This window comes from Vicia villosa, linkage group LG6 (assembly GCF_029867415.1).
Source record: "Vicia villosa cultivar HV-30 ecotype Madison, WI linkage group LG6, Vvil1.0, whole genome shotgun sequence".
In the NCBI taxonomy this organism is placed as follows: domain Eukaryota; kingdom Viridiplantae; phylum Streptophyta; class Magnoliopsida; order Fabales; family Fabaceae; genus Vicia; species Vicia villosa.
The window spans coordinates 121516883-121588971 of record NC_081185.1 but is presented as its reverse complement, the minus strand read 5'-3'; the positions used below and the strand labels follow the sequence as shown (position 1 = coordinate 121588971).

General features: G+C 35.8%; 4 protein-coding genes across 8 annotated transcripts; 1 reads left to right on the top strand and 3 right to left on the bottom strand.

Annotated features, from left to right (window-relative positions):
• Positions 1–13124: 13124 nt before the first annotated feature.
• Positions 13125–17321, bottom strand: LOC131612232 (protein HEAT STRESS TOLERANT DWD 1-like). 5 transcript variants are annotated; one of them, XM_058884041.1, is made up of 10 exons: positions 17183–17321; positions 16973–17028; positions 16562–16723; positions 16335–16474; positions 15964–16123; positions 15749–15855; positions 15479–15615; positions 15319–15391; positions 14800–14981; positions 13558–13694 (listed from the first exon to the last, which is right to left on the bottom strand). In XM_058884041.1, exons 5-9 carry the CDS (start codon positions 16112–16114, stop codon positions 14847–14849), a joined length of 603 nt encoding a protein of 200 aa, XP_058740024.1. In that variant the 5' UTR covers positions 16115–16123; positions 16335–16474; positions 16562–16723; positions 16973–17028; positions 17183–17321; the 3' UTR covers positions 13558–13694; positions 14800–14846. The 5 variants fall into 5 exon arrangements, with proteins under 5 accessions (XP_058740021.1, XP_058740023.1, XP_058740020.1 ...); XM_058884038.1 differs by lacking the exon at positions 14800–14981 and having other exon boundaries at positions 13125–13694; positions 16562–16818; XM_058884040.1 differs by lacking the exon at positions 14800–14981 and having other exon boundaries at positions 13125–13694; positions 16562–16730.
• Positions 16158–17023, bottom strand: LOC131614554 (DEAD-box ATP-dependent RNA helicase 3-like). Its single transcript, XM_058886124.1, has 4 exons — positions 16973–17023; positions 16562–16723; positions 16335–16474; positions 16158–16200 (listed from the first exon to the last, which is right to left on the bottom strand). The coding sequence occupies exons 1-4, from the start codon at positions 17021–17023 to the stop codon at positions 16158–16160; spliced, it is 396 nt and encodes a 131-aa protein (XP_058742107.1).
• A 22587-nt stretch (positions 17322–39908) lies between the features above and the next one.
• On the top strand, positions 39909–52412 carry LOC131614553 (uncharacterized). Its single transcript, XM_058886123.1, has 3 exons — positions 39909–40530; positions 40732–41369; positions 52290–52412. The coding sequence occupies exons 1-3, from the start codon at positions 39909–39911 to the stop codon at positions 52410–52412; spliced, it is 1383 nt and encodes a 460-aa protein (XP_058742106.1).
• A 5169-nt stretch (positions 52413–57581) lies between these two features.
• LOC131614552 (uncharacterized) lies at positions 57582–59510 on the bottom strand. The gene is made up of 3 exons (XM_058886122.1): positions 59006–59510; positions 58425–58699; positions 57582–58325 (listed from the first exon to the last, which is right to left on the bottom strand). The coding sequence occupies exons 1-3, from the start codon at positions 59508–59510 to the stop codon at positions 57582–57584; spliced, it is 1524 nt and encodes a 507-aa protein (XP_058742105.1).
• Between the last annotated feature and the right edge of the window lie 12579 nt (positions 59511–72089).

Sequence of the window (72089 nt, the reverse complement as noted above, 5' to 3'; positions counted from 1 at the left end):
GTAATTAAGAACGATAATTATGAAAACCCAATTACAATTCCATCTCTGCAAATTGCAATTGAATCAATATAGTAACCTAGGGCAAAAGTTAAATCCTTTCTTTCGATCAAAGATTCAACAATGATGTAAATTAAAAGCAAGGTTTCTTATTGATAATAAATTCAAACAATTGTTCACAGGGATTAATCAATGGTAATGTATATTCATAGGTTAACTACTACTTTAGACTCAACAAGAGGGATTTAGCTCTCCATAGACATGAAGAACATACAAGAATCAACGGAGGAATTCATCTTCATCAATAGAATGCCTTCAATTGGTAAAGAATCCACCTTCTATTGTTATTCTCAGCTTCAGAATCAGATAGCTCTCCTAATTTCGCTCCCACAAAGTATATCTGACCACTTGGAAACTAGGGCTTTAAAACAGAACTTTTGGGCTTTTAACGCCGAGGCCGCGGCGCGGCAACGGGCTGGCGCGGCGCGCCCCTCAAACAGAGATGTTTTCGCGGCGCAAGGAAGAACTCTCGCGGCGCGACCTTTGCAGAAACCAACTTTTTCCTTTGCCTTTGAGACTTCAAGCTCTCTATCCTCCTCATGTTCTTCTTAAGTTCCAATTTAGCTCAAAACCTGCAACAATAACACCCACAAGTGATTCGATTTGCTTTATACATGAACTAAACTTATTCAGTTCAATTCTTCATAAAAACCTATGGATTCATCACATTTTGCATTGGTTTGGAGACTAAATCACTTCTATTAACACATGAATTTACCATTAATTTACTCCTAACAAACTCTCCCCAACTTAGAGTTTTGTTTGTCCCTAAACAAAATTACTTACCTCCAGCAAAGTTTACCGACAATCATGCAACAAGTTTTTCAAAAAGTTTTTCTCAAGTGGTTCAATCCAGTAATTAAGTCAAATACTCCTCTTCTACCTGCAAACTCAGAATATACACATGAAACAAACTTTGAAAGCAAATTACCTCCAGAAGTTCAAAATACTACACAGTTGCTTGAACCAGCACTAATCACTCTTATCAGAAAATATGATGACTCAAAGAGGGGTTAAACACTCATCCAAACAATTAAATCAACAAAGATCCATATCATACGTTCACCAAATTGCTCGCATCAAGTCTTGTGGAATCTGAGAATCAGAAGGTCTTTCTATGGTTGTAATGTGGTTTAGATTCAAAGAAAAGAAGATAATCAAGGGTTGTTCCTAATATAGGGAAGCATCCAATTCATAACTTATTTCTTTTTCTCTAAAACTCTACTTCCTTTACCTGTCCATCTTTTTTCATTCATTCGTAGCTTGATTCTTCTTTTTCACTTTTTTTTTTCAACACTCTTTATATTCAAACGTTGTTACTTCTCTTTTTTTTTTCTTTCAAGCTACGACTTCTTTTATCTTTCACCGATTACCATAAGTACTTACTCTTCTTTTGAATGTGACTCTCCCCAACTTGGAGATCAACCTGTATTCAGATTATATGAATGCTCCCCTACTTTCTAAAAAGGTCAAAGAGAAAACACATCACCAAATTTTATGGTTGATGGTCCTGAACAAAACTTTTTATTGAGATCAAACCTCACCAGCTATTTTCTTGGTGCATATTATGATACTTACCTTGACCTCAGGCTCAAAGAATGGTTAACAAAAGATCACACCCTCACAGAAGAAATTAAGTTGCATGTTTAGAATAGGCTAAAAGAACTCTCAGATTCAAACAATTGCCTAAATCACTTTCACAGATTTCCACAGACGATGCAACAACCGGTTTAGCATGATACAAACACGTCAAAATAATTGATGGTCTCCTGCATATAGTAAACAATGGAAAGCTTTCCTCACAATGGTTAAGACTAAGCTGATCCAATAAACAATGTACCATAAAGAACTTCTGACGGTATTTACTAACACCTTAAGTTTCATTGCACATATTAAGAGTTTGAGTTTGAAAATTCATACCTGCTTTGTTACTTATTGAAAAAGAGAGTGAAACTGAAAAATTTTGAACATTCACTTACTACCACTTTCATACATGTTGCTTCATTGTTGATACTTCGCTTGAGATTCTCGTTTTGTTATGGGACTACTTACTCTAACTGGGAGTACATAATTAAATAAAAACAGAAAATTTGAACAATTCAAAAATAAATAAATCCACCCCCCAAACTTGAACTAAACATTGACCTCAATGTTTCGTAGCAAGTCCGAGAGGGTGACTTACAGAGAGTAACGCAATATCAATTGCTGCCTCCTAGCTTTCACCAGACGGGTTCCCTGATTATTTCCTGAAATAAAAGCTAAACAAAACAAAACATTAGAAGTGTGGGTTACCTCCCACAAAGTGCTTCGTTTAACGTCGCATGGCTCGACGGTTCATGCTTTCAAGGAACTAAAAATTGTGCATGTTGCTCCACTCCCCCGAAGAAATCTTTTAACCGTTTTCCATTAACGGTTCTCCTCTCTTTTGTCAGTGGATTCTCTACCATAATGGCACCGTGGTCGCATATATCTTTTACTATCAGTGGTCCAGACCATTTTGTTGTTGCTTTACCCGAGAGACATCTTAGTTTTGAGTTGCACAGGAGTACCTCTTGTCCAACCTGGAAGTAGCTCGGAGGTTGATTTTTGTCTTCCTTGGTTGCTCCCTTAGTTGTATCGATTTGGAAGATATCACTCTTGTTCTTAAGATGCTTCTTGGCCTTGAACAGATTAAATTTTACCTCTTCATCTTGCACCCTTATTTTCATGATCCCTTCATCCAGATCAATCATCATTCGAGCGGTTTTCATGAATGGCCTTCCTAGAATCACAGGTACCTCATGATCTTCTTCCATGTCAACAACCACAAAGTCTACCGGGAAAAAGAATTTGTCTACTTTAATTAGCAGATCCTGAATCACTCCATAGGGTGAAGTGATAGACTTGTCGGCCAATTGTAAAGTCATACTAGTGGGCTTCATCACAATATTCCCTAGCTTCTTGACAATGGATAAAGGGATTAGGTTGATGCTCGACCCCAGATCAATTAACCCATCGCCAGTGAAATTACCTCCAATATTTAATGGTAAGGTTACTCGCCCCGGATCGGATTCCTTTCTTGGAGTAGTTCTTTGGATTATAGCACTACATTGAGCATCAAGCACCACAGTTTCTTCATCTATGCATCCCTTTTTCTTTGTGAGCATTTTCTTCATAAATTTAGCATATTTGGGCATTTGCTCTAATGCTTCGGCAAATGGTATGTTTATATGGAGTTGCTTGAAGATGCTCATAAACCTGTTATATTGCCTGGCATTGTCTGACTTTGACGGAGCGTGGGGGTATGGTAAATGTTGGCTTGGTATCACAGGATCTACCTTCTTTTTCTTAGAACTTTTTCTTTTCTCTGTCATCCCTCTTTCTTTCTTGGTCTCATCTATTTCTCTTTCAGCATCTTTGCTCATGGTGCTCACTATGATTTCATTCTCCTCATCTTCCGCAGCCTGATTATTATCCTCTTCCTCGGTATCATTGATTTCAACTTCTTTCTCAGCACCTTTCTGACCGGTTCTAGTCGTCACTGCTTTACAATGCTCTTTAGGATTATCTTGAGTGTTGGCGGAGAATGTTGCATTTGACTGAGTAGCTGCAATTTGTTTAGCCAGTTGCCCTACTTGAGTTTCCAGATTTTTAATTGCAGCTTCCTGGTTCTTCTGATTTGTCATTGACATTTGCATGAATTGATTCATGGTCTCTTCCAACTTAGATTGTCCTCCTTGTTGTTGTGGCGGCGGTTGATTGTATGGTTGAAAAGTTTGTTGCTGGTACCCTTGATTGTTGGGTCTTTGTTGATACCCTTGGTTGTTATTCCTCGGAGGATAATTCTGTTGATATGGCTGATTTTGGTATTGATTCTGCCTTGGTCCTTGAGTGTTGTTCATGTAGTTTACTTCTTCTTCTAGGACTGGTGGACAGAATCCTGTTTGATGATTGCCCTTGCATAATTCACACTTCGCAACCTGATAAGAATTGGATATCCCGTTCAGCTCCTTAAGTTGTTGTGGTAGTTTAGACATTTGTTGTGTCAAAAGTTCCACTTGTGAAGTTAGCAATTTGTTCTGAGCAAGTAGAGCATCACTGTTGTTCAACTCTAACATTCCGGGTTTCTTATCTCTTACCGTTCGATCATGATTGCCTTGACGATCATTTAGAGCCATTCGCTCTATTATCTGAGTAGCTTCTTCAGGTGTTTTGGACATGAGAGAACCACCAGCTGTGGCGTCCAAAAGTGTCTTGTTTGTAGCTGTGAGACCGTTACGGAACATATGGATTTGGTCAACGTCTGAAAAACCGTGTCCTTTGCACTTTCTCAACATAGCTTTATACCTTTCCCATGCTTCATTCAAAGATTCATTACTACCTTGAGAAAATACTGCTATTGCTGTTTTTGCTTCGAAGAATCGGTTTTGAGAGTAAAACCTTTCCAGAAATTTTTCTTCCAATGTGTTCCAATTTGTCATCACTACCTCGGGTTGATCCAGATACCAATCCTTTGCCTTAGATAGCAAAGAGTGTGGGAACAACCTCTTAAATAATGCTTCCTCATCAGCTTGAGCGACACCCGTAGTACCCGCTAACTCATAGAATCGAGTAAGATGCGTGTACGGGTCTTCATGGTCCAATCCGGCGAAAGGACTTGCACAAATCAATTGTATGATACCGGTTTTCAGTTCTGTCGGTCGCCCGTTGGCGGCAGTCCTCGCGAACTGAGGATTGAGTCTTGGACTATTAGCACATGGACCATTAGCAGCCATGTTGCCAACAGTAGGTTGTATAAAAACTTCCGGTTCTTCCTCCGTGAATAGTTCGTGAAAGAAGAATCCTTCTTGCGACTCGTCAATGGTTTCAAGTTGTTGTGACGATGTCGCGGTTGCGTTGTCTCTTGCTTTTGCTATGTTCGCTCTTTTTCGTGCTTTGCTATTTAACCTCCTAGCGGTCCTTTCGATCTCGGGATCAAAAAGAAGTTGATCGCTAGAAACTTTGCTGCGCATACACAATCTTCTGCAAAACTAGCAAACACGTGAAACAACCAAATAGAGAAAATAAAAATTAAAACTCAAAATAAGAACTATTGCAATGCATGCAATATTGACACCAATCCCCGGCAACGGCGCCAATTTGTTGAAAGTATTTGTGGGTAAATATTTTCTGTAATATATCGTATCCACAGGGATTGGTTAATATCACTGCCGTTCTATAGTTGTTTATTTTGAGTTAAGAAGTTTGGTTTGGTTTGTTTTATACTAATAATAATATCAAAAGCAAATAATAAAATAAAAGCAAGTAAAGGACTTTGTGTTAACAAATAAAGAAAGATGTTGAGTCTTTAGGGTTCATCAACCTAATCCTATACAATTATCAATTAATTCACAATAGAACAATCCTTTGAATCATTATCTTCACTTATCCTCAAATAAGATTCCATGTCTGCAAATCAAATCAGATAACTTTTACCGGTATGAGATTCGATCTCTCCAAATCACAATAACGATAATAGTAATTAAGAACGATAATTATGAAAACCCAATTACAATTCCATCTCTGCAAATTGCAATTGAATCAATATAGTAACCTAGGGCAAAAGTTAAATCCTTTCTTTCGATCAAAGATTCAACAATGATGTAAATTAAAAGCAAGGTTTCTTATTGATAATAAATTCAAACAATTGTTCACAGGGATTAATCAATGGTAATGTATATTCATAGGTTAACTACTACCTTAGACTCAACAAGAGGGATTTAGCTCTCCATAGACATGAAGAACATACAAGAATCAACGGAGGAATTCATCTTCATCAATAGAATGCCTTCAATTGGTAAAGAATCCACCTTCTATTGTTATTCTCAGCTTCAGAATCAGATAGCTCTCCTAATTTCGCTCCCACAAAGTATATCTGACCACTTGGAAACTAGGGCTTTAAAACAGAACTTTTGGGCTTTTAACGCCGAGGCCGCGGCGCGGCAACGGGCTGGCGCGGCGCGCCCCTCAAACAGAGATGTTTTCGCGGCGCAAGGAAGAACTCTCGCGGCGCGACCTTTGCAGAAACCAACTTTTTCCTTTGCCTTTGAGACTTCAAGCTCTCTATCCTCCTCATGTTCTTCTTAAGTTCCAATTTAGCTCAAAACCTGCAACAATAACACCCACAAGTGATTCGATTTGCTTTATACATGAACTAAACTTATTCAGTTCAATTCTTCATAAAAACCTATGGATTCATCACATTTTGCATTGGTTTGGAGACTAAATCACTTCTATTAACACATGAATTTACCATTAATTTACTCCTAACAATCAACACTAAACAAATACACCAAAACTCTAGGCCAAAATCTCTTTAGTTTCTATGTTTTTCAAGAGTTAAAAGTAGTGAACATAACAACAAATGCTAAGTTTAAAATACTGCACTAAAAATGCTGCTAAAACAGTTCCGTAATGCATAGAAAACACACACAAACACCAAAAAATGACTCATGGAAATTGACACATCAAATTATATTATTGGCAAGAGCAAAGATAACATAGAATCATGATTTTCAAGAGTGTAACCACTACAATTTTCCACATTAAACTCATATTTGTGCACCAAGTATATTCAACTTCAATCATTATCATCAAGCACAACAACAACAACAAGAATCAACCTCAAAAATTCAGCATCATGCTCATGGTTATAACCTCTCATGTCAACACTAATTATCATGCTTAAGTTGAAATTCACATTCTAAAATTGAATCAAACAAGTCCTACTTCTAAAATTCATCCACATGCACCTTAATTCACAACAACTCAATATTATCAAATCATCACAACTCTCATAATCAAATCATCAAACACTTTGTGTGCATATACTTAATTCATAGAGCATTATCAATATATCATCAATAACTATTCACCGGTAAATCTCGAATTCAATCAAATAATCAAGATCAACACGAATCATTCAATCAACAAACAATTATCATCATCAATTATCATAGATCCATCATTCGCAATCAAAAATCATCATGATCAATGTCAAATTAAGCAACAAAATCAATGATCTAACAAGGTTTGTAGTGAATTTACCGGATCAAGCGACGAGAATGAGATTGGATGAACACGAACGCAAACATGACGCGAACACGAACGAGAATCAAGAGATGAGAGAGAGAGAGAGAGAGAGAGAGAGAGAGAGAGAGAGAGAGAGAGAGAGAGAGAGAGAGAGAGGCGCGCGCGAATATAGGAGACGAAAGGATGCGAACTCGAGATCTTGATCTTCAATCCATGTTGTTCTTGAATTTGATGAAGATCAATGAATGTTCATGAAGATTGATGAAAGTTTGATAGAATTTGTGGTTTTGATTTGAGAGAAATGAGAGAGAATTGAGAGAAAGTGTTTTTGATTATTTTTCGTGAAGTGAAGTTATGAGAGAATGTGAAGAAAAATGACTTATATAGTGAAGATAGTGAAATGTCCAAAACGCCCTTAATTATCTCTTTTTTGCTCGTTTTCGAGGAAACGCGAATCGGTGCGAAGTTTGAGAGCGGGACCGACATCAACTCAAAGATGACTAAAATTGTAGATCATAGCCGCGAGAATCGTCTCAATCGGATAAGCGACGAAGAAATTACGCGCGTTTGAATGACGAGAAACGTCGATTCATCTGGCGCGATTGTGCAGAATTTTGTGCGTACCACTCAAAGAACTCGATAAAACTTCATTTGCGGCTCAAAATCTGAACAAGCATGTGTGACGAAGAATCGAAGCTAACGAAATTTCCAAAAGAATGCCGCAAGAATGGGCTTCATACGATAAAAATCGAAGAAGTTATGAATTTTCAAACTTGGCGCGACATACCCGAAAACACATTTTTTACCGAAAGATTACGGCGTTCAATAAAATGCTGGGAGTTTTCAGTGCATAATTGGCCCTCGGTCCGAACATATGAAATCTAGGTAATGATGACACGGAGCTCCAGTTAAATTTTCGACCTAATCCGACGAGCGGATTGTGAGATATAAATTTTCCGAGGCACGAAACCCTACATTCAGCACCACTTTTCACTGCAAAATCTCAAGTAATTTGCAAATTTGACGACCTTCCTCAAAGAAATGGGTTCTGAGCCAAACACGAAAGTTGTAGATATCGTCGAAACAGTCGGGCCCATGCGGGAACTCCGCTCATACCACCTTCAGAATAAGATTTGTGAATTTTCTCGTATTTCCACTGTTTAAACCATTTTTCACATTGCGCTTCTTTAAAACCACCAGAACTTTTTATTGATTTTCTTTAATTTTTGAATGACGAAATAAACGTAATGGATATCTTATGGCTCAAATAAAGAGGGCAAATTTTGGGGTGCAACAGCAACCCACCAAACAAATAGGTCTATAATCATCCAATATTAAAGGATTGGAAGATTTCGGAACCAATGCCAAGAAGGGGGACGTTGTTGCTTTGGACAATTCGCCGCCATCATAAAAATGATCCAAGAATCTCAAAAAATCTACTCTTAAAAAAGACCAACACCTCTTAATACAAAGAAAAGAGAAACCGTCCGGACCCAGACTTTTGGAACCTCCACAACACGATACCGCCTCAAAAACCTCCTCTTCTAGAAACAGTCTCTCAAGCCACCCCTTTTCTTCACTACTAAGCCTCTCAAAATGAATCCCATCTAAAATAGGAGATACCCCTTCCCCACCTTCAAATTTGCTCGCAAAATGCCGAGCCACCTCTTCCTCCTTAGGTGGGAGGTAGTCATGCACATTTTTGTATTTTATTCAAAAAAAAAAATTATTCTAATCATATTTAGTGGGAAAATTATAACACAGCTATGTCCATCAAACCAACTAACCATACTTTTCATTCTTTTAAAACTATTTTATATATACTTTTAAAAATTTTGGCACCTTGGACAAAATTTCTCTAAATCCGGCCTCAATGCATATGATAATTTTTTTTTAAAGAGATTTATATTTCAACAAAACTTTCAGGTTTAAATGCACTTTTAGTCTTCCTATTTTCAAGTATTTAATGTTTTAAACCCCCATTTTAAAACTCAGCTTTCTGGTCCGTCAACTTTATTCTATTTGGGATTTTTTTGTCCCCCTCCACTTGTCTGGTTAACTAATGACATGGCATTGGAATAGTGCGGCCACATCATTATTCCTGTATTTTTATTTTCAAAAAATGAATGACAAAATTAAAAATCATCTTCTATTTATTAAATATGTTTTTTAATTATGTATAATTGAAATATAAAATACTCTCAAATCTTCTTCTTCATCCCCTAAACCTTTTTCCCATAAACTCATCGTCACCTTTTTTCTCCATAAAATCAATTCCAAAAATTGAATCAAATTGCATCACGTTCATAAACCAATTCCAATTCACAAATTTAGTCACAAAGTGATAACCTAAATCTCCATCAACAAAATCATTCCAAAAACAATCACTCATAATTCAAAATTTCACCCTAATTAAATTAAATCAGTCAGTCATAAATGAAATTAATTAGAATTGATTTGCTCTGCCAAAATTCTTTCAATATAAAAAAGAAAAGGAGTTCGTTAGTAAGGGGATTCACGGACAGAAACTAAAGGAAAAAAGAGAATATTCTGGAAACAAAACACCACCGTACTGGAAAAATTTCCACCGTTGTTCTTCATTTTTTCGATGTCAGAAGGTTGAGAATCTTGTCCTAACACCACATTCACCTTTGTTTTTGTGATTCCTGTGATAATATTGTTGTTTTTAAACTTAGAACTTTCAAACTTTGCTCGTAGATCTACTATTCTCCCTTTGTCTTTTTCAAAAACTATTTCAGGATTTGTAACAAGGGTGAGGAGATGAACACATTGATGTAAAAAAATTTGAATTCTGAAAAAAAATTGGCACCTCCGCACCGGACCACCGCGCACCACCATCAGCGTTCTTCGTCTCTGTCGTTATCTTCATAGTAACCGCCCCTGTTATTTCTTTTCCACCTTTTTAATTCATATTAGTCTTGAATATTATTATGGTCTCTTGTTTATGATGACTGAAAATACAAAGTGTGGATAAAAAAATGATGAATAATGTTGCTGTTGTTTTTCTTCACGTGATAACATCATAAAGACTAAGAAGGATCTCCCTCTTTTGTTTATGTTGTTGTTTGTTAGAGTAAAAAAGAGGTGACGATGAGTTTATGGGAAAAAGGTTTAGGGGACGAAGAAGAAGATTTAAGAGTATTTTATATTCCAATTATACTTAATTAAAAAATATTTTTAATAAATAGAAAATGGTTTTGGTAGGCACTGCACTCTTTATGGACAAAAGTGCAATGACTTATCTCCGGTATTTTATTGATCTGACTACAGTTCACGAGTGAAACTGGGGGGCCGTCATTCTGGTATACCTATACTAGAAGCTGAATGAAGCCTCCAACTGGAGAACCAGACAGTTGACTGGCTCTTGCACACTCCTTACGGTACGTTTCTTTTTAATTATTTCACATTTAATTATGGTTCATATTTTTTTAACATATTTTCGTATTTGTGTTTCATGGCTGGATCATCTCATACTTCTACCGTATCCACGGGTTTGACATTGATCCTGCGTACGTTGACGCCATGCCCAGGGCCGCACGATACATCCTCTAGAGGGGGAATAACAAGGTCGACCCATATCGCGGGTAACTCGACCGCACTGTTCACGATGACATCCATTAGATACCCTTCACTGATTACATTAATGTTCTCTCATTCGACCGTGTTGCATTATATTCGGGATGATTGGCATGTGGGACCAACACCATGGTCAGGTATCTTCCAGAGCGGTGCATGAGGCAGTTTGGACGTGTGTAGATGATACCGAGGTCTCCGTTTGAGGCTGCTCCCGACACCATTACCTGAGTGTGCCTTACTGCTATATTTGAGGATTGGGCACATCATTTGGTGCCTGAGGAGTATCGTCGTATGGTGGCCACCCGTAGCTGGCACTGTGTAGATGGGTACGTGACATGGTTTTATCGGATGTCACATCCTTTGATGACACCCGATGCTCTTGGAGATCAACCTAGGCCAGCACATGAAGAGACCTTGGAGAACTAGAAGGCCGAGGATTACCATGCCACTGATCTCCTGCCGATATGTTAGCGGATACAGATGCTTGGGCAGGATGCATTGGACAAAGGTATCATTGAGCAGAGTGGTCCAGAGGCAGGTGGCATTGTAGAGAGGATGGTCAGTGACGCGGTCGGTGCGGCGGCGTATAGGAGGCAGAGGAGGTCGCAAGGTGTTCGCATTAGGCATACTCAATAGCAGTTGCTAATTTATGTTTTATTCATGACATTTTTGTATTCGTGTTGTAATATTTTGACACTGAGCACTTACCCGTACAACTATTTTCGTATTTATAATATTGATATTTTATTCTAATTTATGTGTTATATTTTGTCGATTCTGTTATATTTTGTCGATCAATGTAAAATATTGGATTAATCATTGTTTTGAAAAGAAAAATAAAAATTCAGAGCATATTTCGGAGATGCATCTCCGAAACTGGTCAAAGGGTGTTTTCGGAGATGCATCTCCGAAATAATTGAAAATGTAAAAATGGGTGATTTTGGAGATGGATCTCCGAAATAAAATGGTATTTTTGGGTTTTCAGTAGGGGTTCTCATCCCATGGGGATCTATAAAAAATGTCAAAATAAACGTGAGGCCCAATTGCCGCTTGGGCCGAGATTGTTACAACAAATCTAATTGGACTCTATTAAACTATCTCTTGATCACACAACAAAAATGACTATGTGTAGTTGTTTTATGAGAAATCTACTTGTCATCCCTTTTTTATACCTGACACCCCCCATATTTTTTAAATTCAATTTTACCCTTGTTGAAAATGTTGAAATATAAAGAATTTTCGCTATACCGGAAATTTGAAATTTCCGGTATATACCAGAAATTTCAAATTTATGGTATCACAGTTTTTCTTATTTGCAAAAAATACCAGAAATTTCAGTTATAAGGAAATTTCTGGTACATCATACCGGAAATTTTAGTTAATTTTTAAAATTCCGGTATATCGGAAATTTCAAATTTATGGCATCATAGTTTTTTTTGTTTTTTTGTAAAAAATATCGGAAATTTCGAAAAATCCGGTAATTTTTCCAAAATTTTCAGTAAAAAACTCATGAAAATTTTTAAAAATCTAGTACACCCTCCTAATTTCCGGTAGAAACGTATATTTTTTGAAAATTAGTGACCTTAAACAAAAGTATAATAGTAAAAGCATATCTTTGTGGGGTGGCAGGTTTAAATTTAGGGGTGGTAGGTAGATTTCTCTTGTTTTATGTATGCAATGAGAGATGATGAAGATGATAAATTTTTCTTTTTGTATATTTTCTGTTTCAATCACTTAGAAATAATACATGAATAATTATAAATAAATAAATATATATATATATATATATATATATATATATATATATATAAAATATATATTCTTTCAAATTATATTACCAAATAAATTTTCTCAAATTTAATCTTTAAATAAATTTAAAAAATTAAATATAAGCAAAAGTCTTGTCACATCTGAGTAATTTTATGTTTAATTTTAATTGAATTCTGATCTTTGTCTCAACTATACAATTTTTAAATCTATCATTTAACTGAGTGACTGTACACACTACAAGAAAATTGACTTTTTGTGACACTCAAAAAGTGTCACTAAAAGTCAATAATCCGTAGGTAAAAAGCTTGCAGACATTGAGTGACGCCCACCCCTAGCGTCAATTATAAGGGGGTGTAATGCTACGGTATAATAAGTGTCACAATAGCTTTTAGCTACGGACAAATATTTACCTGACCGTCACTATATCATAGGTTACTGTTACAAATATTTCTCTTTTTACCTACAGTTTTAGTTTTAATAGGTGTCACTAGAACTCTATTAAATAATATTTTTTAATTTACCAAAATATAATAAAATTATAAATTAATTTTTTTTTTATAATTGAAGAATATAATATTAAAATTCAATTACTCGGTAAAAAATTTTACAATACATTTTCTATTATTTCAATTTAAATATGACAAATTAACTTAATATTAAAATTAAACTATTATATCAATTTCAATTAAATTCAAATATTTCAATATAGTAACAAAGAATTTCAACTACATTTTCTTATTTTTTGTTTGAATAAGTATAACTAGAAAGACCACTATTTTGTATGAATCTAATCAATGACCAAGTAAAATATTCAAGAGGACTCAACAGAAGCACCAGCTTTCATGTATCTACAATTTTGAATGGTCTTGTATCTTCACTTTCATATATTTGAATCTAAATTGTGGTCAATAGGTGACACAAAATCAAACCTCTTCAGCTATAGCTCATAAGACCTCGTTAACTTGTGGATCTTCAGAAAACCGCATTTGAAGAACAGAAACTAGATTTCCAAGCAAATTCTCTAATGTTGCAACTCTATTATCTGCATTGGAGCTAGAACTGGCATGCCGGGGAAGCTTGCCCAGACAACGCACTCGTCCTCTCTTTTCAGGTCCTTTAACCTTTGAATAAGCATCATTCTTCCAGCTTGTAGAATCTTTGGTGGCTTGAGAATCATGTGAGCTGCCTTCCTCCTCTACCATATGCTTCTTTAACTCTTCCTACATGCAACACAAGTAACTTTTCAAATGTAACTCAATATTATTTCTCGCAACCTATGCTATCAAAACGACAAATAATAACTCAATAGCAAAAAATGGGCATTAGCAGAACTCAATATTATTTCTTCTTTGACTCTCTATTGCAACCTTTCTGAGATCACGACATTTTAAATATGTAATATCAAGAATTAATGTAGGTACTGTTTCAAAATTTAGAACAAGCTTAGATGAGATAATCATTTTAGAATGATAGTAGTTGTTTTTCTTTACTTTTTTGGAAATTATGGATCACTTCTAAAATGAAAATCTATCAAAATACTGAGACTTAAAAATGAAGTTTACATTATACTGTTAGGTAAAGCTATATGCTTGTGACAGAACCAGATTGCTCGGTTCCCTGCATGACAAATAGATAGTACTTTGCTAGTAAATTAATCATGTCTAGGTTGAACTGAGTTCGAATGAATTAATCCAGTAAGTGTTACATAGACTTCTTTGAGTGAGATATTTTGTTTGGAGCTATAGGGAATTGAACCTTCAATTGATTAGGATTCAATGAAACAACTCTTGAGTTGTCAAACTGCCTCTTGCTCATGGATTTTAAGCAACAAAAAGATAAAGGTAATTGCAAAAATTAAAGACAGTAGAGAGAATAAGAGACTTGGAATTAAGAAGATCAAAGGTGGAAAGGGGTATAGTGCAAAATTAAAACGAACTTGCAAATGAAGAATACAAGAATGGAAGTGTAACACTCTACTTGTTGTATATGCCTATTAAATGTGCTTAGTGTGTATTAGATTACCTTAAATGATTTGGACAATGTTTGTGCAGTGGGATTCGTTAGTAATCAAATTTTATACAGTTCTGCCGTAGTTAATTGATTAAGCTCCATAGACTAATTGATTAGGTAGTGGCTAACTATATAACTGTTTGTTCTAAATTTTGAAACAGTTCACATCTTATTAACATGCGAGAGCATTTAAGGTCTTATTAAGGCTACCTAGAAAAAAGGGAGGTGCATCTACCAACAAACAGTTATCAATTTGCTATATTCTATGTATATTTAGAGGATAAAAACCCGAACCCTGAAGTAAGAAGAACATACCAAATCAATTTTCAACGGATTGTCCAAATATTTTCTGGCCAATTTCTTCACCCAACTAGGCATGGTTGCAGAAAAAAGCATGCTCTTTCTCTTAGCTGGAAGCTTTTCCAAAATGACTTCCACAGCCTCCTCAAACCCAACAGCAAGCATTTGATCAGCTTCATCAAGCACCAAATACTCAACTTCGCTCAAGTTAAGTGTGTTCCCGTTGATGAGATCATATGAAACATAAATATAATCAAAAACTACTCTGAAGTACAAACACGACATTGATATTGACACATCAACATTAGTAATAATTTGAATAAATTATTACAAACACGACATTGATATTGACACATCAACATTAGTAAATTGAAACCAGATACGACATAGCATAACTAAAGCATCATTGACATTAGACAGCATCGTATCTATACAATAATTTTGTTGTTATAAATGAGCAAGGTTTATGATTCTGTATGGTTTTTCTGTATTGGCAGAGGGGGATATTCACAACTATAATCAAGTTATTCATACCTTAAGCAATCTGAGATCACGAATAGATATGGTTCCATCATCACTACCAGACGCCAACATACAACTGGCCAACCTATTCAGTACAATAAAGTAAAACAACGTGAAGAGATATAGAATGGAAAATGAGATGATGGAACACCAAAAGGCAATGCTATAATACCTGTTCCATGACAATACATTCACATCAGCATTATGTGCTTTAAAAGACGCAGCTGGTGACCTCCCACGAGTATCCCATATTGCAATGGTTTTATCCACAGAACAAGAAGCAAAAACATTAGGTTCTGTAGGGCTCCACTGCAAGAATTCATCGAACGATAGAGCACTCATTATACATTATAAATAAACAAAAATACAAATGTAAGAGGCTGGAATGCTCTCAAAACCAGAAGAACATAAGGTACTAGTTTTGCTTTGCATGAGTACATACTTGCAGATCTTCAACACTGCCAGTATGTCCAGTAAAAGCAGTTGTGTCAATATTCCATGTTGCAGCAGACGTAGGCTCCCAAAGATAAATACTATTATTGCAATCCCCTTCAAACATGAAGATCAAAATTAAGTCTCAGATCTATTTGATAATTAAATATGAATGTATGCTAGAGAAAATTATAAAAAAATAAAATAAAATAAACCAAGGATTACCAGATATAAGCCTTCCTGGAACAAGAGGACTCCAGTCTATAGCATAGCCTTCAGTTTTGTGCTTAAATTTTTGAAGTGGAGACTGAACTACATCAACTCCTTGGACACCTTCAGTTTCTGTCTCTGCTAGAGCATTGAGATGGGAGCTCATGTCCCAGATCTACAAATTGATTGCTCAAAGTATCAGATTCAGATTAAATGCATAAATTGAAGGCACACATGACTTCATTAACATTTCTATAACAAACACATACATATGAAACATAAATATAATCAAAATCTACTCTGAAGTACAAACACGACATTGATATTGACACATCAACATTAGTAATAATTTGAATAAATTAAATATAATCACAAGTGTCGATTACCTGTTACTGTAACTATCTGAATCCTCGCCATTATCGAGGCCATTGATAATAGGAATTCCAAAAGCCAGTGTCTTCCCCGTTCCAGTCTTTGCACGAGCAATGATATCTCTACCTTGAAGTGCAGGCACTAACACCGCTTTCTGATTACACAACAAACAAACAAAAATCAGTAACTATTTGTGAAACTAATATTAAGCAAATTAGCATGCTAGGTTTCAGTGACGCACCTGAATAGGAAAAAGTTGCGTAATCCCCCTCTCACGGAGCGAACTAACAAGTTGTGAAGGCAAATCAAGTTTCGAGATGTCGAGTTCATCAGCGTTAAGAGAAGCAGTTCGGGAAGGAAAATCATCGTCTTCTTCACCCTCGAAAGCACGCTTGGAATGATTCTAAAAACTAGAATCAGTGGTAGAATTGCAGTAACAATCTATATCTTAAAATTTCCTCTAAACTATATCAATCTAGTGTATGAAACAACTAGTCCCTAAAGTATATGAAAGACATCAAATTAGCACCTAAAGTATATGAAGTACATCAAATTTACATTAGAAACTATACCAATCTTAGACCTAATTTCATAAAAAAAACACAAAATCCAAATAATTTTTTATTAAGAATAAAAATGTAAAGAAAATTACCTCATAAATTTCATCACCAATATATAAGGTTTCATCTTCTTCTTCTTCCATTTTCCCTGCAAACAAAAGATTAATTGAAAAACACATTGAACAAAACAAAAACGCAACCAAACCTAATCTACGTCACTCAGATCTAGTGGTGTAAAGTGGTTTTCCGGCGAATTTCTAAGATAATTTACTAGATCTGGAAAAACAAAAACGAAACCAAACCTAGTGGTGTAAAGTGCAGATGGAAAGGAAATGTCGACGGCGAAAAAGAAGAAAGAATGAATGACGATGAAAAGATGGCCGGAGCTGCGGCAGCAATCGGCGGCGTTGATGTTCAGCTGATACGATCGATTAAAGTTTGAGAAAATGTTAGGTTTACGTTGAATAGAAAATGAAATGGTGAGAAAGAGAGATTCCAAAAACTGTTATCGTCACGTTTTTTTGTTAATTTTTGAAAATAATTTTTAATTAAATTTATGATATACGAAATTAATTAATACAAATTAATAGTTAAAGTATAATATAAAGTATTTAAGTATGATTTCTTCTTCTGTTAAGATTAGAAAATAATATAGTTAAAGTATAATCTAAAATAGTTAAATACAAATTAATTAATAAAAATTAAGATTAACTAAAAATTAAGTTTAGTAAAATAAAATTAATTAATATCATAAAAATTATTAAATTTATGTTATACCATATTTTTCGTCCTAATTTTTATTTTTGGAAAAACTACTAGTTTTTTAATAAAAAAATTATTAATTTATTTGTTAAGTTACATGTACTATTTTGTTAGATGAGAAATTGTGATGGACAAATATTACTGTAGGTAAAGGTATGGGCAAATGTGATGGACAAATTTTATTGTAGGTAAAAGTAGTATTTAGTGACAAATAGTAAGGGCATCACTATAGATGAGTGTCACAATAGGGCTGTTTTTTTGTAGTGACATTTTGCATTCCAAAGCACTTAGTTCCAACAATAGGCATTCACCCTACCATGTGAATCACATGTGATGTCACAGCACAACATTTACTTATCACATCTGAGTAACATTTATTGAAAATTTATTATGTGATGTTACCAAATCATTTTTTTTGTAAAACGTATTTGAATAGAGAAGAGTGCCCTTTTCATTGCATTGCAGAAGAAAAACCCTAGTTTTGTGAATTTACTACTAGCCCACAGATTATATATGGTAGAACTAGCATGTGTCAAGATTATTAACATTGATGATCTTGTCTTTGTCATGCAATTGCAGATGCAACAATAGTAAAAGTAAACTTGTACCCTCTCTACTACTTCTGTTTCTTCAACTTCTATAGACGAAGATTCTAAATTATTATAGATGTTGATGCAAGCACTATCACTACGATTCAATGCAATTTGCCCATTGTTTTAAATTTCATATAATGGTGGTATGTATATGTTGCTTTCCTTAGTGAAGGGAAACATTTAAATAAATAGGGCAGAACCAAAAACTTAGAAATGTTCACCAACAATCAAAACCTCTATTATTTTCAATTATTGCTCTTCCTTTTCCTTTTTCAAAATAAAATCTTCGTTTGTAGCAATGATTTGTACTTGATTATTTGAAATCAAATAATCAAGTTTTCAACCATCGGCCTATATATTATAAATAATAAAGAAAATTTCTTTACCCACCTCTCTACGGAGGTCACCCCCAGTTTACCCTTGCTTCGGAAATGAACTTTCGAAGTATTTTTTTTTAAAAATTTTCTCAGACTTCGGAAGTGCATCTCCGAAAACACCAAATGGGGGGTGTTTTCGGAGATGCACTTCCGAAAACACCTTTTTTCAGATTTTGGGGGGTTTCGGAAATGCACTTCCGAATTATGCAGAAACTGTGTTTTTTTTTATGTTTTTCGAAACAGTCTCGTATTTTTAATTAAAGGAAAACATCAAATAAAATAAGCGACATATAAACAGAAAATACAAATATGATAAATCAAATCCAAATAATATATACAAGCCGATCCAAATAGTAATAGTGTGCGAGAGATACAATCCGAAGACAAAAAAAATAAACCCGGACCCCTACTGGGTATGCCTAACCCTCTCTCCCTGGGTCCTCCTCTGTCGCCTGTATGCCGCCGCACGGCCCGCATCAGTGACGATCCTCTCCATCACGGCGACTGCCTCTGGACCGCCCTGATGAACGACACCTCGATCCAACGCGTCCCGCCCAAGCATCTCTATCCGCTGGCAAATCGGCAGGAGATCAATGACGTGGTCATCCTCGGCCTGCTGGTTCTCCAGGATCTCCTCGTGTGCTGGTCTAGGAGCGCCGGGAGCGTCGGGTCTCATCAGAGGATGTGACACCTGATAGAACCATGTGACATAGCCCTCCACACTGTGCCAATCCTGGGTGACCCGCATGCGACGATACTCCTCTGAGACCACATGACGCTCCCAATCCTCAAATACGCCAGTGAGCTGCACTCGGGTGACTGTGTCGGGAGCAGCCTCAAAAGGTGATCTGGGTATCATCTGCACATATCCAAACTGTCGCATGCACCGCTCAGGGAGATACCGCACCATGGTGCTGGTCCCGCATGCCAACCAGCCAGAATATAACGAGATGCCGTCAAAGGGGACAACATCATTGTAGTCGCTGAATGGCCTCCAATAGACGTCATCGTGCATCGTGCGATCGAGGTACCCACGGTATGGTCCCACTCCATTGTTCCCCCTCTTGAGAACGTATCGGGCGGCCCTGGGCATGGCGTCCTCATACGCAGAATCAACGCGGAAGCCGTGGATGCGGGGGAAGTAGGAGATGATCCAGCTCTGAAACACAAACACGATAATCAGCTAAAAATAAATACGAACTACAAATAAATGTGAAATAATTAAAATGATACGTACCGTGAGTAGTGTGCAGGATTCGGTCAACTGCCTGGTCCTCCAGTTAGAGGCCTCATTCAGCTTCTGGTATAGGTATGCCAGAACAGCTGACTCCCAGTTCCACTGGTGAACGGTAGTCAAGTCCATGAAATAGCGGAGGTAGGTCACGTCGACGTACCTTGCACTCTTGTCCACAAAGAGTGCAGCGCCTACCACAAACATGTACCAGCACCGGGAGTGGTTCAACAGCGTCCCCCTGATCGGCAAGTGGAGGAGATACTGCACATCATGCAAAGTGATCGTCATCTCCCCGACCGGTAAGTGGAAAGAAGACGTCTCCCTGTGCCACCGCTCCACAAAGGCCCCCTGCATGCCGTGGCTGATGGTGGTATACCCCGTCATACATAGCCCACTAAGCCCTGAAGCTCTCACCGCGTCGTTAAACCACTCAGCAGTTGGTTTAAACAGACTGAAAACCTTCCGGGAGTGGTTCACCATTTTCAAAGTCTCTCTCTCCTGTCACAAAAAAAAACAAATAAAAAAGTATGTTAAATAGACCGTTAAGAAAATATTGAATAAACGGCTAAATTATAAACGGTTAAATAATATAGTCGGGCAAATTATAAAAAATACCTCTCCCTCCCAGATACGCCGAGCGACGTGCTCGTGGTAGGTAAGCAGCACGGAAGTGTCACTGGGCCCTCCCGGGTAGCCCTCCTCCTGCTCATCCTCCTCCCCGTGTGGAGGGTCAACATCCGGTACCTCCTCCGCCTCGTGGTATGGCACTGCCTCCTCCTTCTCCTCCTCCTTCTCTCGCTGGCGGGAAGAAGATACCCGAGCCAGACGACTCCTCGATCCAGATGTAGAGGTACCCTCGTCCATCTCCACGGGAACTCGCACACGTCCCCGGCCCTACCCCCGTCCCTGTGTCGACGCCAGCTGCGTCGCCACCCGCTCGCGTCTAGCCGACGCAGTCTGAGTCTCTCTACCCTGTCTGATGCGTGCTTGGTTGCCTGACATGTTCCTGAAAACAATTGAAATCGATTAATATGCGAGACAACAGAAAAAACTAAAAAAAATTGCATTTCTGATACACTTCGGAAGTTCATTTCCGAAACTGGGAATGGAGGTGTTTTCGGAAATGAACTTCCGAAACACCCCTGCGAAGAAGTTTTCTGCAACTTCCCTGGCAGACCCCAAAATCCTACTTCAAAACTACTTTTATTCATTCTAAGTAACCTAAATAGCAGTACCAACCTAACCTAATACAGTTTTTGCAATTTCTAAACACCCTAATAGAGATTTTAATAATGGATCTAAAAATTGAAAAAATTGAAAAACTTACCAATTGAAGAGATTGGGATGATTTAGGTTGAGTTTGAGAAGCTTTTGGAATGTCTAACTGTTTGATACACACTTGCTTTTGCAGAAATTTTTGAAGAGAGTAAGTTTGAAGTAGATTTAGGGTAAAGTGAATGGGGGAGGGGGGCTGTTTTGCTAAATCTGCAAAACGCGCAGTATTTCGGAAATGAACTTCCGAAATGGTGTTTTCGGAAATGCATTTCTGAAATAAGACAAATTTTGGAAAAAAAGGCGCTTTTGGAGATCCATCTCCGAAAACACCTTTTTCTTGCATTTCGGAAATGCATTTCCGAAGTCAGGGGTATATGTGGTTTTTCACCAGAGGTGACCTAGAAGGTTGGGAGGTGGGCAAAGAATTTTCCATAATAAATAGGCCGACATCTCAAATTTATCATCTAACCTCATAAATCTAATGTTTATTAATAAAATATATAAAAATAAAGGATCATGCTAACGAGTGTCTCGGAAACACTCTTTAAGATTTTCATACAAAGAAAATATTTTCTAAATAAATTAATTAATTCAACTTTCAATGCATTGAGTACAAGTATTTTCAATGAAACATGTATTTTTGCTCCTTAAAAGAAGTAAACCATTTTTATTTTAATATATTGAATACAAGTATATTTAACAAAACATACCATTTTTTTAAACTCTTAACTAGTACATCTGGGGCACTCGTTAACATTTTCCAAAAAGAAAATATATAATTTTGATGGATTAAGTCAAACACAAATACAAAGAACAATCCCCTCTTTAAATTTTTTTTACCTATAAAATAATTCATTTGAATAAAATCATGTGAGGAAAAAAATAGTGAAATATGTGAAGATAGGGTCGGTCTTGATTTTTTAGAAGCTCATGGTAAATAATAAAAATTGACCCCTAATAAAAAATTAACCAATTAACTTTAAATTTTTATTTTTTTGAGGGTTTTTCCCTTTTGTTTTAGAGAGAGGGAGGAGAAGGTCACTATATCAAACTCAAAGAGAATGACGATGGTTGTGGTTGTCGCACTACGCCAAATTTGGCTTTTAACAGCACACCTACGAAAGCGCTTTTGCCCAAAAGCGCTCTGGTAGGTTTGGCTAAAAACAAAATTAAAAATCACGCTAGAAAAACGCTCTTATAGGGGGGGTAATGAAAGCGCTTTCTAAAAGCGCTCTTATAGGGGGTGGGTATGAAAGCGCTTTCTAAAAGCGCTCTTATAGGGGGTGGGTACGAAAGCGCTTTTGAAAGCGCTCTTATAGGGGGTGGGTACGAAAGCGCTTTTAGTAATAAAGCGCTGGTATAAAGGGGCATATGAAAGCGCTTCTGAAAAGCGCTCTGGTAGCCCGTTTTAAAATTTTCATAAAACTAAAACACGCTATTTTGAGAAACCCAAAACTCCTCCTTACATCTTCTTCTTCTTCCTCGCTCACGTACTCTCTGCTTCCTCGCTCTCACTCCCTCCGCCGTGGTCTCAGCCCCTCCTCCGTCCCTCCGTCGTCGTCTCAACTAGCCGCCGTCGTCGTCTTCTTGCTGCTTCTCTCAAAATCAAAGTCTTGTGGGATTTTAGGGTTTTTCTTGGTCAAAATCAAAGTCCAGTTCTGCTTCTGTTCAGGTAAAGTCTTCCCACTATTTTAAGAGCAAATTGTGAGAATACTTTGAAACATTTATGAGAGATAATGGTATAGTTTACTCTAAAAGTATGATATCAAGCAAATAGTTTCTGGTTCTGCTTCTGTTCATAATTTCTGTAATGTAGAAATTTGTTTTTGTGTTGCTATCTTATTTGATCCTGAAGTGATAATGGTATAGTTTACTCTAAAAGTATGATAGCAAGCAAATAGTTTTTTCTATGTATCTTTGGCTTATGATTCATCATAATGGTATAGTTTACCATGTACAATGTTTGACAAGTCTAATATATCTTATCAACAAATAATCATAGCCTGATATATCTTTGCCATTATATCCAAATCAAATCCCACTCTCCTTTGATTGTAAGTCAGTTCCTTCACTATGCTTCTATTGCTTGCTTCTTCTTCTGGATACAGGCTCAACTCTCCATCACTCACATAAGTTAATTCTTCCGATTTCTCTAAATAACACGATATCACGATAGAGGAAGGTTATTATATTTTGAAAGTTAAAGAAGATGTTTGTGTTATTTAGCTAAATCTAAAAGGAGTTGAGTGTATTTTCCTCTTTATTTTGTTAGACATCAATGCTGCCCCGTTATGAAAATACATGCTAAATTGTTGTTTTCTCATGAGATATAATTGCTCCACCTTGATTTCTCCATTTGTATGACTCGACTATGATTTGTGGTCGTTTTCACGACGTTGTTTTGACATGCGTAGTTGCTGCCCCGGTTTCTAAGTAGTTGTTAAACTTTGATTTAACTTGCGGTACTATGTATCTAGAATTGCTATAACATCTGGGTTATGATTATTTTTCAGGGGATATTAAAGATTTTTTAAAAGAATATCACTAGAGACATCAGATTAGCTTACGGTGTGTGGTTCCAGAAGTTTCTGAATTTCTCTAAAGGTAATTAGTTATTCTTTTGCTAATATAAAAATGTATGTCAAAATAATATTAATCTATTCTTAATCATTGTAGTTTGTGCTACAGTTTGCATATAGTTTCTTAATCATTGTAGTGTGTGTGTTTAATTTTACAGTTACTTTGAAGTCTCTGGTTTCTACTTGTACAACGCCGATTCAAACCTACCCATCTCCCACATAAAGTCTAACTCAGGTTACTATCCCTTTCTTCTTGCTTATAGTTTGTTATTTTCTGCTTATAGTTTATTGTTTATGGTTCTATTTAATATCAATTTAGTGTCTCTCAACCATTTTTTTGGTTTGTGGACTTATATTACCTTGAAATAAGGTAATGTCTTCTTTAAGAAATCGGGTATTTTGATTAGGTATTCTGATTAGGTATTCTATTATGATGATAGCTATTTATTATCTTGACAGAATTCCTTAGTACCTGATAGAGAAACCAATAAGCATTTGTTTAGCTTAATTATGACATGGATAAGACATGGATGAATTCAAACCGATTGTCGAAAGAGTACGAGAAAGGGGTATGGGAATTCGTTGAGTTTGCGGTTGCGCACTCCGAAGACCCGCTTCGAATGTCGTGTCCTTGCTTGGGTTGCTGTTATGGGGGTAAGGTTGACGGGAATAAGTTGGCATCCCATTTAATACGGTTTGGAATTGATAGAAGTTATACATGTTGGACAATGCATGGTGAGAAAAGTAACGGGAATGCTGATTCGAGTTGTAATAGGAAGTATGCTTCAAACGACGATTGCACAGACACATACGAGTGCGATCGAGTCGAAGAGATTGCAGAAGCGCTTGAAGAAGATCTTGCGGATTGTCCCAAAATGTTTGAGAGGTTGGTAAGCGATGCAGAGAAACCGTTGTATGAGGGTTGTACAAAATTCACAAGATTGTCTGCGGTGTTAAAGTTGTACAACTTAAAGGCGGACAATGGATGGTCGGATAAAAGTTTCACAGAGTTATTAGCCCTTATGAAAGATATGCTACTAGATGATAATGTTCTTCCCAATCGAACGTATGAGGCCAAAAAGATGTTGTCCTCTATTGGCATGAGCTATGATAAGATACATGCATGTCCAAACGATTGCGTATTGTTTCGAAATGAGTATACAGCGTTGAATGAGTGTCCTAAATGTGGTGCCCCTCGATATAAGAAAATGTTGTCTCCTGCTAAAGTCTTATGGTATTTTCCTATAATTCCGAGATTTAGACGCATGTATCGTAGTGAGACTGATTCAAGACACTTGACTTGGCATGCAGATGAAAGAATTATTGATGGAAAGTTGCGACATCCGGCAGACTCACCACAATGGTCGAAAGTTGATACTGATTATCCTGAATTTGGAAAAGAAGCAAGAAACCTTCGGTTGTCATTGTCTACTGATGGAATGTACCCGCATGGTATTCAAAGTATCTCGCATAGCACATGGCCTGTGATTCTTATGATTTATAACCTACCTCCGTGGCTATGTATGAAGCGTAAGTACATGATGTTATCTATGCTAATTTTTGGGCCTAAACAACCAGGGAATGACATAGACGTATACTTGGCACCCTTAATCGAAGATTTAAAGTTTTTGTGGGAGAACGGTGTGGAGGTTTACGATGGGTATAGGAAGGAAAGTTTCAACTTGAGGGCGATGTTGTTTGGAACAATTAATGATTTTCCAGCATACGGAAATCTATCCGGGTACAGCAATAAAGGTCAAAAGGCGTGTCCTGTTTGTGAAGACGAAACCGATACGACACGATTGGAGCTTTGTCAGAAGAATGTCTTTCTCGACCATCGTAGATTCTTAAATTCTAATCATCACTACCGTGGGTGGAGAAAAGCATTCAATGGAAAGGCCGAACATCGTACAGCCCCGCCTTTTTTGTCAGGTGATCAAATTTTTGAAAAGGTGAAAGATATGAGCACTCAGTTTGGCAAGCCTTTTGCACATTCACTTGTCAAGGGTGGGTGGAAGAAGAAGTCAATTTTTTTTGAACTTCCATATTGGAAGTCGTTGTACGTAAGACATTTCCTAGATGTTATGCATATTGAAAAAAATGTATTTGACAGCGTCATAGGTACGTTACTCAATATACAAGGAAAGTCTAAGGATGGCCTCAACATAAGGAAGGACATGGTAAACATGGGAATGAGAACTGAATTGGGACCCGTGACGAAAGGAAAACGAACATATCTGCCACCTGCTATTTACACTTTATCTAGAAAGGAGAAGAAAACATTGTGTAAGTTCCTCAGTGAAGTTAAAGTTCCAGAAGGCTACTCTTCAGATATTAGAAGACTTGTGTCCATGAAAGACCTCAAGTTAAAGAGTTTGAAGATGCATGATTGCCATGTTATAATGGAACACTTTCTACCAATAGGTATACGTTCTATTCTGCCAGAAAAAGTAAGAAGCGCAATAACTAAGCTGTGTTTCTTCTTCAGGTCTATTTGCAGTAAGGTGGTCGATCCCGCGATCTTACCAATATTGCAAAAAGAGATAGTTGTTACTTTATGTGATCTTGAAATGTATTTTCCTCGCTCGTTTTTTGACATAATGGTTCATCTAGTCGTTCATCTTGTGAAAGAGACACAATTGTGCGGACCAGCTTATATGAGATGGATGTACCCTGCTGAACGTTATATGAAAATATTAAAAGGGTACGTGAAAAACAGAAATGAGAGCTGGATAGTACGAGAGCACAATCGAAGTTTCATACCGTGGTTTAGGGATCATATTTATTCAAAGTATCGTTCAGATCCTACTTCAGTAACAGAAAGGTTGAGATGTTTAGCCTATGGTCCAAGTGTAATTGTGCTTTCTTATAGCGCATACGCAATTAATGGATACACATTTTATACCAAAGAACAGGATGATAAAAGTACTATGCAAAATAGTGGTGTTACCTTGGTAGCTGAAGCAATGCACATATCAAGTGCGAATGACTTAAATCCGAAATTTGCAAATTTGTCATATTTTGGGGTTATCGAGCGCATTTTGGTGTTTGATTACGCGAAGTTTCAGATTCCTGTATTTGGTTGCAAGTGGGTTGAAAATAATAGTGGCATACGAATGGATAAGTTAGGATTTTTGCAAGTGGATCTCAATAGGGTAGGGTACAAAGATGAGCCTTTCATTCTAGCCTCTCTAGCTAAACAAGTGTTCTATGTCAATGATCCGACAAGTACGAAATGGTTTATAGTGCTTTTATCTAACAAAATAGTTGATGAAAACATTGAAGATCAAGGTGATATTGGTGTTGGCATTGAATCTTGTACAAGAAACGATCAAAATGAGAATGAATCTTGTACTAGAAATGATCATAATGAGGGTATTTGGATCAATCCAACCGTCCGCGTTGTTAAGAGACGCGTAGAACACAATCCTACCAAGAAAAGAAAGAGACGTTAGTGATAAAGGTAATAGTATACATATTCCGACTAATTTGCTTTATTCAATTTGTACCAATTGTTTTATTCAATAGTATAGTACTTATTCAATTTTGGTGCATATTCTCGTTTTGTACATAACTTTTGAACCATGTATCCGTTTGTCGACTTCTTTACATGTAACTATACTATTTTGACGATTCCGGAGCTGCTCATGCACTTATCTTTACATTTCAGGACTGTTTTTTTATCGGTTTTGCTTCTGCCCGTAATCAAAAGTCGGGCTTAGGGTCTGAATTTCGGTAAACCGACTTTATTTTTGAGTCCGTGGGGACGTTTTACCATAGCCGTGTAAATTTCGTTCAATTCCGACAACTTTCTTTTTTGACGCTTATTTTGATTTGTACCGATAGAATTTCCCGATTTACTTGTACATGCATGGTTTGACTTCCATTGACTTGTATAGATTGTTAGCTTATTAATAGTGTACTAATGTGCTTTAGTTTGTTTGATACAGGTTCAATGGCTCCGGATAGAGATGCTCCACCTGAAAACTCACAAGAAAACTCACAAGAAAGAGATGCTCAAGAAAGAGATGCTCCGGGTACAAATGCTCCACCTGATACTGAAGCAAAAGAAGTTGCACGAGGCATCACCATTATGAAGGGAATCGTACGACATAGAGACCAAGGATTAGCATACCATTTGGAATGGAATTCTGAAAACCAACCAATTGGTCCTAATTCTGCAAAGTTGACAAGCTATATTGGTACACTTGTTCGTATGCATATTCCAGTCTCCGTAACTAAATGGAATCTGAAAAGCGAAGAGTTGGATGCGGAAAAAAAAAGCGATTTGGGACGAGCTTCAGGTATGTATCATATATGGTTGTTGTTATTATCTTGACGATAAATTGTTTAAATTACTTATACTAACACACTATGCGTATGTTTTTTTGCAGAGGAATTTTGAGATACCAGATGATCGTAGACGCTACATACTTAGTTTGGCCGGGAAAAGATATAGAGGGTGGAAAGCTTTTTTGACAAACACCTATCTTAAGGATAAAGATGGAAACTTTCTTGAAGAGGCACCGGGACGGCCAAAAAAGTATGAGATCTTCATTGATGAAAAAGATTGGGTTGAGTTTGTAAATCAAAGAGATGAAGATTTTCGGAAAAGGAGTGCCACGAATAGTGCGAGAGCATCCAAACCCGCGTATCCATATGTAGCAACCTGCCCTAAAAATTAGCTTTTAGAGTCGCCACCTATTCTGAAGGGCGAATAGGAAACCCTACGCAGTTAAGAGATTCGGGATAAGTTATTATAATCAGGTCGAGGGAAGGTGTTAGGCACCCTCAACCCTTTCCTATTGGCTTTGAATCTAAGGTAAAGGTTTATGGCTAAAATATTGAGGTTTAATAGCTACAGAATTGAATAGGGGAAAAATTGAGATTTTAGGGAGGGGGACTCGCCTTGTTACCAAGTGCCTACGTACCTCCTTATGGAGGATCAGAGTCAACGTAGTTCAGGCACAGGGTTGTACGCCTTGAATTTGATTTGATATGGTTTGAAGTTATTTTGAAGTTGTTTTGAAATTGTTTTGAAATGCGAATGTTCGAAGGTATTTTGAATTACCTTATCGTAGTTATGAACATCGCAGTGTTTGAAGGGGTAATTTTCTGTAGTTTCGTGGTTTAGTGTATTTTGATGTTTGGGCGTACAACCCTGATTTAATATAGCACCGTTAGTTGCGATGATCAATAGGTTTGATCATTATAGTTAACGGATTAACAGGGCATTGCTGGTTACACGGATCGATAGATTGATCGTCGCGAGCAGCAAATTGAATGTGTTTTAATTTTATATATTTTTTTATTCTTTTATCTCTCGTCATTGCGACTAATAGATTTAGTCGGGTCGAGGAGAGAATTAATAAAGAATTGTTTAAATTGTTTTATCTCTCGTCTAATGCGACTAATAGATTTAGTCGGGTCGAGGAGAGAATTAATCGAAGGTTAATGTCTTGCCAAATGGGATTGGGCAAACCCTAATGCAGATAACAATTTTCTAGGGTTTTTATGGTTTTTTATAATTAATATTGATTAAAATCAATTAACTCAAATAATCGAAATAATCAAAATAATCGGGAAAATGTTATAATCCTAATCCTAATAAAAAAAAGTTATATACATACTAATATTTTTATAATTAAGCAAATTATACAAATAATAAATATATATACATAAAAAATATTAAAAAAACCTGGCCGCGATCCTGTACTGCTGCTTATTGATGGTGTATGATGGAGTTCTACGCTCAGGGCCTAAGAGATCTGAGGTTGCACCATAGCTGTTCGTGAGATAGCACCACTGGATCTGCAGACTTGTTAAGTTGAAAAATGAAGAAAAGCTTGTCGCATGCAGGGATCGAACCTATTCCTTTTGGGTCATGCACAACCACGCCTTTCCACTGAGCCATATCACGCTGGATGTTATTAAAAGGATCCGAAACAATAATGTATGAAACAAGGCGCTGAGAAAATTTAAAAAATTAATTTGTGCGCTCCAGCTTCCTCATCTTCTTCGTTATTCTGGCCCTCCTCCAAACTGCAGATTAACATCAATAAATACACAAAAATAATCCAGATTTGTTGAAACTGCTGTTTTTAGCACTTCAGTTGGCGTAACCGGTTACGCCTGTTACCGTAACCGGTTACGAACCCGTGAAACAGATTTACTGTAGATGTTGCGTTTGCGTAACCGGTTACGCTGTTTGCCGTAACCGGTTACACTGAAGCCCAACTGTTTTTCTGTTTGTTTTAGGGTGTTTTAAATCATTCCAATCATTTTGTAACTTGTACTATATAAGGAGCTCACTACTCCTATGTTGTGGTTAATGCCAATTCACTATCTCACCCTCAATTACTCTCTCTCTCTCTCTCTCTATTTTTCTATTCATTCTTTAATCTTCATCTTCTTCAATTGATCATTTTCCCATTAAAGAAACCTTAATTTGATTTGTATGTTCCAACATTTGGCATCAAGAGCCCTGGTTCTGATCCGATTCCGCTGCAACAATGAGTACCAATGATCGAATCCCATCCAATTTACCGATTCTTGATTCGAAGAATTACGACAAGTGGTCTAAGCAAATGAAGGTCTTGTTTGGATATCAAGAAGTTCTCGATATCGTCAACAATGGAGTCACACCTCTTGGGGATGAACCTACAGCTGCACATCAAGCCACTTTCAGGGAAGAGAAGAAGAAAGATTACAAAGCTCTCTTCTTGATACACTCTTGCGTCGATGGTGATAACTTCGAAAAGGTCGGTGATTACGAGTCCGCGAGGCAAGCTTGGTTAATTCTTGAGAAAGCATATGCTGGGGCTGCGAAGGCGAAGGTTGTGAGGTTACAAACTCACAAGAGGCAATTCGAGTTAACGCAAATGGAAGAGAAGGAAACGATCAACGATTATGTGACGCGCATTACGCGCTTAGTGAATCAAATCAAGTCGTGTGGGGAAACGATCTTAGAGCAGAATGTTGTGTCAAAAATCTTACGTTCGTTGACGTCAAGATTCGACAACATTGTGGTTGCTATTGAAGAGTCGAAGGACCTTACGTCGCTGAGCAAGGATGAGCTTCAAAGTTCCCTAGAAGCACATGAACAAAGAATGGACGAGAGAGGAAGCGATAAAGCAAAGGCGGAATTAGCTTTGCAAGCTCGCTTCAATGAAAGGAGTAAAGGTTCGAAAGGGAAATGGCCTTCGAAAGGGAAGCAAGGCGATGGTGAACCTAAAAATTCGAAGGGACAAAAGGGTGAGAGCAGCAGCTCAAACGGTTATGGTGATCGAAGCAACGCGAGAGGTGGAAAACCAAGAGACATGAGCAAAATACAATGCTGGAAATGCAGGAAACTTGGGCATTTTCAATCAAAGTGTGGTGCTAAACAGCTTGAAACTAAAGGGGATGAAGCCAAGGTTGCTAGGCAAGAGGTGGATGATGAAGCCACACTCTTAATGATGATTACCGATGAGTGCGAAGGCATGACAGAGGTGCTGGACAGCAGCTGCAAGTCACGGGATAGCAGCTGCAGCAGTGCAGAAAAAGCGACAGTTTTGAGTCCGGAACAAAATGTGATGATTTCGGTTCGTGATGGAACTCAAGGCAAAGAGGAGTGGTACTTAGACTCCGGATGTTCAACGCATATGACGGGAAGAAGAGATTGGTTTGTGCAAATCAATCAAGTGGCGAAAAACAAAGTGAAGTTTGCGGACGATTCCACTCTCATGGCCGAAGGTGTCGGTGATGTGTTGATCGAGAAAAAGGATGGTGGACATTCTATGATCAAGGATGTGCTATATATTCCAGGTATTAAGTGTAATCTTTTGAGTATTGGTCAATTGCTCGAAAAAGGTTACAATATACGATTGGAAGATAAGATCTTGCGGGTTGTTGATGCTAGTGGAGTGTTGATCCTAAAGGCTCCCATGGCTACCAATAGGACTTTCAAAGTTGAGCTGAAAGTATTGGAGCATAGGTGCTTAGCTACAGCTTCAAGTAGAGAGGAGTGGTTATGGCATTATCGTCTCGGTCACTTGAATTTTCGTGATCTCAAAGCGTTGCAACAAGAATGTATGGTTACCGGGCTGCCACACATTAACGTTCCAGCTGAGTTGTGTGAGGAATGTGTGAAAGGAAAACAACACAAAGGAAGTTTTAGCAAGGATGCGGGTCATAGGACCAATGCACACCTTGAGGTGGTGTATTCCGATGTTTGTGGACCCATGCAAGTGGACACATTTGGTGGCAATCGATATTTTGTCACGTTCATTGACGATTTTAGTAGAAAGTTGTGGACTTACGTCATCAAGAGAAAGGATGAGGTGTTTGATGTATTCAAGATGTTTAAGTCCATGGCGGAGAGGCAATGCGGTCGCAAGTTAAAAGTTCTCAAAACGGACGGTGGAGGTGAGTATACCTCGGTTGCGTTTGGGAAGTATTGTGATGATGAGGGTATAGTGCGTGAGGTTGTACCACCCTATACGCCGCAGCAAAATGGTATTGCCAAGAGGAAAAATCGCTCGATTATGAACATGGTTCGAAGCATGTTAAGCGGTAAAAGTCTACCGAAGGAACTATGGGGAGAAGCGGTCTCTACAGCCACATACTTATTGAATCGTTGTCCTACAAAGAAGCTTGAGAAGCTTACACCGGAAGAGGCTTGGTGTGGATTCAAACCGAATCTAAGTCATTTGCGTGTATTCGGTTCGGTGGCTTATAAACATGTGCCGGGACAATTGAGAAAGAAGTTGGACGATAAAGGAGAAGAAATGATATTCGTTGGATATCACTCTACAGGTGGTTACAAACTGTTCGATGCGAGAAATCGGAAGATTCAAATTAGTCGAGATGTTATTTTTGAAGAAAATAACAGCAGCAGTCTCAGCGTAACCGGTTACGGCCAGCCAGTACAAACTGGCGTAAACGGTTACGGACAGGAAAAACAGAGTCTGAATTCTGCAGGGAACAGCGTAACCGGTTACGGCCAACCAGTACATACAGGCGTAACCGGTTACGAGCAGAACAGAATCCCAACTGCTGTATTTTTTGATGATCCAGTCAGTCCCGAAACAGTTCCGCAGCCTCCGAATGATGTTCAAACTGAAGGACACCGTAGAAGATCAACAAGACAAAGAGTGTTGCCTTCTAGACTCCAAGAATGCGAGAGATTCCAAGATAACGAAGTTCATAATGAAGGTGATTTCGTTCATTTTGCGCTTATGGCCGAATCCGAACCGGTGAATACGGAGGAGGCTCTAAGGGATCCAAAATGGATTTGTGCAATGAAAGAGGAGCTGGAATCAATCGAGAAAAATGGTACTTGGGAGTTAGTTGATCTACCTCATGGTAAAAAGCCAATTGGTGTCCGTTGGGTTTTTAAAGTGAAAGCAAATCCGAAGGGCGAGATAATCAAGTATAAGGCTCGATTAGTAGCGAAAGGGTTTTTGCAACGTGAAGGAATAGACTTTGAGGAGGTGTTTGCTCCTGTGGCTAGGCTTGAGACCATCCGATTGGTTGTTGGTATTGCAAACAACAACAATTGGAGCGTTTATCAAATGGACGTCAAATCTGCGTTTTTGAACGGTCCACTTGATGAGGAAGTTTATGTTGGACAGCCCCCTGGTTTTGAAGTAAAGAATCAAGAGATGAGATACTACAAGTTGCATAAAGCCTTGTATGGTTTGAAACAAGCTCCAAGAGCTTGGAACAAACGCATAGATGGCTTCCTTGTTGACATTGATTTCAAGCGGTGTGTGTCCGAACATGGTGTATATGTGAGATCAAATGCTAAGGATGGAGTGATAATCCTTTGCTTATATGTGGACGATCTCTTGATTACCGGCAGCTGTGAGGAGAGTATTTCAAGGTTCAAGAAGGAACTCATGAGTGAGTTTGAGATGACGGACCTTGGAATCATGAAATACTTCCTTGGCATAGAGTTCCAAAGGTCAAAAACGGGACTGCTCATGCACCAAAGGAGGTATGCACTTGAGATCTTGAAGAGGTGTGAAATGGAACATTGCAATGTTGCCATTACACCATGTGAAGCAAGGCTACAGCTGTCCAAAAGTGAGGATGAGCAAGATGTTGATCCAACTCAATATCGAAGATTGATTGGATCATTGCGGTATTTGTGCAATACGCGACCGGACTTGGCATTTAGTGTCAGTATTGCGAGTAGATTCATGGAGAGACCAAAGGTATCTCATATGGCAGCTGTCAAGAGGATCCTTAGATATATTAAAGGGACTCTTGGTTGTGGAATTCTCTTTCCAGCATCGGATACGAGCCGAAAGTGTGATTTACTTGGTTTCACTGATTCCAATTGGTGTGGTGATAAGGATGATAGAAAGTCAACAGCTGGATACATCTTTATGCTAGGTAGAACTCCAATCTCTTGGTGTTCGAAAAAGGAACCGGTGGTAGCACTCTCATCTTGTGAGGCCGAGTATATTGCGGCATCGTTGTGTGCTTGCCAAGCCATGTGGCTTATGAATCTATTGAAGGAGCTTAATAGTAGTGAGGGTGAGGCTATTACTCTCCTTGTCGACAATGTCTCCGCGATCAACCTTGCGAAGAATCCAATTGCACATGGAAGAAGCAAGCACATAGAGATGCGGTTTCATTACTTAAGGGAGTTAGTGAGCGATGGAAAGTTACGATTGGGGTATTGTCGAAGCGAAGATCAAGTAGCTGACATATTGACCAAGGGTGTGACCAATGAGGTGTTCAAGAGGCTGAGAAGGAAGCTGAGCATGGTGGACTTGGACCAACTGAAGTGAGGTGGTGTGTTGAAACTGCTGTTTTTAGCACTTCAGTTGGCGTAACCGGTTACGCCTGTTACCGTAACCGGTTACGAACCCGTGAAACAGATTTACTGTAGATGTTGCGTTTGCGTAACCGGTTACGCTGTTTGCCGTAACCGGTTACACTGAAGCCCAACTGTTTTTCTGTTTGTTTTAGGGTGTTTTAAATCATTCCAATCATTTTGTAACTTGTACTATATAAGGAGCTCACTACTCCTATGTTGTGGTTAATGCCAATTCACTATCTCACCCTCAATTACTCTCTCTCTCTCTCTCTATTTTTCTATTCATTCTTTAATCTTCATCGTCTTCAATTGATCATTTTCCCATTAAAGAAACCTTAATTTGATTTGTATGTTCCAACAAGATTAACCATATAAATCCTTATGAATCCATTGGGCTCATTGATTCGGCTTAATTTCTCCTTAAACCGAAAGTCCCAATTTGAAGCTCCTAAACCTTATCAATGGCACAACCTTCAATCTGCAACTAAACATAAATTAAACAATCCAGATAGTTTGCAAACATCATTATAAACACATTGATACAACCGAAACACGCTTATGATATGAAAATTGCCGTAATCAAAAATCAAAAAAAACTTGCAAACCGTGGCCTTCTGTGAGAGTGATTCTGGACGTTTTTATTGATGATGGTGATTGCAATAGCTTCAGAGCAGTCTCAGGAATGTTTTCAAATGGCCAACCCCTTTGAATCGGTGTGCAAACGTGAATTCGACCTCCCCCTTTTCTTGAAAATTCCAGCACTTTTTCGTGACTATTGGCTCCCGAAAAAAAATCCTTCTGCCGTCAAAACCATGTGCCTTTATAATGTCCCTTTAGTTTTTTTTTCCAAATAATTTTTGATTTCAATCAGATTAAATGTTGATTGAGTGAGATTAAGGATGATTGGGATTTGTTGCAATATTTGTTGAAGATTTGGAGTGATATTGGAAGGCTTGCAAATATCATTTTTTCCCCATGAACGTGAACAGACTTCTATAATTTGACCAATTTATTTTTCTTTCCTTTTTTTAGTAGCCTAATAATAATAATAATAATTAATAGTAACCATAATAAAATAATAATGACATTAAAATACTATAATAATATACTTTTATTTAACTAAAAGAAATCAAATAATAATAAAACTAATAATAATTAGAACTAATAACAATGATAATTCTATTAAAATTAATTAATAACACTAATCAATAAATATTAACCATAAATAATAATACTAATATATATAATTACTTAATTACTAAAACCTAATTACAATAATAAATCTAATTAATCCTAATATTCATCCTAATAGTAATCCTATTAATAACAATTAATAATGCTAAATATTGATAATTAGTCATGTTGAAAAATAATAATTGAAACAGATGTTAGTAAAACCCAAAATACTCCCAAAAATGATAGAACCCTTGTAATGATTGGACCCAACGTTTGGGTCCTAAACATATGTTAATTACACCCTTGTTTTAACCAACCTGATTTATAAGAGAGCGGGTTTGACAATAGAAATGTCAAACCCCATGACTCTTAATTTTGAACCTTGATGGATTAACGGACGTAAATTTGATCGGGCAAATTTTGGGGTATGACACCATACAAAAAAGGGCGTTTGGGATATGCACGCTTAGAGGATAAAATTGTAAGTAAATAGAAATGCGTTTTAATTAATTGTCTAAATGTGTTTTATTTGACGATTTTATCATTTGTGTCAATGCATAGTTAGAGGAGTCTAAAAGTGAGGAAACTTCACTTCCTAAACATGTGTTGTGGAAGGAAGCTCGTGTGGGCAAGAATCGAGCTGTCGATCCCGATGTTCAGAGAGTTTATGCTGAATGTGTAAGTATAATACTGTGTCTTTAATTAAATCAAATGTTTTTTAATATATAAATGATTTTTTATCTCCACTAATAATTATTGAAATGTAAATGAATTACAGGAGACATTGTCGCAATCGGTGTCCACCGGTGAGGACCAGGATGATAGGAGCATACTTAGTAGAGCACTAGATGCTCCTGAGTATCCCGGTCGGGTGAGGGGTAAGGGTCATGGTGTGACTCCAACCTCTTTTTACAAGCATCCTAGGAGAAGAAATCCTTCAAATGAAGAAGTGTTGCAAAAATTGCAGGAATTGCAAGCACAAGTCTCTGAATTGCAAAGAGATAAAGATATGTATATGAGAGCAAAGTGCAATACTGCATCGGTGAAAGAAACTAGTGATAAAGCTAGTTTCAACTGTCAAAGAAAACTTCCCGAGGTAATTATAAATTTCTTTTCCTTACAAATTGTTCTATTTTATTAACGATAATGACTTTATATTTACTATTGGTTTAGGGCATTTCTTCTTGCCAACTATACTTATCGTCACCGTCTTATCGCCTAGTTGGCAAGGGAAAAGTGCACAACACTGTGGGAGATTTACTTCACCATAGAACGCTCCCGGATGGACACCTGAAAGTATCGGTGGATGTTGTATTAGATCATGATGCGGTGCTACCGGTACCTGACATGGTCTCAGAGACGACATTGCTGCGAGATGCAATAGGGTCATTTGTTGCATGGCCCTCGGAGCTCATTATCATTGGTGATGAGGTATATTCAAAACCATTATGAATCATTTAGTTTTCAAATGTCAATTTTGCACCGTTACGTTAATTATTTTTTACATTTTAATTTTAGACTGCTCCTACAAAACCCGCAATTAAGGGCAAAGGGATTTTACAGGAGGAGGAGTCTGTTGCATCACTAAAAGAGATACATTTAAGGTGTTAATATATAATTTGAATGTAAAACTCCATGATTTTATATTTTATCGATCGTTATTTGATTTTTAGGCATCTTCTCGGGAGTCACAACAAGTGACACAGGTCGTTCGTAGCGTACCGCCTAAGGGTCCTCCGAAGCAAGCGGCAAAAAAAGGTGGTGCTTTTTTTCCTCGATATCGGACGACGCTCGGAACACTTGTTGATATGTCCGATTTGAAGGAAGGTGCTCTCCGTCAAATCAATATGGAGGAAGGTATCTTTGGTGTTGAATTCATTTCACATATTGCAATAGATGACTTGGAAGAGATTTTTACACAAGAACAACTAGGCGTCGCTAATATGCACTCGTACATCCGGTAATATTCACTCATCCGATATATTATTTAATTAGTCGAACAATTTATTTACACATTATGTTTATTATGTTTTTCACTCATCCGCTAATATGTTTATAATGTTTTTATTTAAGGTTGTTGCATGACAGAGTGTTGCGCGGGACTGCATTGTCAAACAGATTCCGTTTCGTGTCTTCCGCCCATTGCAGCGGAATGACAATTGATTCGGAACCGGAATCAATTAGACAGCGCTTAGTCGATAGATTCATGTCATCCGGCAATACAGAAAGTCTGATTCTTTGGGCGTATAATACCCGACCAGTAGGGTTAGTTTCTCATTCTTGGTTCATTTAATCTTTGTTTCTTTTGCGTAGCAAAATTTTTATATAACCTATTGTTTTAATTTATAGAGCACACTGGTAGTTGCTTGCTATCAACCCGATAAGAGAAGTTGTATATTTTCTGAATTCGGTAGATGGTGAGTGGAGCAATTATCCGGCTATGAAGGAAATTATTGATTTGTAAGTGGGATCGTTCTAAATATTCTTGTATATTTATATATTTAATTATTTGTGAGATTGATCTAAATATATGCTTTTATATTTTTGTTAGATCAATACAAGTGTTCCGAAGTCAACGAGACGCACAGGTATCCCGGACTAAATCAAACAACATTACTTGGATCAAAGTGCAGGTACATTATTTTTCACAATTTTGCTTATAATATTTATGCTACTTGATAAAACAAGACAACTATAATTTCTTATTTGTTTTTCTATGTAGTGTCCGATACAGCGGAACAGTTCAGACTGCGGATACTTTGTTTTGAGGTTTATGAAAGAAATCCTTCAAATGAATCAATTAGAGATTCCAATCACGGTATGGATTTATAACTTAATTAGATAACTTCTTATAATTTATTACATTTAACTAAATCATTCATATTATGTTTTTATTCTGTAGTACTTTGACGAATTCCGTGCTGCTTCTTACCCGAAACTTAAGTTGGAAGAAATCAAAGAGGAATTGTGTCAATTTTATATTCATCAGCTATTCATGTAGTAGGATTTGTGTCGATTTGAAGAGAATATTACAGTACTCCAGAATATATGGTTACTAACTTTGTTCATATTGTTGCCAATTAATATTTGAAGTATAATATTGTTGATGTTAGAGATTTAGTTTGATTGACATAATGATGTATATATATAATTTTGGATATTCTAATGGTATTATATTAGTATATATATAGTCCTACCTATGGTTGAAAATATATCGTCGAAAATATATTACTGGTCGAAAATATTACAGGTTGAAAATATATTACAGGACGAAAATATATTACAGGACGAAAATATTACAGGTCGATCTGGGAGGCTGAAATTATAGGCTGCACTTTAAAATATCTCATTTAGCAACGACAGCGCTTTTAAAAAGCGCTCTTAAAGGTCCACATACGAAAGCGCTTTGTTACAAAAAGCGCTGCCAAAGATAAAAAAAAAAGAAAGAAAAAAAAAACGCAACCTACCAAAGCGCTTTTGGAAAAGCGCTCTAGTAGGGGGGCTACCAGAGCGCTTTTCAGCAAAAGCGCTCTTATAGGGGGTCTACCAGAGCGCTTTTTCCAGAAAAGCGCTCTTATAGGGGGGTCTACCAGAGCGCTTTTTCTGTAAAAAGCGCTCTTATAGGGGGATCTACCAGAGCGCTTTTAAAAGCGCTTTCGTTACCTACGCCAGCGCTGGCTATGAGAGCGCTTTAAAGCGCTGTTAAAGGCCAAAAAAAGCACTTTAGAAGCCCTTCCATGTTGTAGTGTCGATAGAGGTCGCAGTGAGGTGGTTGGTGTTGAAAAGCTGTTTTTGACATTTCAATTGGTGTAACCGGTTATCGAATATGGGGTAGCTGGTTTCCCTATTCGACAGTGGAGACATAGGCGTTTTTGGTTATGGTGTAACTGATTACCCTATTTGCGGTATCTGATTACCACTGTAACATTTAGTTTTTCTATTTTCTTTTAATTGTATTTTAGCTTCCCCAATCATTTGTAACTTGTTGTATATAAGGGGTTCAATGCTCCTTATTATTGTTAATGTTAATTTCTATTCTCACCCTCAATTTCTCTCTCTCTCTCTCTCTCTCTCTCTCTCTCTCTCTCACATTTTCTCTAAATTCTCTAAACTTTATCTTCTAAAAAATTAACCAAATTATCCATTAATTCACCTTAACATTTTTGTATATTTTAACATTTGGCATCAAGAGTATTGGTTGTGATCCAATTCTGCTGCAACAATGAGTACTGTTTTCAACGATCAAATTCCCACCAACCTACCAATTCTTGATTCGAAGAATTATGACAAGTGTTCCAAACAAACAAAAGTTTTGTATGGGTATCAAAAAGCTCTCGATTTTGTCAACAATGGAGTTACACCACTTGGGGTTGAAGCTACAACTGCACATCAGGCTACATTCAAGGAAGAGAAGAAGAAAGACTACAAGACACTCTTATTGATTCATTCTTTTTTTGATAGCGATAACTTCGAAAAGGTCAGTGATTGCGAGTTGACAAAGCAAGCTTGGGAGATTTTGGAGAAAGCTTATGTTGGGGCTGCTAAGGCTAAGGTGGTGAGGTCACATACTCACAAAAGGCAGTTTGAGCTAACGCACATGGAAGAGAAGGAAACGATCAACAATTATGTGACGCGTATTACGCATTTGGTGAATCAAATAAAGGCGTTCTTTAACGTTAAGATTCACAACATTGTAGTGGCTATCAAAGAATCGAAGAATCTTGCAAGTTTGAGCAAGGATGATATTTTAAGTTCACTCGAGGCGCATGAACAAATAATGGACGGGAGAGGAAACAATAAGGCAATGGTGGAAATATCTTTGCAAGCTCGTTTGAATGAGAAGAGTAAAAAATCGAAAGGAAATGGGCTTTGAAAGGGAAGCAAAATTTTCAAAATTTGGGGGGAGGTGATCCATTAAATTCGAAGGTTTCGATAGGGCAAAAAGGTGAGATAAGAAACTCCAATAGATATGGTGACCGAGGAAACATGAGAGGAGAAACCAAGAGATAAAAGTAAAGTTCAATGCTGGAAATGTCAAAAATTAGGAAATTTCTCAAATGAATGTGGTGCAAAACAGAGGGATTCCCAAGGGGACAAAGTTAAGGTTGCTAAGAAAGAGGTTGATGATGAAGATACGCTCTTAGTGATGATTACTGAGGAGTTTCATGGAAGTACAGAGGTGCTGAACAGCAGCTGCAGCAGTTCGAAAAACGAGGAAGAATCGCACTCGGAACAAAACGTAATGACCTCGGTGCGAGATGGAGTTCAAGGAAGCGATGAATGGTACTTGGACTCCGGTTGTTCAACGCATGTGATGGGTAGAAAGGATTTTTTTGTGCAAATCAATCAAGTCGCAAAAAGTAGAGTTAAATTCGCGGATGATTCCACTCTTGCAGCTGAAAGTGTCGATGTCTTGATCGAGAAGAAGAATGGTAGACATTCTATGATCAAAGATATGTTGTATACTCCGGCTATTAAGTGTAACCTCTTAAGTATTGGCCAATTGCTTGACAAGGGTTACAAAATACGCTTGGAAGACAAGATTTTGCGCGTTGTGGATGCTAGCGGAGTGTTGATCCTTAAGGCTCCTATGGCTTCCAATATGACATTCAAAGTGGAGTTAAAAGTGTTGGAGCATAGGTGCTTAGCTACAGCGGCAAGTCGAGAAGAGTTGATTTACTTTGTATTTTATTTTTTAAAAACCTTATATTTTTAATAGCAAATAACTATATTAATAAAGAGACAGTAACTAATACAAACTACAAAGAATAACTAAAATGACGGCAATACAAACTTACTAAAGAGAAAAGGCAAAAGCAAATTGTGAGATATTGGATCGAACTCTATTGGATCGAAGGGTAGCTTCTAATTCGACAGAGAATATGCATGAGATTGAAGCTTGTCCACATGTTGTTATCGAAGACTTACATACTATAGTCGAAGTGTGTTCTAATATGTGGGTGTCGAAATGCTAAGGTTGTTAGTATTTCAAATTTGCCCTATTTGTTATGTCCAATTGTTTAAGTTAGCTAGTACCCTAAGTTATCATGTAATGGGTGTTTGTGAAAAGTCCATTAGTTCAGTATGTTATGTTTATTTTAAATAGCATACTAGTCTCTCATCATGGCATAATGCAAATCTTAATTTAAGGTGAGAGGGTTATTTATTATTTTTGTAACACTTGTAATCTTATTTCAAAGAGAAAGTAAAAAATAGCAGTTATAACCAATCCTTGATGTTCTTCTTGTTTTATCATCTTTTCTACCCTTGTGTGTTTCTTGATCACAAAGAAACATTTTATACTTTGTTTATCAAGACATCGTTTTCACAACACAAATAAAACACAAATCAAATTTGAAAAGAAAAGAAAAAAAATAGAGTCTCAACTAAGCTAAATTTCAAGAGAACAAATCACCATCAATTAAGCGGAAGTAAGTTTAAGATCACACTCAAACCCTATATTTGGTTGTCAAGACCGTCTCTGAGGACGTGTAAGGCGGACTATTGCACAGGATTTTAAAATTTTCAGAATTAAATTATAGGTAAATAGAGTCTTTAAAATTATTTGTCAAATCAAATCATGATTAAATAGAATTTTTACTTGTTTTTCCATAGATAAATTATACTTAACCTACATAAGGCTTCCAAAAACTTGAGAGAGTTCTGTTCTGCTGGTTGCATCAACATTATAAAACACTACGTCCAAGTGCACACCTAATGATTATTTCGTTTGTCCCTATTTCCGCGATCAAACTAGGATGCTTCGTTAACTATGTATAAGTGCCTAATTAATTTATATACAATGTATGCATTAAAATTGAGAGGACATTATAATCAAAATGTCAATGGTCAACTAATTGACAGCAAGTTGCATTATCTCTCAAGTTTAATTTGACACAAATACAAAATCTTAAGAGGATTTTCTCATCTGGCAGATAAACAAATCATTCAACAAACACTTGAAACTTAAAAATTATCATCTTTATCTAGCTATTATATAATTTAATATTAAACTGAGATTGATTTAGTTGCCTGAGTATTTTTAAACATAAAGATCTAGCATTAACACTGACCCATATCAAATTAGTTGGCTGAGTTGTATATATCATATACAATACAAAGATAATAACGTTTTAAGCTTTGGTATCATGCATATATCCCACATTTATTTTTAAAGTGCATGCATCCTCCAATTTTTCGTAATATTATGTTTTAATTTTATGTTACTCCTTAATATTTATTTGCTACTATATTGTTTGTCTTTTTAAAATAAAAATGAAGGGCTAATTAATGGTACGGTGATGTCAATATGGTTGTTAATAATGGTGGAAGATTTCAACATCTTATATGCAAATGTTATTCATGACATGCAAACTTTAAAACTTATGGGTGATAATGAAGAAGATACAAATACTATTGCAAATTCAGTTATTTCTTTGTAATTGTTCATAAATTTAAGAGAAAGAATGTGAAAATTCAAGACCACAAGAATCCTATAATATGTATATAAATAATTTTGTTAAAATTTATTTACTAAATACTTAGAGACTTCGTTCTCCTAACATCTTTTTTACTTCTGTTTCCATCCAATCTCTTTAAAATAGGTTAGGGTTTTTCTTCCCTCCAAATTTTAGATTTTTTATTGTGAATGTAATTAATCATTTAGTAGGAGTTTGCTTGTGTTGAAAGTAATTGACTTTTAATACAAGTTAACCAAAACATTTGATAGTTATGTCTTTAGTTAATCATGTTAGTTTTCTACTCAAATATGTAATTCACTTAGTATTCCACTCAATAGAAATCTCTCTCCACTCATAATCAGTCTATATCTTTTAAATTTAGTTCATATTCTTTGCCTTTCATTATCTTAAAAAATAGGCAAAATATTCTTTTTTTCTCCCGTATGTTAACCTCAAGTTCATTTTGATCCCTTAACTTCAAAAAATTCCATATTGGTCCCTTAACTCGTCAAAAAGGTGTCAATTTAGTCCTTTTTGTCATATTAGCGGCTGATTTAGTGACTGATTTTTTAGTTTTTCCGTCGCTAATATGACAAAAAGGACTAAATGACATCTTTTGAAGAGTTAAGGGACCAATATGAATCTTTTTGAAGTTAAGGGACCAAAATGAACCTTGAGGTTAACATACGGGACAAAAAATATATTTTGTCTAAAAAATAACATATCTCAAAAAATTGATATCTAGAACATTAGTTTGACCAAAGCTTTAACTAATGGAAAATAGAAGCACAATTTTTAATCAATTCTAAACAAATATATTAGTGTTCAAAGAAGAATATTATGATAGATGGTGTGTGCAAATGAAGGTTATATTCAAATTTTAAGATGTTTTTCAAATTGTGAACAAAAGCTTCCTTGCATTGGAAGCCAATGCAATGGATGCATACAAGGTTGTTCATCAAGAATTGAACAAGAAAGATGGAAAAGGTTTGTTCTTTATCCATCAATGTGTGTATTCAAACATCTTTGAGAAAAATATCGAGGAAAAACAGCTAATAGTGCATGGGATACACTCAAGAAGATGTATGGTGGTATTGAGAAATTGAAGAATGTGAAGTTGCATTCTTTGAGGAAGCAATATGAGAGTATTCAAATGAATGATTACTCAAGATTGATGTCGTTGATCAATCAAATGAAGTTATGTGGTGAAAAAAATCATTGAATTACGAAAGGTTGATAAAGTTTTGAGAGTCTTAACTACCAAGTTTTATCACATATTTATGGCTACTGGAAAATCTAAGAACCTCATAGATGATGCTTCAATAATTACAAGCATCATTGACAGGGATGGACCAAGACATTATAAATTTTGGAGCATTATACATATAAATCTATAGTATTAAATATAAAAATTAATTTAAATACTGTGTGTATTACACACATAAACTAACACTTTTCAAAAACATATTTATGGTGTTTAATTGGATATTTGTGCAAGATTTTTTTTATGTAAGTATTTTATTTTCAGTATCATCAAAAATACTTTTATCTAACAAAACAATAACCAGTCATTTATACGATTTTTCATTTAATTTTTTTATAAAGTTCAAAGCAAAGGTCTCATAATTGTCCATGTATCATCTTTAATTGCGGTTGCCGCTAGCTTTCAAATTTTTATATATGAATATAATAAATAAATATATAGTAGTTTTTGTATATATTTTGCATACTTTGTTGATAATATAGTGGGGGGCGTGCCCACAGAACAACACATATAGGTTTGTCCCTGATCATTGGAGGCTCGTGATATGAGATTGAAGCTGAGAAATCCTGAGAAGGTAACAGAACAAACCCTACAAGCTAAGTTCTTCAAGAAAATGAAAGAAGATGCATTAAAGATCAATAAAGGGAAATAAAAATGAAAAAAGAATAAGTGGAATGATGAATGTGTTTGCAAGAACACAAAGAACCAATGAGATACAAGCAAAAATGTTGTCTCTCACAACAAGAAATTCAACAAGGTTGTTATGAAGGAAGTACAAGGTCGTTGTTGTCATAACTTTGTCCCCTATGCAAGACATTTTTATTTCAATATAGAATCAATGCAAGTGGTAAAAAAAGAAGCAAATTTTTCACATGCAGACAATTTATATCTATGAGCTTGTAGGTAAGAGGTTAATGATTCAGATGTTAACAACATTCATATGTTGTTTTGATGACAACAATGTTGATGACTGCTGACACCAATGGTGATATATCTGCAACTCTTTCATGATAGTGACTAACTCGAAGATATCTCAGGCCTCATCAAGTAGAAGATTCAAGGTTCCAGTGAAGGGCTTATATGATCGGTATATCTGGCAAATAAACTTGAAAGCTTTAGAGATGTGAGAGAGACGAAGTAAGAAATATCGCATGGTCGTGTCATTCTGAGTGACCAAAGTCTTGTGAAATTAGGAGATTAAATCCTAATATACGAAGACAATTCACACACAAACCTAAAAATATTTTAAGGTCTCTTTTTACATAATGAAATCACCACACAAAAATTTGGAGCCTAGCAAATTGATTAGGAGAGTGTCTGATTAGTTGGAAGAAATTTTCCAATAAATAATTGATTAAACAGATGACCTAATCGATTAGGAAATTATCTTAATGCTTGGTAATATATATATATATATATATATATATATATATATATATATATATATATATATATATATATATATATATATATATATATATATATATATATATATATGGTTAATACCACTTTACTCCATGTAATGTGGGCGATTTTCGCTTTATCCCCCTGTAATATTTTTTTTTGATTACCCCCTGCATAGTGGAAGTCTGCATCAACAACGAGAATTATTGTGTGATGGTTCGTTGTAATCAAAATGCTTGTATCAAGTATCAACCATGAATCACTACAATATTGATAAACTCACTCTCTCTAATTTCCCTCAAAATAACAAAAAATTACACAAGAACAAAGTGCAACAAAAAGAAGTGAATCTAACATGGACTAACACTCAAGAAGTTTTTCTACATTATAAGAGAAAGAATGAAGGTGTTGGGAGTAGAGACACTAGACAAGAGAGGACAAATTAACATTTTGTCTCAATAGGTTTCACCCACATAGTTTCACACACTTGCCTTTGAATCAAAGAAACAACTATTTAAATCTAAGGTGGAAAATTGGATTTGTGAAACTACGATTTGAGTCAAGAAGAAATCGCGATTCAAGTCACAAGAGGTTGTGATTACAGTTAAGTTAAATTCATGATTTGAGTCAAAGTATGCATATCCCAATCCTTGCTTCATGGAGAGTTATGATTCGAGTCAAATTTACAACATGATTTGAGTCAGACTAAGTTGTGATTCGAACATAGTTAATTTCATGATTCGAGTCAATTCATCCAGAGGCAAATTCAATTTTCACAATGTCCATGATTTGAGTCACGCATAACACTTGACTCGAATTAAATGACTTTTCACCTTGATTTAAGAGTTCTAATTTGTGATTCAAGTCACACATGATGAAATGACAAGAAGAAATTTGCTAGGTTAAAAAAGAAACACTATCATCACAATAAAAAGTATATACAACAATGCCCATGTTACCATGGTCCTTTGAAGGACTGTGGTGATGTCTATAAATTAAGGTGCCAATTATTTTATTTATTTTAATTAAAAATTGTTAACATATTACGAAACACAATTAGAATGTCTCTTAAGTGGCAATTTTTTCATTTCCATTTTTGAAATCATTTTCAACCGTAACATTCAGCGCTGAAAACCCATTTTTACTCAAGAGCATCTTCATTGTTCATCAATGAACCCTATCCCTTTTCCACCCACGTCGTCTTCATCTTCATAGTTCAACCAACTACATTCATCGTCTATTAATAAAACCCGACCATTTTCAATCAACATCATCTTCATCTTCATTGTTAAACAAACTACATCTTCATAGTTCTTGGCTTATGTATCGTCGAGGATGAAGACGAAGAATCTGACAACATCTATATAGATTTTGTAATTATTCAACGTGTTTCCACTACGTAAACATTTTTTCCCATGCATCTAAAGTAAACTTTAGTTGCCATTGTATTTATGTTTTTGTTGTTGATGTTGAAATAGTATACATGTTGTTGTTGGTGGTGTTGTTGTTGTTTATTAGTTGTTGATGTTGAAATAGTATACATGCTTGTGTGTTTTACCTTATGATAGTATACATAGATTTTATGAGTAGGCTTTCTATGTTGTTTTATGATGATATATGATTATAAATACATGCACAATGGTTGGTGTTGTTGGTTATGTTGTTTATGCCATTGTGGTTGATGTTTATGTTTCTGCCTTGATATTGAATGTTGTATGTCGTGATAAATGGCCTCTTCTTCATCTAGTAGCAACGAAACTACTTATACAAATAAAAATCATACAAATGGTTCTCAATCTATATATGGAAAATAGAAGAAAAAAATAAAGAGGTTCCACAGGTATAAAACAATTCAATACTCATTCATATCTTAAAAGTGCTCAAAGTCTTTATAAAATATTCAACCATCTAAACTTTGATTTTATTCTTACATCTCAAAGTATTTTTTTACCATTACATATATCTTATGCATACTTTCAATGTATGATGAATTTGTTCTACTTGTTAAAAGGCTTGTATCAAATTTACTCAAGGGTCGTGGGTTTAAGTCTTGAGTTTGTCACTTTTTACTTAATATTGTTTCTACATTTTTCTAAGTAAACCAATCAATGGGCCTTTACTACAATTGATTTTTTCAAACTTACTATTTCAAGAAAACCAAAATTTAAATAAACCAATCGATTGATGGCCTAGAGCAATCAATTGTCTTGACCAAAAATGGAATATTGTCAGTTTAAAACTTTGAACCAATCGATTGAAAAGAACGTGTAATCGATTGTTCCTCATGCATTTTTCTTTTCTTTTTTGAAACTAAGACACATCTCTTCATGGCATATGTCCGTGGCATCTCTTTCTAAGCCATTGCTATTTCTTTTCTAATCATTCTTTCAAACCTTGCTATGATTAACCAAGGCTTGCACGTGTCTTATGTTAGAAATTCGGTATGATAATCCTGGATATCTTCGAAGAATCGTGTTCGTTCACTTCCTGAACAAAGTATTTCGACCCTATTCTTGTCTGGGTTCACGAAATCTTTGCGGGAATAATTCTCGAAGAGCAATCTGTTTCTGACAATAGAGAACAGATCAGAATTCAAAGAGGAAGTATAATTTCGTGTACCAAAATCGAGGCCAAATGACTCCTTATATAGGAGACCAATAACAGAAAACGAACAGACACACCTTTCCCTTGGACCCCGGCAGGGCGCTGCCCCGCACCCCGCCAGGGGCTCTGCCCCTTGGACCCCGACGAGGCGCTGCCCCGCACCCCGCCAGGGGCTACGCCCCTTGGAACCCCGTTTCTATTATTCGTATTCAGTTACACGTTTGGCTCGATGAACGTGCACTCCGCACTACCCTAACTCGTTTCAAACTTAACACATAATTGCATTGGCCTATAGTAAATCACATTACTACCAAAATACATTGATGATACTAAAATCACCAACATCTTATAAATATGAATCAAACCTTACCATGATTAACTAAGGGTTGCACGTGTCTTCTAAGATTCTTACATACAATAAATAATTCAAGGAAGGTGAACTCATATTTAACTTTACTTACCTCATCTTTTTCATAGTATGTTATAATGAATTAGTTAGATTCATCATCTTGCTTTGATTCATTAGATGAGTTTATACTATCATCATCTTGTTCAATTACATTAAATGAATATAATTATTTATTTTATTTTGTGGAGGCTTTTAATTTTTTCTTTGTCATTCTTACTTTTCCTATCTTGCACAAATTCTTTATTTTCTTCTTTTTTGAGTTTCATGAGATTTTTTAACTCGTGCAAGATTTCCTGTAGTTTATCAAATATAAAAGTCATATCTCCATAATGCGGATCCTCGAATTTTAAAATTGTGGTTATTTTAGATTTAAAAAAAAAATTATAAATCCAAAAACTTTCTTTGATGGACAATTTTTGAAATGATTAATAAGAGTTTTTAGAGAATTTATCTTATGAGAGAACCATTTCGAAGGTTTCCTTCATAGAAAAAAGAAAGAAGGGAAAAAATGAAAATTAAATAGATAAGGGAAAAGAAATAAGACACGAGATATTTCATTGGTTCAATCTTAAACCACACCGTCTACTCCACTCCTTAGGGATCCCCATGATGGTTCTACTAACAACATAATTTTTATCATAGGATCAATCCACAACCTTCTTACACAAATTTTTTCTCAAATTCAGCTTACAACCTTTTTAATTATATCAGAGTTACAAGAGAATATTGGTCTCTTGATTTATAATTATAGCTCAAATGGATTTAAATAGCAATTACACAAGTACAATTTTCACTAAGTGTTTTTCTATCTCAAAATAAAAATAAATGTATACAAAGTTTCTAAGAAGAGTGAGAGTGACATAAATAGTTATATTTATATTTCTTGTGTGTTGTGTGTTTTGGAGTGAGTACAAGTTCTCTTTATATAGTAAAAAATTTGGCCAAAAAAAAAAATTTGGTTCGGATTCACATCATAATTGATTAGACCGCGTCTCTAATCTATTATGACATGCAAAATTAGGAAATAAATTGTCAAATTCGAAACCTAATCTATTAGAAAGTTTCTTAATCAATTATTGAGCAAGTTCACTCCATAATCGATTAGATAATTGTCCTAATCAATTAGATCAAAAAGTTTGCTTCCTAATTAGTTAGCTAAGTTTAACAATCAATTATTCTTTAGCCATAGTCATTTTTTTAATATTTTAAAATAGTTGAAGCTTAAAAAAAAAATTAGTGTATCGGTGTATTATTTATAACTTTGAGAACTACTCACACTTAATAATACAGAAGATATAAAGAAGATATAATATAGCAAAAAAATAGATAAAGTAGAGATCATTGACTAGCGTTTTGCATATTGACTTCATTACTTAGTGAAGATCTTTGGCTATAATTTTCTTTGCGTTGATCACCAAAAACCTTCTTACTTTTTGATTTGATTCGCATTTCTTTATTTGTTTGGTAATGCTTATAATTTTCTTTACTTTCTTTTGTTATCATCAAAATCAAGATTACATATGTAACACATAAAACTACAATATATCAAGATTAGCATTATTCCACTAAATCACCCAAATTTATTGGTGAACTTAAAAGTTAGTCCAGCGACTAATAGCTCTCAAATGTGATTCTCTTTTGTTTTTGTTAATTGCACTAAGTAAGAAAGTATGTCCTTCAACTATGAGTTTTTTAAATCTTACAGAGAGGGTTAATGAGAGAAATGATGTTTTTAGATATTGAATTAAAAAATGCATAAAAATAAAGCCGAAGTGTAAATAGATAAAAAATGTAAATCAATTTTTTGATTGATCGTCTATGTTGAAAATTGTACAAGTATATAGTCCTCATAGACAAACACTCCGGCCTACAGAATTTAGCTTTTGAAATTATGTAGTTCCCCACATTTGGCATGTTCTTTCCTCCTTCACAATATTTTCTGCTTCATCTATATCAACACATGAACTTCATCCTCATATCGTGTCTAACTAATAGTTGCTTTAATTAGTAGCACAATAAACATGGAATAGCAACTAAATTTATTTTGATTGAATCTAATACTCGCCTGTCTTTCAATTACATAGTTAAAATTTATTGGTTGGTCGTTCACCTGTATATAATCTTTCACGAACAAACATACCCATTGGTAATGAACTCTTATATCTCGCACTCTACTTTCTATTTTAAACTCTTTCTATATTTGAATAACATTCCAAACTATAAAACAAATATGCCTACTTTTCTCTCTTTACCACCTTGTCCTTCCTAATATAAATTCATTGGATTGCTACCACATGTGTTTACTTAATAATGATGTGACAAAGTGTTGGAACTCTATCGTCTTTATTGCACAAACCATTCTAAGGAAAGTCCTTTAGATGATGGTAGATGTTGCTAAATTATAAAGGATAACTAATAAGTTATCTTATATAGTGAATGAATTTATGGTGAATATTTAATAAAATAGATGATAGTTGATATTCCCTCAGCGGTGTTTTTTTTTTTTTTAAATTATTTGTCTATTTAGAATATCAATGTGATATTTATTTATTTTTTCACTAATTTATCCTTATATTTTAATTCATTTAAATATTCTACTATCTATTATTAATAATGTTATTTTAGTAAATAAGACTCATCTTATCATAGAAATTAACATAATTAATCATTTTTTTAAAAGTATGAAAATCTCAAAGACGACACCTATTATGAGACGGAGAGAGTAATAATAATAATAATAATAATAATAATAATAATAATAATAATTATAATTATAATATTAATAATAATAATAATAATAATAATAATAATAATAATAATAATAATAATAATAATAATAATAGAAAAATCAATTGATTGAATTTATATTACTTAAAAAACAATTGTTGAGGAGTTTATAAAAATGAAATAATTTAAAAATATATATAAGTTTAATTAATTTTTTAATTAAGTAAATAAGTAAGATTAAGAAAAAAAATGGCACGATGTAAGCTATTTAAAATAATTTATAAAAACACTTTTTGTTGGGGCTGATTTTATTTCTAATGTTGCCTAAATTCTTTAATAAAGAAGGAAGTTAAAAAGTAGCTATTTGAGAAGTCCCACATTGCTTAGTATGGTGAAGCAAGGGGGGACCAAGGCTATATATTGGACCTAAGTTCTTTGTTTTTAGATACACTAGTCAAAAAGCACTTTAAGCTTATATTTGATTTTCTTTGTTCTCTTATGCTCTTGTATTAGAGTGTTGTGAGATTTAGTTTAAATATTTGCTTTGTAAGAGTGTGGGTGTACTAGGGAATTGGGGTGAGAGTAGAGAAGTCTATGTGTTGTAAAATTTTCACATAGTAATAATTCTCTGGTTGTCTATTTAGACAACGGTCGTGGTTTTTCTCCGGTTTTGGAGTTTCCACGTTATATTCTTGTGTTATTGGTTGTGTTCTGTTTATTTATTTTTTTCTTCAGCTGTGTTATTTCCCAACAGTGGTATCAGAGCTTCGGCTCGATGAGATATCACAATTCTTAGTATTCTCTGTGGTTGCAGCATTGTCTGATCTTCCACATAAGAAAAGAATTGTGATATTGTGAAGGTGCTGAAGAAGGGGTGGTACTGTGAAAGTGTTATTAAGGGAGGTTCTGGCTAAGGAAAGACTTGGTATTTAAGCGTGTCCGTTGTGACCCACCTCTCTTTCTTGGGAACCTACTTGGTGCACGGTTTGCAGTCTACACGCAACTACTATGTCTTATTCAAGTGCTATGAAGTTTGACATAGAGAAGTTTGATGGAAGAATCAACTTCGGCCTGTGGAAGGTACAAGTCAAGGATGTGTTGATACAATCAGGATTACACAAGGCGCTAAAAGGAAACACTTCCAACATGGAGGCTGACAAGTGGGAGGAATTAGATTTGAGAGCTGCAAGTGCAATTCGTTTGTGTTTGGAAAAGAATGTTCTCGCGAATGTGCAGAATCAGTCATCAGCCAAGGAACTCTAGGAAAGACTCGAAGGGTTATATCAGGCAAAGGACATCTCAAATCGTTTGTTGTTAAAGGAGCAATTCCACACTTTACGCATGGATGAGGGTACAAAAATCTCTGATCATCTTAGTACTTTGAATAATATTTTTTTTGAGCTTGAATCTATTAAAGTTGAGATTGATGATGAAGATAAAGCGTTAAGGCTTATTTTGTCCCTTCCACCTTCTTATATTCATCTCAAACCTGTTTTGATGTATGGGAAAGAAAAGTTGAGTTTTGAAGAAGTTGCAACTAAAATTATTTCTGAAGAAAGGAGGATGAAAAGTGATGAAAGTACTTCATCAAACTCGGCGTTGGTAACTAGAAGTGGGGCTAATGGGAAGAAGATCCATGCAAATAATATGGTGTGCTGGAAGTGTAGAAAGTCTGGGCATTTAAAGAGAAATTGTCCAGGTGGAGCAGTATCTGAAAAAGACTCTGAGGCAAGTGCTAGCAACGTCTCCCTTGTTTTGGGAGATGATGGGGATCCTTTTTAGAAGATAAGGTGTGTCCTTATGGTATTTCCGCTATACCATGCAAAAGGACAAATTATTGCTAGCGGATTCAGAACAACACACGGGCATTGGTTGGCATTAATGCAAGGTGTGTGGTGAGATGTATCGATGGCTGATAACTTCCTAAAAGCCAACATGGGAGTTGCACCATAATCTTTCAGCAAGGTTTCGACGTGAAGAAAAATTCTTGGGATGATAGTTTCAAGTGTAGTGTACTCTTTATGGTGGAGTATGATAATTTGATTTGTCGGTATAGACAATGAGAATTATGATTGTCGGTGTAGACAATGAATATTGAAGACCATTACAATCAAGGTGGAGATTGTTGGGGCTGATTGTATGTCTAATGTTGCCTAAATTCTTTAATAAAGAAGGAAGTTAAAAAGTAGTTATTTGAGAAGTCCCACATTGCTTAGTGTGGTGAAGCAAGGGGGGACCAAGGCTATATATTGGACCTAAGTTCTTTGTTTTTAGATACACTAGTCAAAAATCACTTTAAGCTTATATTTGATTTTCTTTGTTCTCTTATGCTCTTGTATTAGAGTGTTGTGAGATTTAGTTTAAATATTTGCTTTGTAAGAGTGTGGGTGTACTAGGGGATTGGCGTGAGAGTAGATAAGTCTATGTGTTGTAAAATTTTCACATAGTAATAATTCTCTGGTTGTCTATTTAGACAATGGTCGTGGTTTTTCTCCGGTTTTGGAGTTTCCACGTTATATTCTTGTGTTATTGGTTGTGTTCTGTTTATTTATTTTTTTTCTTCAGCTGTGTTATTTCCCAACACTTTTATAGTAAAATAAGTTATAAATTAATGATAAAATAACCGTTATATTAAACAAGTCCTTTTAAATCATACTAGACATACACCCATGCGATGCACGGATATATTTTATTAAAATGTTGTTAATGGTTATTATTATAGAAAAAAATTAAAATTTATTTTATAATATTTTTATATTGATTCTATTTCTAATTTAAAATATAAGTTAATTACTTTGATGTTTTATAGCAATATTTGATACCTCAAATTAAGTTATATGGAAAAATTAAACAAAATAGTTGTTAAATTTATTGATGAAAGTTTTATAAATAGGTGAGAGTTAAAAAAATTAGTAGAATTATTAAAAAGGATGGCTCAGTAATAAGAAGAACAAAATTATGTATAATATGTTAACCTATTTTTAATATTAATAAATTATCAATTTTAATTTTAATATTGAAATAATAGTAAAGAAAATCAGTTATAACCATTTTTACAAAAAATAGTTTTTCTGTCAACTATATTGCATATTGTCGATAGAGAATGTGGAGATCATTTTCCATGTGTAGTAGTTTATTTAAATATAGTATGAAATATGATAAAGTGCTTAGTGAATTACTTGAAAATTTTGTATTTTTCTCTTTCACTTTTTTTATTTGATTTATTATTATTATTAGTAGAAATAGAATTTTGGATATTATTATTATTAAGTTATATTATGCTTATATTAGTTAATTAGTTATTAATACTAGAAATATATTTTTGACAAAAAATTATGAGGGTGGATGACTTAGTTGGATTAGAATAACATAGAGGTAAAATTGAATATAAGATTTAGTGAGAGAAATTAATTAGTTATTGTTAAATAAATATTGAATATAAGAGTTAGTGAAATAAAATAGTTTTTATTAAATAATTAAAAATAAAAATATCAAACTAATATAAATTAAATGAATATATTAATAATAAATAATTACTAAAATAATTTTAATTTTGGCTCCAAAAGTTGTTTAAGAGACTTAACAACTTTAATATACTAGACGTCTACCCGTGCGATGCACGGTATATTATATTAAATTGTCGAATATATTGCTATAAATATTTTCAACTTTTGATTAGAATATAAGTTAATTGTGTTGAAGTTTATAAATTTTATATAATATTTGCCTCATATTTAATTAAAAGGTAAATGAAGTAAAATAGAGGTAAGTGTATGTAAAATTTAGAATATAAATAATGTCATACACCTTGTGATGTTAGAATTAAATAAATAATTATAATATACCACTAATTCTTATTTTATATTTTTAAATACTTCTTTATAAATGATATTTTAAGAAGAGTTTGTATCTTGACATCTATTCGTTGTTATCAATAATTTAAAATTATTTTTTATGTAAATTTTAAAATTACATTATATAATTGTGCATGTGAGAAAATAAATTGTGCAAGATAAACTCCAACGTACTTCAAAAAGTATCTTTGAAATTTATCATAGTCATTACAAATAAAATGAGTAAAATAAATTGCCTCAGTTGAAATTTAAAAGAATTTGTTGGATCATATGATAAAATTAAAAAATTATCCTTGAACAAACCAAAGAATGCTTTTAAGTATCATCTAATTGGGTCAATTGGTAACCAAAATTTTAATATAGAAAATATTAATATTTTAAGAAAATAAATCAAGAATATATTAGAGAAAGAGAACTATTTTAATATATTTTTTTTAATAAGCAATGATATAAGAAACCGCACTAGGGGTGCAACTCTTACAACGGGAACTCTAAATAGAGTTGAAACAGTTTAGGGGTAACTTATACCAATCGTAAAAAATATTCTTAGTTGTAGAATCGCTGTTACACAACCATCTCCAAGAGAAGAATAAAATGTTGGAAATGACCGTTTCAAAGCTAAAAGAAGCATTATAAAAAATAATATCATTTCTCATAGTCCAAATGCACCAAATTAGAGCTAACCAAATTGAATTTAGTTTAACTCTAGTGTTGATTTTCCTCGCCTTTTCTTGAATGCAACCGAAGCTTTTGAACTCTTCCAAAGTGAACTCCAAGTCATTTCCCAACCAAGAGTAGATTCTATCCCAAACCGCTTTTGATATTTGACATTGGAAGAAGAGATGTTCCGAAGATTCCGGGTGATTGGAGCAAAAAGGACAATCAAGAGAAGTAAGGTTAGTTACACCTCTATAAGCCAAAAGATATTTTAGAGAGAGTCTTTCAATAAAGAATCTCCAAGAAAAGATTTTAACCTTTTTCGGAATCTTTGCTTTCCACATGACATCCAACAATTTAATTGTGTTAGTTGGCTATGTTATATCTTTTGCATTGGACACCAAGTTAGACACACTTGCTACCGAGAACACGCCGTTAGAAGTTAGCTTCCAATGAAAATCGTCATGGTTCGCGTTGTTCGGAGTAATGCCATCCAACAACACGTTTAGATCCCTCAAAAGAAGAGAAATAGTCGTGGAGGTACCATCTGAGACGTGATGAAGCAAGTTCGGGCCCAAAAAGTCCAAGTCGTCAATACCCATGGAAATATTTAAATTCCAAGAAAAAATACCATTATTCCAAGAAATGGCCTCACTAACCTTGCAAAGTTTATTGGTTGAAAGATCGAACAAAAGCGGAAAGGATTCGCGAAGAGTTTGATCACCCAACCAACAACTATGCCAAAAAAGAATGGTGTTACCTTTCTTGAAGTCACATTTTACCCAATCGTTGAAACCTTCAACGGAATCCTCTTCTTTGAAATCGTTAAGAATGATTTCTTTCCACCAACTAGAATCGTCCAGGTTTAGAACTTCCCCACTAGATGCTAGCACTTTAAATTTCGGATTTTGATATCTCAAAAGTAGAAATCTACTCCAAATAGCATTATCCTCCTTCAAGATTCTCCACTTCCATTTGAGGAGAAGAGATCTATTCATATCACCAACATCTCTAATACCTAACCCACCTTTCTCCCTTGGTTCACAAACATTCTCCAACTTCACCCAACGAATGCTTCTTTTGTTCACATTCCCATTCCACAAGAAATTACTAAGGAGACCTATAATCTCTTAGATAGTTTTGCTTGGTGCTTTAAAGAAAGAAAGAGTAAAAATAGGAATAACATTAAGCACCGGTCCAATAAGAGTCGCCCTTCCGCCTATGGAGATTTTTCTCCCCTTCCATAACGACAGACTTGACATGATATTAGCAACCACATCCTTCCACACTCTCCTCTTACTAGCACCTTCTCCAACCCAAATACCAAGAAATTTGAAAGGAAATGAGCCTTTTTTGCAAGAAAGGAAAGAAGTAGCCGATGTAGAAAGCCACCCATCTATATGAATGCCGAAAGTGTTACTCTGGTGAAAGTTGAATTTCAAATCGGAGACAAGTTCAAAGCCTCGTAACAACACTTTCATACTTCAAAGACTATTGCACGTGGGTTCTCCTATGATTATGGTGTCATCCGCAAATTGGAGGATATCCACATAATCATCTTCTCCATATTTGTACAGTTTAAATCCCCCACCTCTACAGATTTATTCATGAGAGTGCTAAGACCTTCCATAGCAATGACAAAAAGAAAAGGAGAAATCGGATCACCTTGACGTAAACCTCTTTGAACTTTGAATTCTTTGGTGGCGCTTCCGTTTACCAACATGAACATGTGACTAGTGAAAATACAAGATTCCATCCATTTCAACCATCTCTTCCCGAACCCCATTCTTCCCATGATCCACCTAAGGTAGATCCAAGAAATAGAGTCGTAAGCCTTTTTGAAATCCACTTTAATAATTAGACACCCCTTCTTTTTTCTTTTAGCCCAATCAAGGATCTCATTAACCATTAAAACACCATCCATCATACTCCTATCTGGAACAAAAGCGGTTTGATTAGGCAAAACCAATTTATCCAACACACCTCTCATTCTAGCCGCCAATATCTTTGCAAGGATCTTGTATATGCTCCCCACTAAACAAATAGGACGATACTCGATCAAGTCTTGCGGATTCTTCTTTTTTGGAATAAGCGCAAGGAAAGAAGTAGTGATAGCTTTGACAAGCGTACCTTTAGAATGGAAATCGTTGCAAAGCTTCATGAGATCATCTTTAAGAAGAAACCAAAACCTTTTAAAGAATTCCAAAGAGTAACCATCCGGGCCCGGACTTTTGTTCCCACCACACGACCAAATAGCATCCTTAACTTATTCTTTGGAAAAAGGTTTTTCTAAATCCGAGGAATCTCCAAACTATAAAGACTTCAAATTAATCCCGTGTGGCTCCGGTCTAAAGCTTACCTCTTCTTTAAAAAACCCTTCGAAGTGTTTGAAAATGAAGTATTTAATCTTCGTGACCTCTTCCATTCTTCCCCTCCTAGTCTCAATAGCACATAAGGAATTCCTTCTTCTTCTATCTTTTAGGGAATTATGAAAGAAATGTGTGTTATCGTCCCCTTCGGAAAGCCAAAGTTGTCTCGATTTAATTCTAAGAAGCCCTTCTTTTTTGTTTTTGTTTTCCCAAAAATCCTCCGCCACTTTCAACCTTTTCTTAACCACATCTTCCAGAACGTTACCTGCAAAATGAACAAACAAGTTATCTAAAGAATTCATTTCTTTCACATCTTTGTCAATTTTGAGGTCTATCCACCCATAGACCGTTTTGTTCCATCATGAGATCCGACTTTTAAGAGTTTTCAACTTTTCAACCAAGCAATAGTCTCCTCTTCCTTTAACTACCATTTTTCTCCACTCCTCTTCCACAAAACTACCAAACTCGTCATGCTTAAACCACAAGTTGTTGAACTTGAACGGCTTAGGACCTCAATCCTTTCTATTCTCTTTCAATCAAATGGGAGCATGGTCGGACACGTCCCTCTCACCTGTATGTTGGCCATCCACCTTCCAATCTTCTACAAAACTCTTCGAAAGTAGGAATCTATCAAGCCTACTCATAGCCTTCCCGTTACTTTTGAACCAAGTAAACTTGCCACCAATAGTGGAAAGATCCACCAAATCCATTACCTCTATGAACTCGTTAAAGAATCTTAACTCCCTACTATGACCACCATTAGTAACTCCAATTCTTTCATATAAAGAAGAAATAGAATTGAAGTATCCGCCAATGCACCAAGATCCTCCAATGTTATTGTTCTTGAACTCGCAAATATTTTTCCAAGTCCTCCTTCTAGTATCTTTGTCATAAAAGGCGTAAACATTTACAAAGTAAATGAGTTTACCCTCCTTCTCCACACATAGACCAAGAAATCCTTCATCTCTAAAACTATAGTTTAGAGAAAATAATTCTTTTTTCCACATGGTAAGAATGCCTCCTAAAGCTCCATTAGCATCCAAAAAAGACCATTCAACATCAATATTTCCCCACATCTCTTTGACTAAATTCAATCCTATTCCACTAAGTTTTGATTCTTGAATGAAACAAAGATTGTTAGACGATAGGGATGGTCGAGAGGGGGGTGAATAGACCACCTTTTTCGACTTAAGAAAATTCTAGCTTTTGAAACGTGACTTCCCGAGATCAACTTTATCGTCTTTGAACGATCGAGTTATCGGGGACCGGATATGTGCACTAACCAAATTGGATGAAAAACGACGAAATATGAATTACGTTTTAACGAATTTATCAATTAATTCGAATACACACTTAATAGAGTATTACTCACAATGAACGTTTTACCAAAATTTGACCAAAAATTGAATGAGTAATTTTATCGAACACTTGGTGATCGATCTTCACCAAACTTCAATTTTTGTTCAACAATGGATTTTTAACAAAAACGAATATTGAAAAGATAAAAGTAAGAACGATAAAGAACACGAGATTTGTTAAGGCAGTTCCTCTATCGTCCTCGCAGGAGTACGTCTGCCCCTAATTTCAAATGAAATTAGGAAAGTTTTATTTGATTGCAAAATGTTTAACAAGGATAGAATTTACCAATCACCAACTACACACATGCAGTAAAATTGAATACAATTCTTTCCTCTCCTTGACTCAAGTAGAAACAAGTCAATCTCAATGATCTTCACCGATCAAGACCCCGATCCTTCCTTTTCAATCCTCCGGTTGTAGCAAATTTGATTAGGGAATCTACAATCCCTCAATTCCTTATGCTCGGCTGAATTGATTCCTAAAGCGAAGCGATCGTCAAAAACCTTCAAATCAAACCTTTGATGTAGAAGGAAAAACCCTAAGGTTTTATATAAGAAACACCCTCAACAATCTTCACCTGAACAAGACCAATGTCTACCGTCGAACCTTATCAATGCACGTTCCTTACTTCGATCGAAAAAGATGATTATGTGTGATTTTCGATCAATAAGCGAAAGGTTGAAGATGAGAAGAAGCTTGAGTATATCTTTCACGTTTCTTGTTAATTTGTTTGAGAATGATCAATTTGATATATATACCACACCCCTTGCATTAGCCAATTAAACACAGCAAAAAACCAGTAAAAGTAGCGATAGGTCGACCTGTCCCTCAGTGTAGGTCGACCTATTGAAGTTCTGCATCTGTTTTTGAAGCAAGTATGACACATGCGTCGACCTGAAGGGTCGGCGTGCGCATACCCGAGATTCTCCCAAAAGTCCATGCGTCGACCTGTAGGGTCGGCGTGCGCATACCCGAGGTTCCCTCAAAATGCCATGCGTCGACCTGAGGAGGCAATGCATCGACGCATTCTGCCTTGACATGGAATCTTTCACAAGTGATAGCAATAGGTCGACGTGTTGTGCTTGTGTGTCGACCTGTTGAGATCTTTTAGCCAAAATTGCTTTTCTTTGTTACATCCACTTGATTTCGTTGCTTCCACATACATTGGTTGAGTTCACAACGTTTTGACATCATGAAAACACGCATTTTCCCTCACATACTCCCTCTTTTTGATGATGGCAAAACCTTTGGAATTTTGTTGAGTATATAAGTTGTCACAATGCCTTTTTATTGCTTGCTCCCCCTATCTGCTTGCTCCCCCTATCTTGGTGCATATATTGGCTGCATTGTCTAGGCTAATGATCCAATACCTTCTCCCCCTTTGACAACATCAAAAAGAGACAAGGAATATTACACATATATGGTAGTGATGATATCATTCAACATCGATCATAATCAAACCCTTTTTGCAATCATAGTCACAAAGCAATCATTCACATAAAACGATACTTAATGACAATATAAAGAAGGTAACAATAACATAAATAACTAAACACGCGATGAGCACATATCTCAAAGTAATATTCTTACACAAACACATAGAATGGGTGAGAATTGTTCGGAAGATACATTAAAATAAAGAACACAAAACACTGAAATTGTTCATAGAGTATGCAAATGATTCATGCATGAAACGAGACACTAGGCATCATTATCATCATTTCTCTCTTGAGCCGGAGGTGGAGGTTGAGTAGCATGAACTTGAGGGAATGGATAGTGTTGCATGAAGGCATTTGTGAATGAGGAGATCTGGTTGCTTTGCGCGTCAATCATACCATAAAGCGTGTTGTACCTTTGCTCTTGAATGGCGGAGTAAGCTGTAAATTGTTCACCTTGCTCAGTGACACGGGAGGTCAAAGTAGTAAGGCGCTCATTCATCAAATTTTGATTTTCAATTTGTTGAAGGCGCATAGCCTCAAGCAAATTTGCAACATTTGAGCCTTCATTTCCAGTACCCACATCTTCATCTTCATCTTCACCTTCATTCTCTTCACCTTCTTCAACATCCATATCATCCTCATCATCTCTGTTGAGGTCCGCATTGTTTCCCCTTAGGAAAGCTCGGTAGGTTCCTGTGGCTTTATTGTAGAAGAATCCCATCATATTCAGAGTTTTCTTGGTGAACTCTTGGTCGATTGGAATGGACATCATTGGAAGACGTTGAGTCGCAATATTTACCCTGTTAAGCACCCATTGGATGAACGAGGCATAGCAAAGTGCGGTGCCTCTACCAGATTCCTTCAACTCAAACATCCGCTTTGCAATGAAGTGAGGCCAATTCACCAGAATTCTGCTCTTGATCAGCCAAACTAGATATACCTCTTGTTGATCAACACGAGAATATCCACCTTGCTTAGGTCGGATGATTCATGCCACAATCCACTACAGAATTCTATCAACTATGTTCAGCAAACCAGTAGTAGCAGTCCTTGGAAACAAATTGCTCTGAACAATATGATCAGGATGGGGGCGCCTCAACATATTGTTCAAGGCAACATTGTAGTCAAATTGAGCCATCACATTTGTATCAGTTACCGTTACCGCATCATCACTTAGCGGAAACAGACCGACATGCTTCCAGGTATTGTCGGTGATGGCGTATGTAGTAGTGCCCATCTGAAAATTGAAAGAACTGCCATGGAAGGATCCTTCCATCCCATTATAGAAAATCCGAACAAAATCCACATTATAATCATGACTTAATTCCAGAAAAGTACCTAATCTTTGAACTTCTAGCAAATCAATAACCTGTTGCAGATGAAGTCTACGCAGGGTTCCAGTGAATAGCATGAATTTCTTAATGACTTTCCTCTTGCTAAAGTTTGAAGAGTAGGATTCAAAAAGTTCATCAGGAATTAGAGAGAGAGCATTTACCAGTTCTGGTTGTTGTTGAGAAGAGGAGTCTCCCTTGGGGGCTCTCTTCCTTGAGGACTTGTGTGAAGCCATTGATGAGTGATTGAGAGAATTTTGAGTGAGTGGTAGTTGGAGATTTTAGGGTTTGCAGGTGAGGTGGTCGATGGTGCAGAGAGAAAGAGGAGAGAATGATTTTGCCTTTAGCCCACTTTTAAAATTTAACCTAATTTTGAAATTCTGCGAACGATGCATCGACCTATGCAGGTCATGCGTCGAAGCATTAGCCTCAAAATTTAAAAAAAATTCTTGTAATAGGTCGACTCATAGAGAGGGTGGGTCGACCTATTGTTGGCATTTTTCAAAAATTGGTTAAATTCAATGAATGTATGCATGAGACTACCAAAATAATCATAAAACATGCACACATATGAACAAGTAGCAAGTTTACCATGTTGATGCATTGTCATGAGAAGAGTCTAAGGTTGAAACGATATTACCTTTACACATGAGAGATGGAGAGATATGCCCTCACATTTTTCTTGAGTAATCACTTCAAACACACTTATGAGAGCATGGATAATAATGATGATAATAAATAGAGCACATGCAACTACGCATAGTTGCAACCTATCTGATATATCAAAGACACCGAGTTCCCTACGAATGTGAAAGAAAGGCTGGGTAGCTAGTGGCTTTGTAAAGATATCGGCAAGTTGATTTTTACTATCAACATGCTCAAACACTACATCACCTTTCTCCACATGATCTCTAAGAAAATGGTGCTGAATTTCTATGTGTTTAGTGCGAGAGTGCAAGACCGGATTTTTGGTTAAATTTATAGCACTTGTGTTATCACAAAAGATGGGAATATGATCAAGCTTGACATTGAAGTCAAGTAATTGTTGCTTGAGCCATAAGATTTGAGCACAACAATTATCGGCCGCCACATATTCCGCCTCGGCGGTTGACAAAGCAACGGAAACCTGTTTCTTGCTATGCCAACTCACTAAGGAGTTTGAGAAGAAGTGACATGTACCACTAGTGCTTTTCCTGTCCAACTTGCACCCGGCAAAGTCGGAATCGGAATATCCAACCAAAGAACAATCACTACCTTTAGAGAACCATAAGCCATGCTTAGTCGTACCAACAAGATACCTAAGTATGCGCTTAACGGCTTTTGAGTGAGACTCCTTAGGACATGATTAGTATCTTGCACACATGCAAACACTAAACATAATAACGGGACGAGAAGCGGTAAGGTAAAGTAGGGAACCGATCATACCTCTATACCTTTTTACATCAACCGGCTTACCATGTTCATCCCGATCAAGATTTACTGCGGTAGGCATAGGTGTGTCAATGGCCTTTGACTTTGCCATGTCAAAGCGTTTGATAATCTCTTGACAATACTTAGTTTGACTCACAAATGTGCCTTCCTTTAGTTGCTTGATTTGGAGTCCAAGAAAGTAGTTTAGTTCACCCATCATGCTCATCTCAAATTCTCCCTGCATAAGCTTAGAAAACTCCTTGACAAGAGTCATGTTAGTATACCCAAAAATAATATCATCAACATACACTTGAACCAATATAGAGTGCTTGTCATGTCTTTTAATGAATAGAGTGGTGTCCACCTTCCCTCTTGAGAAACCTTGATTTATCAAAAAGTTACTAAGCCGCTCGTACCATGCTCTTGGAGCTTGCTTAAGACCGTACAAGGCACGCTTAAGTTTATAAACATAATCGGGATAATCAACATTTTCAAAGCCGGGAGGTTGAGATACATAGACCTCTTCATTAATAAACCCATTTAGAAAAGCACTCTTAACATCCATTTGATATAGTTTAAAGTTTTGTGAACATGCAAATGCAATTAACAAGCGTATTGCTTCGAGTCGGGCGACTGGAGGATAAGTCTACTCATAATCGATCCTTTCCTCTTGGCTATACCCTTGAGCAACAAGACGAGCCTTGTTGCGAGTAATAATTCTGTTTTCGTCTAGTTTGTTCCTAAACACCCATATAGTGCCAATTACTCGATGGTCTCGCGGAGGAGGGACAAGGTCCCAAACCTCATTTCTCTTAAATTGGTTTAGCCCTTCTTGCATAGCTAAATACCAATGCTCATCGACTAATGCATCTTTGGAGTTTTTAGGCTCAATTTGAGAGACGAAAGAATAATAAAAACAAAAGTTACTTATCCTTTACCATATTGTTACTTCTTTTGATATGTCTCCTAGAATGTTCTCCATAGGATGGTCCTTAGAAGATTTCCATTCAAGAGGAAGATCACTTTTATCACTTGGTTTGTCTTCCACTTTCTCTTTAGGTGCTTCATCCACTTCCTCTTTAATATTCTCGGGTGAGAGGCAATCTTTATCTATCTCAAGCTTAGCATCCGGATCCTTAAGTATACTCTCAGTTGAGATACCTGCACCATTTAGAACACTACCTTTTCCGACAACTTTCGGACAAGACTCGTCAAAAGAAACATGTACGGACTCTTCAACAATATGTAACATTTTGTTGTATACTCTATAAGATTTACTAGATTGAGCGTATCCTAGAAAGATACCCTCATCCGCTTTTGCATCAAATTTACCAAGATTTTCCTTTCCATTATTTAAAACAAAGCATTTGCATCCAAATACGTGAAAGTGGGATATGTTTGGTTTTCTTCCTTTTAAGAGTTCATACGCTGTTTTGTTTAGAATAGGTCGTATCAAGATCCTATTTAAAACATAGCAAGCCGTATTTATGGCATCGGCCCAAAAGTATTTTGGAAGCCCATGTTCATTAATCACAGTCCTCCCAAGTTCTTCCAAAACACGATTTTTACGTTCCACCACTCCATTTTGTTGTGGAGTTCGTGGTGCGGAGAAGTTATGATTAATGCCATGATTTCCACAAAACTCTTTAAAAAGATGATTTTCAAACTCACCCCCATGATCACTTCGGATGGATACTATGTTTGTGTTCAACTTATTTTGAAATAATTTGGCAAATTTCTCAAATGCGGAGAAGGTGTCACTTTTTTTTCCTAAGAAAATCGTCCAACAATACCTAGAGAAATCATCAGCTATGACAAACCCATAATAGTTCCCACCTAGACTTTTTATTCTAGATGGTCCAAAAAGGTCCATATGAAGAAGTTCAAGAGGTTTCGTTGTAGATACAATTTTTTTAGATTTAAAAGAGATCCTCGTTTGCTTCCCCATTTGGCACGCATCGCATAAGTGATCTTTGGAGAATTTAATTTTGGGTAGGCCAACTACTAGGTCTTTTGAGACGATTTTATTAAGCAAATCAAAGTTGACGTGAGCCAAACGTCTATGCCAAAGCCATGAGTCTTCACTCATAGTTGCTAGACATTTGGCCTCGGTCAAAGATACCTCATTTAGGTCAAGCATGTATACATTGTTTACCCTCAGGCCTTTGAACACATCATCTTTCTTATCATCATTTCTAATTGTGCAACTTTCTTTTGAAAATGATACCGAGTATCCTTTGTCGCACAATTGAATGATGCTAATAATATTGTGTTTAAGGCCCTCAACTAGAAGGACGTCAGAGATAGTAGTAGAAGAGGGATTACCTACACTACCTTTACCGAGTATTGCACCCTTGTTGCTATCACCATAGGTCACAAATCCTTTCTTTTTAGCCACAAAGTTATAGAATAAATATAAGTCACCATCATATGTCTTGAGCATCCGCTATCTAGAAACCATCTTTTCTCGGATGGCTCAAGACATTCCACCTACAAATTTAAACAAGGGAAATAGGTACCCAATTTTCATTGGGTCCTTGTGTGTGAGTGAAACAAAGGTTGCTCTTGGGAGTCCATTTGAAAATGCCTTTGGGAACCAAAAATCTCCTAAAGCGACATTTTTTTAATGGTATAACCCCTTTTGCAACAATATAGACATCTTGAGTTTGAATGGTCATTACATTTGCTAGATTGATCTTTTATCACATAATTTTATCGTTGATACGGATTTATTATACTATTTTTGAAATGTGATCTATCAATAGCATATGTAATTCTTGGTTGTGAAGCCTTGTCTAATTTGGCTTTGATAGTTTTAACTTCTTTTTGCCAAATGTGACAAGTTTCACATCTTCCCCATCTAAACCAAGGACTCTTGTCAACTTCGCTTGTGTCTTTGATACTTTTAATCATAGATTCCATGAGAGTTTCTAATTCCTTTTCAGAATCGGAAACTTTCTTCTCAAGGTATTTGAAAATCCTTTTATTTGAAGCTAAGCGTTGAAAGGCTTCCTTAGCTTCATGATGTAAAGTATCAAAGGCATGCTTTAATTCAAAATAAGACATAGCATCAACACTATTATATTTCTCATGACTTACAATCTTTTTCTTCTTTTGATGTGCCATGAGACATAGATTGGCGGTTTCCTCTTCATCACTCGAGCTTTCTTTGCTAGATGAGTCACTATCACTTTCCCAAGTGATATAGGCTCTTCTTCCTTTTGTTTGCTTCTTTTGAGGTTTGCTCTTTGCCTTATCTTTCTTAAGCGAAGGGCAATCCGGCTTGTAGTGACCCGGTTTACCACAATTGTAACAAGATCCTCTAGGTTTAGTATTCTTATTCTCATCTTGCTTGTTAGGCTTTGATTGACGTCTATAGTCGACTAGATTGTTGTCCGAGTGTTTGATTTCATTCTTTCGAAGATACTTATTATACCTTCTTACGAACAACCCCATATCTTCATCCGGACTATCATCCTCATCACTAGATTCACTATCACACGTATCTTTGGTGGATGACTTTGAACTTGAAGCCTTTAAAGCAATAGACTTCTTTTCGATGTCATTTGACTTCTCTTTCTTTTCTTTCTTTTCGTGCTTGTTTAGGTTCATGAGATCTTGCTCATGTTCTTCAAGCTTTCCAAATAGAGCCATGAGATCCAATGTAGAGAGATTGTTGGCTTCTTTGATTGTCGTAACCTTAGGTTGCCATTCCCTACTAAGACATCTCAAAACCTTATTAGTAGCTACAGCATTCGGAATAATGTGTCCCAAAGTGTGTAAACGATTGATAATATGAGAAAATCTCTTTTGCATTTCCGTAATGGTTTCACCTTGCTTCATGTGAAAGAGATCAAACTCTTGCGTCAAAGTATTGATTCTAGCTAGCTTAACATCATTAGTTCCTTCATGGGCGACTTGTAATGCATCCCACATTGCCTTAGCCGTTTGGCAATGCGATACACGAAAGTACTCATCAACCCCTAAGGAAGCTATAATCATGTTTCTAGCTTTCCAATCATACGCGTAATTCTTTTCATCTTTTTCATCCCATTGTGCTTGAGGTTTAGGTCTAGTAACGCCTGCATCATTGGTTATGATGATAGCCATAGGACCATTGACGATGACATCCCAAAATTTTCTATCAACGGAGTTGATATGAATGCACATACAGTCTTTCCAATAACTATAGTTTTCTCCGGTGAAAACAGGCGCTTTATTATACGCCCATTTTTGACCGTTCTCCATTTTCTAAAAAGTTATATACTAAGCACTAGATGAATCGGCGCTCTGATACAACTTGTTAGATGATAGGGATGGTCTAGAAGGGGTGAATAGACCACCTTTTTCGACTTAAGAAAATTCTAGCTTTTGAAACGTGACTTCCCGGGATCAACTTTATCGTCTTTGAACGATCGAGTTATCGGGGACCAGATATGTGCACTAATCAAATTGGATGAAAAACGACGAAATATGAATTACGTTTTAACGAATTTATCACTTAATTCGAATACACACTTAATAGAGTATTACTCACAATGAACCGTTTTACCAAAATTTGACCAAAAATTGAAGGAGTAATTTTATCGAACACTTGGTGATCGATCTTCACCAAACTTCAATTTTTGCTAAACAATGGATTTTTAACAAAAACGAATATTGAAAAGATAAAAGTAAGAACGATAAAGAACACGAGATTTGTTAAGACAGTTCCTCTATCGTCCTCGCAGGAGTACGTCTGCCCCTAATTTCAAATGAAATTAGGAAAGTTTTATTTGATTGCAAAATGTTTAACAAGGATAGAATTTATCAATCACCAACTACACACATGCAGTAAAATTGAATACAATTCTTTCCTCCCCTTGATTCAAGTAGAAACAAGTCAATGTCAATGATCTTCACCGATCAAGACCCCGATCCTTCCTTTTCAATCCTCCGGTTGTAGCAAATTTGATGAGTGAATCTACAATCCCTCAATTCCTTATGCTCGGCTGAATTGATTCCTAAAGCGAAGCGATCGTCAAAAACCTTCAAATCAAACCTTTGATGTAGAAGGAAAAACCCTAAGGTTTTATACAAGAAACACCCTCAACAATCTTCACTCGAACAAGACCAATGTCTACCGTCGAACCTTATCAACGCACGTTCCTTACTTCGATCGAAAAAGATGATTATGTGTGATTTTCGATCAATAAGCGAAAGGTTGAAGATGAGAAGAAGCTTGAGTATATCTTTCACGTTTCTTGTTAATTTGTTTGAGAATGATCAATTTGATATATATACCACACCCCTTGCATTAGCCAATTAAACACAGCAAAAAAACAGTAAAAGTAGCGATAGGTCGACCTGTCCCTTTGTGTAGGTCGACCTATTGAAGTTTTGCATATGTTTTTGAAGGAAGTGTGACACATGCGTCGACCTGAAGGGTCGGCGTGCGCATACCCGAGATTCTCCCAAAAGTCCATGCGTCGACCTGTAGGGTCGGCGTGCGCATACCCGATGTTCCCTCAAAATTCCATGCGTTGACTTGAGGAGGCAATGCGTCTACGCATTCTACCTTGACATGGAATCTTTCACAAGTGATAGCAATAGGTCGACCTGTTGTGCTTGTGTGTCGACCTGTTGAGATCTTTTAGCCAAAATTGCTTTTCTTTGTTACATCCACTTAATTTCGTTGCTTCCACATACATTGGTTGAGTTCACAACGTTTTGACATCATGAAAACACACATTTTCCCTCACAAAGATCAACATCACCTTTTTGAATTAGAAATCCGACTCTCTTACGCTTAGCCCGATTCCCACCTCTATGCAAATTATACGATAGAATTATCATGGGGATACATGGTTTTGGGTCCCCTTTGTCTCCTTCTCCCCTTTGTGATCCCTTGACTCCATTTCCATCAATCTTTTAATCGGGTCGAATTTGTCAGAAGTGTTTGTGATCCCCAGCCTTGGTATAGAGTTCCATAACCCCTCCGAAGCATTGTTGTACGCGTCATATGTTCCTCTATTGTTGCAGTTCCTTATATCGGAGCTAGAGATGGATTCACAAGATAATGGAAGTCCTCCTGAGAGATAATTCTTCTTGGCAAATAGCTTGTTTTGGTTGTTGAATTGAAATTCAGAACTCTGAGGTATTTTCACACCCTGCTGAAGCCTACACTAGATATTATAATGCTCTTTAAGGTGGTTGTTCATTCCACCACAAACTATTATAATAACCACCTTTAAAAAAAGATGGAAAAATATAAGAAACTCTAAACTTTTTATACACATATCCAAAGTCATTAAAGATTGATTTCAGAAAACATATTCAACAATTTCTATATTAAAAGGTACCGTTTGTGATAACTTAAAATTTGTACCTATAAAAATGATAAAAATTAACAATTAAAAATAAAATTGAGAATTGCAGAAATAAGAAATCAAATTTCTTTACCCAAAAATATAGTTTGCGATAATTTAAAATTTGTAACTAAAAAACCTTGATAAAAAATTAACAAACAAAAGTAAAATTAAGAATTGAAAAAAAGAAGAAATTAAAAAAATAAAGACAAATAACAATAACAATAAAAAAATAATGAAGAATAAACTTGAACAAAATTTTTAGTGGAAAAAACTTCTAGGATTATAATTTAGTATGACGATAAGATTCTATTATAAACTACTTCATTCTCTCTATTTTACTTGTCACATTATTACGTATAGAAAAAAAGCTTTGGTCAAAAATAGTTTAGTGGTTATAATTCAATTTTTTAAAGATGAATAAATTGGTACGTTGCAGATTCAAATTTGATGTTATTATTATTTTTTGTTGCAATGGCGGAGTCGAACCGTGGTTTGACCTACCCAATGCAGCACCAATCACCACTGAACTAACTAATGATTAGTATAATTTTTTTTTTTTGCTTTCGCACTGATTCATACCTACTTAATAGATCGATTAATCCGGCTCGTGTTACGGAGGCACGTGCCAAGTAAAACAAGATATTTTTAATTTGTTGTTGTAACAGTTCAATGCAACATTAATTATAAATTAAATTAAATAATAAATTGATAATAATAATATAAAAAATAATTAATTACATCAAAAATAAAAATATTTATAGATTGTCGTAATATGTATAAAAAGTTTTAAAAAAAACAAATGTAAATGTATAAACTACATTCTATAACTTAATTTTTTGTTTATATGAAATAGATTAAAAATCAATAGAGAAGGAAAATCGAAAGTGACTTGAAATCAATTTTAACATTCATTTTTATGTTAAAAATAATTATTTAATAAAACAAACTTAAAGATTTACCAAAAATATCACTAATTTTTAAATTTTAATTGAATGAGTCAGTTCCTCCTTGTAAAAATGATTTGTATAGCATTATATGTTTTTATTTTTAAAAAAGTATAATAAACATTTATAAAATAAATTCAAAAGAATAATTAGTTTAAAGTATTATTTTAGATATTAAATTTATTTTCTATGATTTTTTTTAGATATAAACATTTCAAAAAATATTCAATTTTAAAGTTATTTTAAATAATTATTCATAATGTGGTGTCGTTTTCTTTTACCTCCCCGTTTCACTTGGGAGGACGGCACGCTAGACCCTTCACGCGAAATTTGGAAGGAGAATGCGCCCGTGGTGGGATGAATTTTATTTCAGTTCTTCCTACGATATCACACGAACTTTCTTATTTGTCCTACGAGTAGGAAAGGGGAAAAAAGATCTCAACTAAACCCTAGGAGTTTGCTAAGTGTGGGGATTTACACCTAGACTAGAAATTCTGGAGTCCGGGAGGTCGGTTATACATAGGGAAGTGTTTAAACACCCTACATATCTGTAGTACTCTACAGGAACCTTCTCTGTGTCATTGTGATTGTGTTTGCTGCTAATGATTGGGAAAGTTTCTCCTTTGTGTTAGGAGAAGGAATTGATTTGATTTGAAAAGACAGACAGATAGACAGACTGACTATTTTTGGTATTTTATTAGCTCGCTGAGATTCCTTGTGAACCTCATGCCTACATATCCCTAGTGGAAGTCAGAGCTTAATGTAGTTCGGGGAACTAACTAGGGAAATTAATTATTTTTGGTGCCTTGCTTGAAGCTCAAG

Excerpts from the sequence above, each read along its gene's own strand:
- LOC131612232 (XM_058884038.1), bottom strand. The coding sequence starts at position 16,114 with ATGAGCTCCCATCTCAATGCTCTAGCAGAGACAGAAACTGAAGGTGTC. Across the intron at positions 15,616-15,748 it reads GCAGTGTTGAAGATCTGCAA|TGGAGCCCTACAGAACCTAA; the intron begins GTATGTACTCAT and ends GAATTCTTGCAG. Across the intron at positions 15,392-15,478 it reads AATGTATTGTCATGGAACAG|GTTGGCCAGTTGTATGTTGG; the intron begins GTATTATAGCAT and ends TGTACTGAATAG.
- LOC131614552 (XM_058886122.1), bottom strand. The coding sequence starts at position 59,510 with ATGTGGGGAAATATTGATGTTGAATGGTCTTTTTTGGATGCTAATGGA. Across the intron at positions 58,700-59,005 it reads GGTGGATGGCCAACATACAG|GTAACGTTCTGGAAGATGTG; the intron begins GTGAGAGGGACG and ends TTCATTTTGCAG. Across the intron at positions 58,326-58,424 it reads AAGGGTTTTTTAAAGAAGAG|GATGCTATTTGGTCGTGTGG; the intron begins GTAAGCTTTAGA and ends GAATAAGTTAAG.
- LOC131614553 (XM_058886123.1), top strand. The coding sequence starts at position 39,909 with ATGAGTACTGTTTTCAACGATCAAATTCCCACCAACCTACCAATTCTT. Across the intron at positions 40,531-40,731 it reads AGCTCGTTTGAATGAGAAGA|GAAATTTCTCAAATGAATGT; the intron begins GTAAAAAATCGA and ends GTCAAAAATTAG. Across the intron at positions 41,370-52,289 it reads GAGAAGAGTTGATTTACTTT|CTGTGTTATTTCCCAACAGT; the intron begins GTATTTTATTTT and ends TTTTTTCTTCAG.
- LOC131614554 (XM_058886124.1), bottom strand. The coding sequence starts at position 17,023 with ATGGAAGAAGAAGAAGATGAAACCTTATATATTGGTGATGAAATTTAT. Across the intron at positions 16,475-16,561 it reads CGCAACTTTTTCCTATTCAG|AAAGCGGTGTTAGTGCCTGC; the intron begins GTGCGTCACTGA and ends TTGTGTAATCAG. Across the intron at positions 16,201-16,334 it reads TCAGATAGTTACAGTAACAG|AAATGTTAATGAAGTCATGT; the intron begins GTAATCGACACT and ends TGTTTGTTATAG.